The 60,275-nt window shown below is 24.0% G+C and overlaps 4 protein-coding genes across 12 annotated transcripts in view; 2 read left to right on the top strand and 2 right to left on the bottom strand.

Moving 5' to 3' along the window:
* Positions 1 to 34,430: 34,430 nt before the first annotated feature.
* On the bottom strand, positions 34,431 to 38,668 carry LOC112595639 (ubiquitin-conjugating enzyme E2-17 kDa-like). 2 transcript variants are annotated; one of them, XM_025340921.1, is made up of 3 exons: positions 38,431 to 38,668; positions 35,700 to 35,797; positions 34,431 to 35,000 (listed from the first exon to the last, which is right to left on the bottom strand). In XM_025340921.1, the coding sequence occupies exon 3, from the start codon at positions 34,961 to 34,963 to the stop codon at positions 34,508 to 34,510; it is 456 nt and encodes a 151-aa protein (XP_025196706.1). In that variant the 5' UTR covers positions 34,964 to 35,000; positions 35,700 to 35,797; positions 38,431 to 38,668; the 3' UTR covers positions 34,431 to 34,507. The 2 variants fall into 2 exon arrangements, with proteins under 2 accessions (XP_025196706.1, XP_025196705.1); XM_025340920.1 differs by lacking the exon at positions 35,700 to 35,797 and having other exon boundaries at positions 38,431 to 38,667.
* Positions 38,669 to 38,806: 138 nt separating this feature from the next.
* LOC112595638 (lanC-like protein 2) lies at positions 38,807 to 48,123 on the top strand. Its single transcript, XM_025340919.1, has 10 exons — positions 38,807 to 39,186; positions 39,933 to 40,072; positions 43,159 to 43,386; positions 44,020 to 44,171; positions 44,252 to 44,393; positions 44,469 to 44,612; positions 45,382 to 45,564; positions 46,224 to 46,370; positions 46,923 to 47,022; positions 47,836 to 48,123. The coding sequence occupies exons 2-10, from the start codon at positions 39,947 to 39,949 to the stop codon at positions 47,904 to 47,906; spliced, it is 1,293 nt and encodes a 430-aa protein (XP_025196704.1). The 5' UTR covers positions 38,807 to 39,186; positions 39,933 to 39,946; the 3' UTR covers positions 47,907 to 48,123.
* Positions 48,124 to 54,898: 6,775 nt separating this feature from the next.
* LOC112595621 lies at positions 54,899 to 56,676 on the bottom strand. Its single transcript, XM_025340897.1, has one exon. The coding sequence runs from the start codon at positions 56,358 to 56,360 to the stop codon at positions 54,942 to 54,944; it is 1,419 nt and encodes a 472-aa protein (XP_025196682.1). The 5' UTR covers positions 56,361 to 56,676; the 3' UTR covers positions 54,899 to 54,941.
* Positions 56,677 to 57,301: 625 nt separating this feature from the next.
* LOC112595583 (protein alan shepard) overlaps positions 57,302 to 60,275 on the top strand; it is a 117,419-nt gene continuing 114,445 nt past the window's right edge. For 3 of the 8 annotated variants that reach the window (XM_025340837.1, XM_025340839.1, XM_025340838.1), the window contains exons 1-4: positions 57,305 to 57,843; positions 57,911 to 58,178; positions 58,267 to 58,395; positions 60,133 to 60,258. In XM_025340837.1, coding sequence (XP_025196622.1) covers positions 60,163 to 60,258 — 96 coding nt within the window. In that variant the 5' untranslated portion in view covers positions 57,305 to 57,843; positions 57,911 to 58,178; positions 58,267 to 58,395; positions 60,133 to 60,162. Of the gene's footprint in view, positions 58,179 to 58,266; positions 58,396 to 60,132; positions 60,259 to 60,275 lie in introns of all 8 variants that reach the window. The other 5 variants (XM_025340840.1, XM_025340842.1, XM_025340836.1 and 2 more) reach the window with 4 other exon arrangements.

Below are 60,275 nucleotides of genomic sequence, written 5' to 3'. Positions count from 1 at the left end.
ATTGTTATCAAAATAATATTTTAAATAAATATATCAATATACAGAGCGAAAAAATTATAGTAAATCATAATAACATAAAATGAAAATACACAAATAAAAAATATTAATTCAATTTATATTTTAAATCACTTTTCCCCATTGAATTCCCGTATGTGTATATGTTTTCATTTGTCATCGGATGGGAACTTTTAATGTGCGTGTTTTATTACTACATATTTATTATATATTTACTTTATTATTTATAAGTGCATATATATTTATACATATATGCAATATATAATATATTTTATGCCCTTACTCAGTCACATCAACTTTCGCGAAAATGAAATAAAATAATGACAGAAAGATTTGTTTTATTTTTAAAAAATGAACACAATAAAAATCAAACGTATTTTTATTTCCTTTCAAGTATAAATAAATAAGTTTTCTTTATTATTGTCCTTATGAAGTATACACAGTTCGTTTCCTGTGCCCGTGCAGTAAAGACCACACATCCATACTAATACAAAGAAAACGCACTCAGACACAAATACAGTATAATAAAAATTTTCAGCGCAAAGGTAAACATACTTTCCTTCCCCCTCTTTCTCGTCCAGCAACACATTGTTGTCAAATTCAGAAGTCAAAATCTAAAACTATCACCATTACGTGTATAGGTAAGTGTAGGCAAGTAGGTACACACAACGTGGTCTTTGAGAGCGCGAATTTGTATTCTGTGTCCACACCACAATAATTTTGTTTTAACACCCGCAAAGTATATTCAAAAGACGTGGAATTTATTTTTATGATTTTCCATTTTGAAAAAAAAAAAGTTTCACAAGATTGAACAAAAAGAAATAACTATTGTGTAGTTTTATTTGTTCAAACGCTCACGCCGCCTTCAAGCCATGATAAACTTCGAGCAACGAATTTTTGTTGCCGCTGTTTCAGTAGCAACCTGCAATTCAAATACACAAGTATTAGGATTTTATTATTTAATGCAGGTGCCTTATAAGAATCATGATTCAAAATAAATGAATTTTTAACGTAAAACCAATATTTATTGCCTCAAACAAAGTTATAGGTCGATTTATTCTGAGTCCGTGACACTTAAACAGTTAAGTATACCATATCTGACACGAGTTCTCAAATAATAATTATTAACAGTTTAAATACATTTATTGTAATACCTACATAATATAATTGTCATTTATTAATATATATTCGTAAACTTCTTAAATATTGTAATTCATTTCAAATTAAGAATAGGTAACCTTCAAATAATATTGTTCCCTGATATGGTCATGTAACACTTTTATCTATACATAAACGCCGTGTTACAAAATAATGTTGTATCACGATACAACATTCATAACGGCTATATCGTCATGATGAAAAATATATTTTCTCGAAACAGGAACTAGGAGTTAGAATTATAGTTAGTTAATTAAGAATTTATTTTTCCGTTTATAAATAAAAATTAACAGTTCTCAGGATGTATGTCTTACTACACCACGATAGAAATGATAAAAGATATTGTGCCGAGTACTATGAAAATAAATATATACTAACTAATTTCTTGTCGCTGAAAAATAGTTTGCGCTTTTTTTTAGTAAATTATACTTTCCATATTAATTGTATAATATATTGGAATTTGGATATTTATTTTTTTTATATCTATGAACCGTATAGTTGAATACTTTCATATTTGTAATTAAAAGTAAAGCTGGAGATTTGCACCTCAAAGAAAAAAAATAGCAAGCCCTTAAGCTTTTTTAAAAATATGCATTTAGAGCAAATTGATTTATTTTTTGTTAGTGGACGAAAAAATTAATTTTATTTAAATTATGTCTTTTATGTTTATTTTTAATAAACCATCGGACGATTAGACATCTGATTTTTTTTTAATTGAAACACATAAAACAAAGTGACACAAGGATAACATGTTAATTTTCGATTGCACTATTCTACTCATCTAAATTTTATAATTGAAATTCTTATAAAAATTAAATCACTTACCTATTCAAAACTTAATTTTCTTACACTGAAATTCTCAAAAATAAATACTTTATTAAGGAAAATAAAATTACACATAAAATTATATTCTGCCATTCAAAAAAATAAAACAATAATAACTATAAAATAGAAATATATATATATATATTATATTTATTTTATTTCATAATAATTTCAAATGTAAAAAAAAAAAAAAACCATTAAAAATAGTTTTATTGATAATTATTATAATGTCTACCTTTAAATAAATTATGATATTATGATATTTAATAGTATTTACTACTACGCTTTTACAATTTTATAAAAACATTTATTTTATGTGAAAAATAAAAATTAATTTTACATTGATAATAATTAAAAAGTTGTTTTTTTATATTTACAATATAATGACATTTTTAAAAATATCTTTGTTGTACGAAATAAAGATAAACCTTTAATATAGAATCTATAAGTTGTTATGTAAATCTATATAAGCATTAATCTGTTATATAATAATAAAAAATATAAACTCATAAAGTCATATTATGCAATTCACATGCTTTAAAATATATTTCCTAATATGAATAAAACAAATCAAAACATTTTATATCTAAAATTAAAAACAAATTTTTGATATTTTTAATTTATTATTTAGTGTTTTTGCCTAATATTATTTAACAATTACCATTTTAAATTATAATGTTTTATTTATAAAATAGTATTATATTAGTTTACTTATTATTATTAATTTTGGTAATTACAAAGAAAGGGCCAATGTAAAAAAAATCAATACTGAAATGTATTCATAAAAATAGCTTCAAAAGTATGACTTAATTAATAACTGACATCGAACGAATAAGCTATCAAATCATAACCATTAACAATGTATTTTCTGAAGTATCTAAATTACCTATCCGCCTTAATAAATTATCATTATCAATAATTTCTAAATGTATCACTGATCAATACTAATCAATGATTAATAATCATCAATTTGTTGAGTCATATAAAATTAATTATTTTTTCATTATTTAATTTAAATGTTTCTTATTACATTTTTCAATATTTTAAATTCAATTTTATGAAATCATTTGAATAATTTAGAACCATAATAAGCAATATAATATATTACTGTATATTCAAACACTCCATATCGTATAAAAATGTGTTTTTTAAGATCGTAACAAGTTATTCATTTTATTAGCACTCGTGTTGATATAAAATTACAATTATTTACCAAAGGAAACCTTACAAAAAAAAAAAAATATATATACAACAAAATAATAATAAAATAATTATAGATCAGGATTAAAAATAATATATAAAATAAGTTTATGGAAAATATGAAAATAAAATTCAGTGATCATTGTCATACGTGAAATGTATACGTTTTTATTGAGCTAATACTCGGAAATGATGCAAGCTTGTTGGGCAAACATGAGAACATCCCCTCGTGTTTAAGGTTATCTCAGTACTTAAATTCGCAAACACCATGCATGTAAGTTTATGGCACAATTTTAAGTAACTTAATAAAAGTATATTATGTTCAAAAAAAAAAAAAGAGTAACTATAGTTACAAAAGTATAAAATAAGGGAAACTTATTATATGAAATATAATAATACATCATCGTGAAAGGGTGCAATTTAAAGTTCTATAGTACAACATAAAGTCTATAATAATATGTATAATATCCTTTTTTCCCCGTTCAAAAACAAGGAACGGAAGGGAAATGTTTACCACAATACTGTCGCTCGAACTTGTAACGTTTATTTGCCGACTTAATTAATAATTTATACATAATATATAGAGGCCTCTAAACGCCCTCAAGTGTATTGTATCTATTAGAGTCACAGAGCACTAAACTATCAAGGGGTGTCTGAAATGTCTAAAACGATAACACTTCATTGTTTTATAGTAATAATTATAATACGCGTATAACGGCTTACAGATCCATCTCAAAACATATCGTTGTTTTTATAGGCTAGTCAATATTTTTACGAGAATCTATACAACATTATTCGTCCAAATCTGCATATTGTCTTTCATGTTGTTACACTTTATGGCATATTTGCATTACAAATTTACGATTTGAAAGTATTATAATATTATATTATCCGTTATGATATTTACATTAAATAGTCGTTTTGATGTTTTGATACGTAGTTCGTTGGATTTCATTATAATGTAAATAATAAATGCTACGGACTAAAATTAATAATTCAAAATTCACAAAGAAATAAAAATATACTACTTACTAAAAATTTTAATTTATCAAAATCTTAAAAAAATATATATAATATGTATTTTTAAATATGTATATAGTTGACAAAATAAAAAAAAAACCTAATTTACATTTATATACTCAGGTACATGATATGATTAAAAAAAAAAAAAAAGTATTGTAAGGTTAATTGTTTTTCTTTTTTTAATACATTTTTCTTAATTCTTTTTATTCAACAACCAAGTGGTTTAAATAATTCTTCCATAACACCATCCTGTCTTTGAAATTAAGATCTGAGTTACCGGTAATCGACTAAAATGGTCGAGTTTTATAAATCAAATCATAAGCAAAAAATTAATCGCGATGATTATCTATTTTTAGTATGTAATATTTATTGACTTATTTGTCGCTTTATATGACGTATGTACTAAATTTGAGATACCAAATATTTGTCCAATTACTCGTAATTTCCAAGTTTATTTAAACATTGATATTATTGTTATTTTAAGGAAAATTTTATTTATTAGACATATCGAGAATTTTGAGTTATCAAGATTCGAGTTATCGAAAGTCACTGTATTATCCACTATTTGTTTTGTTCAATTTAAATATTTTGTGCTATCAAGTAATTCTTAGATTCTTTTATTCTATCAAACAGTAAAAATAAGCACTACAGTGAAAATGTCCTGTAAATATATATTTTTTTTTTTTTTTGTAGGAATCTAATTAAATTTGAATCGACTTTTTAAGTTCAGCAAACATGAAAAAGTATATATAATAAACATATATATAACTATATATAACAATATTAGGACGAGAATCTAATTGTTAATAAAAAAAACTTATCGAAGTGTTTTTGAAAAGTTTAACTTTTGACACATTTATAACAAAACATTTACTGAATACTGAACAGAACAAATTCATTGCAGAGTGAAAACGAAAAAAATTTCAAGTATCGTTAGGAGAAAATAGTAAGTTTTTTAATGTTTCAATTAGATATGTATTTAGTCGACTGTGCATTTGTGCTTATTAAGAATGCTATTTTATTTTGTTTTATCCAGAAGTCATTTTACTAATTGATAAATTTTTTCATAGTTAAAATATCTTTATCGTTAAAAATAAAAAAATAAAACAAATTTTTTCAAATATGTTATTTCTTTATTATATCAAAAATAAAATTAATTACATTTTAAATTTCTAAAATATAATTAACGCGTCAATTCGTATTCTGTTTATAGTGTGCAGTACCTAACCAAAACAATTTTCAGTGGAATAATGAAGTGTTATTGATTTGGTTTTAATGCTGTAACCATCGTTGATAATTGAAGATGAGTTTGTGGATTCTATGCCACTTGATTTTAATAGAAAAGCTGTTATAATTTATAGTATTACATAGTACATACTAATAATAAAATATAATGGTAGGGTGACTTCAAATATTTTTCGTTTGTGAGGTGGACTATTCATTGTGAATGATCCCATGGGAGTAGACGGTCACTAAAAAAGTGCTTCCACATGAGTCAGCCCATTAGTTTAATCTCATAAACTTTTATTGATTTTTATTATTGCGAGCACTTATGTTTATTATGTATAATTGAAGAATTTCAGTTATTTATTCTCGCGCACCGGTGCACGCAAGTAGTTATACTTCAAGTTTCAACTGTAGCAATAATCTTAAAAATCAATTTTGATTTGATATTAAGTTTTTTTGGATAATCGCCCTAATCATACTGTTAATCTTTATTACCATATAGAACGTGTAACATTTGAATATAAAATTTGATAATATTACTTATTTAAATAGTGTCATTAAAAAAAATAATAAGATAGAAAAAAAAATTAACTAATTAATAATACATTAAAATAAACAATGTACAATAAAAATGTATTGTTTGTTATACATTCATAAGAACTAAATATTTCATAAAAATATATAAACTATTTAAAAATCTAAAAAAAATGTACTATTATCATAATTACTTTTTTTAAACATTTGATGTTTAATGTAAATTAACTTATAATAATACAAAACTACTAAAACACTATTTGTAAGCACTTAAAACTATTACGTATATTATGAAATTTTCTATACGAATTTCTCGTACATTTAAAAATCACGAAAATTAATTTTAAAATATTGCTTATTTATACTTATTTACACTTTTTTTTTTTTATATCAATCTAGTATTGTTATTTATTAACTATTATAATAGCTCAAAATTAATAATATAATAAATGCATTATTTTTGACAAAAATTAGATCAACTTACCGTAATACTAGTAGTAAAATAAATTATTTTAATAGCAATGTCAAAAATAAATTGTGAAAATTTATTTAGTGATATAGGTTGATAGATCTTTGTTCATAATCGTTTTTTGTGTACAACGAATATTATTGAATTCAATTTTAACACTTCTATTGGACCTTGAAATTTACTATACAGCAGAGTTTTATAATATTATAATTTATATACTAATTCTTATACTGTTTTTATGTTTAGTTAGTAGAAGTAAATATTCTACAGTTCACATTGATCATTGTTTTTCAATATTTTAATCTCAATAAAAAAAAACAACAGTGTAACAATTTTAAGGATTTTTACAAAATATTTAAATTAAAAAACGGAGTTTTTTCAGCTTATAGAAAATCTTTAAAAAAAAAAAAAAAAAAAAAAAAAAAACAGTTATTGAAATCCAAAAATTTCATGAAGCCTAAGAGATTTTTCTGTGAAGTCATTTTCACTAATATAGTACAATATTATAATAACCTACTATCAAAATAGTTATCGATCGGGTTATAAATTAAATTTATGTAAAAATATTATGGTTGAGGTAACAAATAAAATATAAAATTTAATTTTAAAACCGTATATAAATATAAATGTGGAAAGTTGTTGGGTTAGTTTAAGAGCACTTTGTGTACGTTATTTAAGATAATGTCAAACTAATTACCAATTTACTTTTGATAAGGTTACATATTAAAACAATTAATGAAAAATATAGAGTAGCGCTTCAAATAACAATATTATATTTCACTGTTTTATACAGTCACTTCGTAAATCAGTTTGAAATCCTTGTATAATAAGGTAATGAGTAATAAGTTTAATTTAAACCTTGGATACATGTCGAAATTGGCTTGTTTAAACCTAATCTTAACGATAAAATAATGGCATGTCAAACACTGTACAGGTTACGCGATTGGCGACGTGTGTAAAGTTCTGAAGCACGTCGTAAAACAGCGTGGTAATTATTGTTTCTAACCGCGTAAAAGATCGCTATAACAGTAATATATTATTTTAATATCGTTTCATATAATTTAGTATGATTAGTATTCATTAGTATTAAACAGATCGCTGTGAACTAGACATAATATTATAATACTTTTATAGTACTAGTATTTTACACTCGGTTGTTTTCACCACGACGTGCGCATATTGCAAATATTTTGATAATAATTAATATATCAACAATAATAATAATTATTATCATCAGGCACGAGAAGGTAATTTTATTGGCTTACAAATAAAGCTCAAAGTCGCTGTAATTGCGCATAGCGAATTAAGCAGTGCTCAATGAGAAATTTACATACTGAGACCCTAAAGATAATATATTTCGCCGAAATATTACTGTTAATATTATGATTTTAAATACTTGTATAGAATAATATACGAAAATATAAAATATCTATTCAAGTGTCTGTAATAATATTTCAATACCTATATGCCAACAATCATGGGAAAAAAAGGGTTAAACAAAAATGAAAAAATAATATAAGCTTATAAATTTAATAAATAATGTTCGTCAAGTAAAGGCAAACTTTTACTTAGATAATCAGTTTGTTTAGAATGTCAAAACGTATTAATGAATTCTAACATGATATTAATTTTAGGATAAAAATGTGTATATAGTTTTTTTATACCGATACCAAATAATAAACTTAATTAAACTTGATTTACTATTTTTTTTTTTTTTTACAAGTATTTATCAAAATGCTTTTAGTTTTGTTAATATTATATTTGCATTTGTATGTTGAAGTAATAACAAACTTTTATTCAGCTTATAAACGGAAAATTATTTTATTTCTGCTCTCCATAAAAGTGTAACTATTATCGCCTATGCTTACTATTGCTATCTTAAGTAGTATTATTACTTACAGCAATAGTCAGTAGATACTATATTTTTAAAGATTACAATATAACTAATAGTGATAATGGATAGATTTTTTATTTACTTAATTACAATAATTACAACTGAATGTATTATTATACATCTATATACAAATCACATTTTATTCTAAACCTAAAATAGATGATAATCCATTTTAGTATTATTACGTACTTCAGTGTCACGCAAAAATCTATAAAACTTTTATGATTATTAAATAATATATTTAACTACTTGGGTACTAAAAATTCAATTTTAAATTTAACATATTTTTTGTTTAATTATATTATAAAAATGCGTTTATATTTCTACGTGTTTTCGGAAGATATATAATTATTTATTAGTGGTACTTACTGTAATAGAGGTAAATAAATTAATAAAATACTTATAGATAATTTTACATTGAAAATTGTTTTTTAAATTATTTTCAAAAAGATATGAAAATATAACTCACTTATCATTATGACGTACTTTAAACGCAAGATAAACTTATTTTTATAGGAGAAATTCGTCAAAATTTCTTCCTCTTTTTTGCCATCAAATATCTAACTTAATATATTGTTGATAAACTAAATAAAAAATGTGAAAATTTTAAATAAATTGTTATCATTTTTAAAATACGCATATTTCAATGGAGATTGCTCTCTCGCTCGTCAAAGGTTAGTTTTGGTTGAAATATAAGGGTGTGTCGAAGGCGCCTGCTAGATAATTTGATAATCCTCTCGCCTTGTTGTTGTTGTGTCAATTATATTGTACAGCTTTGGACAAATCCAATTTGACATATATGGCACATACCACATCAACGTCGCGTGAAAATAGTATACATTATAATAATTATAATCATATTTTGTGATTGACGTCATCGATCACTGTCAATATTGTTGTTACTGTTTTCAATATAATTATTATAGCGCCATTGTTTCAACGTATTTAATTTTTGATTTCGACCTGCGAGATTGTTATCTTCGTGTCGCATCGGTTAGTGTTTCGCATGTCCACCCCTGTTAACATTAACCGGGACACTATGAGCTTAAATGGTTTGTCCAGCCTACCGTAAACAAATTGTGTTTGAAAATATATAAATAATTTTGTAATTAAAAATATATAAAATGTTCAATTTTTAAAGCTAAGGATTGAAAATTTAATACAAGATTTATTAAAAAGGTAATTTATATTTTCACCAAAAATCTTAAATAAATATAAACAGAAGTTTTGTTTTTTTTCTCAGATATTTTAAGTTAAAATTTAGGCGAATACGATATTTTAAAATAGAATGACAGTTTTGGGTGTTTTAATTAAATAATTAATTTAAAAATATTGTTTACAAACATTTGAAACTTTAAAACATATATTTTTATATTTTACAAAGATTAAAGGTACACAATGACATTTTTAAATACACTGTTTTTTAACAAAAATTAATTTGATCTACCGTATTAGTGTATTACCACATCAAAATAAACTAGCTTAAAAACTATAAGTAATAAATATCTATATAATTAAATGAATATATATATATATGATAATATATAGGCTGATGACAATATTGAAATAATAGCCAATTTATAACCCATGTCTAATAAACCATTCTAAAACACATCTTATGTTTATTTCTACTTTTTTCCACAGAGTGTATGATTTCTACGAATCTTTAAATGTCTTTATTTAATGAATCAATAGTTATATGTAAGTAATACTATTATATTTAAAATTTAGATAGGACAAATAAAAAAAGTTACTCGTAATATATTTTCATTCAAAATGTCAATACTTAATTCATATTTCTGAAATCATTATATTTACCTAAATTTTAATTCTGTATGATTAAGAAGATTTTTATGTATTCCTACTATTCCTAAAAATTTTCGGTAATACCTTTTTGTTTCAATTTGTTTCTGTAACTGCTCATATTTAAATATAATAAATACCACTTAAAAAAAAAAAGAAACTACCAATATAGTTTAAACTTCAAATCATCGAATATGATTTAGAAAATTTTATGCAAAATAGTCGTACCAATAAACTTCAATACAATACTTCATAATTCGATACTTCAGAATTAAAAAAATATTAAAAATATTATTTTATACTAATATCAGGATTGTTGTATAACGTAAAATGAGCGTTTTTTTTTTAAAGTTGTTCGTGGTTCAGCTACATTTTCTTATGCAGTCATTTTATTTAAAGTTAAAAGGAATAATTTGATTTTTATTATGTTTATACGTGACACAGAAATTTTAAATTCATTTATTTTACTTTTATATACATCCTGATTATACATACTTCAAAGATGAAGAGATTGAAATTCTTAGCACTCGCATATCATAAATAACTGCGTAGATATATTATAAACGTGTGTCTTTATAATAATATTATAAATTATAAGATTTTATAGTTTATTCGAAAATATTGCTATATGATAAATAACTTTTATGATATTAAGACTCAAAACCTTTGTTATGCAAATAGTGGTTCATTAAAAATGTTGTTAAAATATATTTTGGTTAAATCCATGCGTAAAATATAAACATAGGTACATTTAATTTATATCTTGATTTGTAAAAAAAAAAACTCCAAATAAAATAACTATTCTTTTCAAAATATATATAATAACCAACTTAAGTAAAAATATATAGATTTGTATGTGTGTGTAATTTTGAATAAAATTCATTAAACTCAGCTATTAATATAATATCAAAATTTAAAAGTTAGTAAATAAACATAATATGCCTACATATTATTATTGTATATTGTTAAAAACGATAAAAAAATTAAAAAATAATTAATTAAATGTGATAAATACAGTGACTGTGTATTTATTTAAATTAGATAATAAAACCACTATAGTACCTTGTAATTTCAAATATTTAAGTACTATAAAAACAATTTTTTTTCTTTGATTTTTAATAATTGTTTAAAAAATTATAAATTAAAATAAAGTCTCAATAAATGATTAATATTATTTAAATAGAGATAATTATTCGTAATTATTTATAAATTATAAAGTTCCTAACCTAGGTACTTATTCAATTCTAAATTTTTACGTATAATAAGATAATGTGATATAGGTATTTATTACATAAAATAACAAAATATTTTATTTATAATTTTTATATTATATAACAATATATTTAATAAAAAATTAAATTGTTTATTGTGTTTTAGAGTATCAAACACACACTAAACAAGTTTTAGGGAAAAGTAAGTTATAAAATTTTTAATTGTGCTTACAAAATACAAACGAAACTTTAACATGATCAAAAACTTGGAAATAATAAAATAACCAGGTTTTGCAAAAATTAACTATGAGCTAACTGATGCGCATCCATTATGAAAAATTATTTGTTTGAGGGTTAAGACTTTTGTTAAAAATTCTGATTTTGCGATTAAAAACTGTTATATTCTGATTAATAATTTTCTATTTTGGTATGAAATCGAAATTTTAAATTTGTGGTATCAGATTCACGTCATCCCAGTATCCAAAAAAGAATATTCTAATTCGAAAAAAAAAGTTCAAAATTTCAGTTACGGATTACTAGGCTGATGTGCCTTTTATTTGATAAAATATATAAATTGTTTTTGTTTTCAATAAATATTTTATTTCATGCAAAATTTATACAAAAAAAACATTTTACTGGTCACTAAATAATATATTTTATATTAAACTTAAATTTTATAACGTAACTTTTAAAACTTTTAAATCTTACACCATGAGGTACAAATTTAAAAATAAAAACGCAGTACTCGTTCGCATTTTAATATTAAATACTTATATATTTATATAATATAAATATTGTCATAATGTCAACATTTTATTATTGATAACTTGTTTAATAAAAATGCTTATGTGCATTAACATGAAGAATATAAACAATATATGATATATGTATACACAATATATATTTTTAGAACATATCTGAACCTTTATTCATGATACAAATTATAATACGCGTAAGATCGATCAAAAAAACTATACATATTATTATCCTTTATATGGTCATTCATGATCGATCTTTATAGAGTACCTACTGTTTTTGGCATGTCATTTATATTTAAAATAAAAATAAACCCCAAAGCTACTTTCTCTAAAAATTGCTCAATGCGAATATATTTCATAAGTTCATAACATTCAAAGACTCTTGATAAAAAAATAAAATAAAAAAATAATAATAATAATAACCCATAAAAATGATAATGTTCTGAAGGTTTCTCAAATATATGTTATATTTTTCAAATACTCTCGGTTTTAATGTGAAAGTTTCAAAATTGTATAAATGAATCAATATATTTTGAAAAGCTTAAATCGTAGATACCAATATATGAATTTAATATCAACTACTTACATTGACATTTCTAGACTTATCTAGTGGACAATTTATATTTATAAGAATCATTAATGGATCGTTGAAATTATAAAATATCGTTCAATTCCATATGTCATGTTATATTATTTTAACGAATTGGAAAAATATCGGTTTCAAGTTGAAACTTTCAAAATACTCGAAGTTATTTAATTTCTTCTTTATTTAATCTAAAATTAACAATAAAAATTCTATGGAATACAAGCAGTTAAGATTTAAGGGCACGTTATAATGTATTAATATGATACAACATGATAAAATATCATATTTCGTATGCAAGACAAAAACTTCTGTTAACATGAGAGTAAGCACATATTGATGGTATTTTCATATGAAAATAATATTCCTTGTCTAATGTGGCAGTTCATAAAAATCGAATATTTTTCCAGTGTTTTGTTTTCAATACAATATGAATAGTTCTGCTTTCAAATAATGCGAAAAAATTTATCAATAATCATTGATAATTTATCGTCTCTTAATGACATAATAATAACATCGCAATAGCCAATATCAATAAAACGTACCAATAAACTACCGTAAATTCTGGGTCCACAAGCATTACTCAGTAACATAAATATTTATTTAAATAAACCTCATATAAATTTATTAACATACATATAGGTTTTGAATCTGAAATTTTCAACCACTTAGATATTTTAATAAATATAAATCAATAAATTGAAATGACATTTTATTTTATATTTATAAGTTAGTAATATAGTAGTTTGTATTCAACTTGTCAGCAAAAATAATATTATGTTTATAAATATTTTCAATTTTGCTATTGCAATTTATTTTATTTTTTTGTATCTAAATGTTACTTATTAGTTCTTTTTACTGAGTGAAATTTAATTTTCATATATCAATATATTATACTAAAATAAATTTGCTATGATTAAACTAATAGATGTAATTGGTGAACTATTACAAAAATGAGATAAATATTTCCAACTGTATAGCGTATTACATAAAGAAATAGAATACTTTAACAGTAGTAATTACATTTATTAACACAGTTTTTATTGAGTTACATATACATAATATTATTTTTAAATAATATATTATAAAATAAACGTCATAACTTCTTTTTCTATTTTAGTTTACAGTTTATAATTTGATTTGACTAAGATTAGCATTATAAATATATAGATATTTTTAATATTTTCATTGAAATGTTAAGCAAAGTTAAAACTGATTAACCTGTATTGATACAAATCAATTTTCTTCAAATAATAATCGTCCATTTTTAAGCTACAGATTATTATTTTAAAAACGTTGATAGGTTTAAATCAAAATATTAAAGAAATTAGCTTATACTGAGTTGATACCAAGCTAACACAACTAAAAGAAAAAATTTAATTTTTGAATATGTCAATAAATAAAAAAATAGCAAATTTTTATATCCATTTAAAAAGAAAATGAAAATTTTTCAGATATAAAATGTTTGTTTTATTTTTTGGGGGAGTCACAATACAAAGACAAAACAGAATCAAAACATCATAGTTTTTAAATTGTTGTAATTAAGTATAATAAATAATAGAAGACTAAATATTGCATCTAATTTATATCATTATATGTTATATAAGACCATTATTAAGGACTATAATACTTATTGTACCATGTTTAACAACTCAAAAGCTCTTTGTTAAAAATATGATTTAAATGTATCAACTTTTTTAAAAAACAATATCTGCTTAAAAAATAATAAATCACAGCAAAAAAAAAAAAATATAATTCTTTTTTGAAAAAAAGATCTTTGTAATTTGTATCACTTCAGAATAATCCCTAGATGTCATAAAATTAGTACATAAAAATATAGTCTAGCTTTAATATGGCCACTTATAAATTTCAAAAATTATAAATTTTAGCATATTATTCTTAATTGAAAAAAAATATGGAGTTAACCATACCTAATAAATTAAATAATTGAAATGTATTATAAATTATAATAAGTATTATGTATCGTTAAGGTATGAAATACGAAAGTTAAATATGTAACTAATTCTTGACTTCCAGTTTTTAAGTAAATAGTAATTAATTGACATTTAATACATGCAATTGTAGGATGTTTTAAATTGAAATAGAAGGAACTCAATGTTGTTATATCCGTATAGTTGGATTTAGTTCAACTTATTTTTTTTTCGAAAAAGGAAAGGTCGATAGAACACAGTACATAAATTAATGTCAATTGCGATTCTGGTGCACTATTATTAAATTAAATGCCCATATAGGAATATATGGCTTAGGCGGTATACATAAATAATACGTTCTCGTTAAAGTATGAAATCCGTTATTTTATAGTAATTTAACATACTGCTTTAGTTAAAGTATGTACATTCAAATTAAATTGATACTACATCTAAAAATTATATAGATTAACTAGTTATTCTAACGATCCCCGATTGAAAATAGTTAAATAAGTATATAAGTATATAAAATTAGAGTAATGATTTTTGATATTAAAAAATATTGATGACATACAGAAACAACCATATATTTTATAGTTGAAATATTTTCTTGATAAAAAAATACGTATGAGCCCAAAAAAACATCTCAGTATAAATACTAAAATATATGAAAAAATAAAAAGGTAGATAAGTATGTACAGTTCTGTTGTACATTAAGAGTCGAGTGGAACTCGTTATTGAATAAATTACTTTAATGAATATGGTTTGACTTGAATTCTATGATATCCAATTGTTTATGATAAAAAACTATTCTTAACGAAGACAGTCTAAATATACATAAATTCAAATAACTCTAATCCATAAATTTATTTTACAGAATCAAAAAATTAGTTTAACATTTTTTTAATGTAAATATATTTAATTTTATATTTTGTTATTAATACATGCAATTTACTTTGTATAATCATACGTAGATACTAGATTATTAAATTACAATATTATCTATGTCCGTTATTAAACTATTTATTTATTATTATACTAGGAAAAATAATTTTATTTTGATCATGATATTGTTTGAAATGTAAAAAAATGTTATTTTTATTATTTTATCGTACATTTAAAGTATTCGGTATAACGTATAAATTATTAATATTTGTGGTGGAATAAAAATCAAAAACGTCTGCATTAATATTTTTTGTTATTGAAAATATTCATATATTTTAAGCAAGTATTTATTTTGCAACAATTAAATTTAAATTCTCGTTTTGATATTTTTTAAATAATATTTATTTGGTATTTTAATTGTAAAGTATAAAAAGTCGTAACGTATTTATTTTTGCATTTATTATTATTTGAGAAAAACTTTAACACTAAATTAAACACCTATTATACTCTGAGTGTACCAATATATAGAACGTTGATTGGACAACACAAATAATTATTTCCATTATTCTGATTCCTGTTAATGGAAAATATTTATAAATAAACAATTTAAACTACGTTGCTCGATATAAAAATGCTGAGAGTAAACTTGATTTGTACGACTTCGACAAAAACTCTGAACAATATGTAAATCCATATAACGTCAGTTATTCATAAATAAAAATCGAAAATTGCATGGTTTTTTACAATATTTTATTAATGATTGATGAGAAATATTTTTAAGAAAATAATTTTTATTATAGAATAATGAATTCTGCTATACGAGATCATGGTCATGAATCCACAAAATATCATATATCTATTAATGATATAATATTTTACCATTATATTTTGACGCATAAGCAAGTTATTCATCAGTCATATACCTTACATGAAATATTATTAATTATTAATTTTTTTTGTTTTGATAAGTTTGAATATAACTGAAATGTTAGTTTCAACTTTGTTTATCTGCAAATCAAGTTCAAAGGAAGTAACAAATAATGTGTAGAATTTAGATCAAAGACTCGAATTAAATAAACATTATCCTATAAATTTTAAGACAAGTTACTGTATATCTAGCGTTATCGAATCGACTGGATTTCATGTACAAGGGCGTATACAAGGGCGGCAATAGGGGCAATCTCCCCATCCCGTTCACACAGAAAGTTATCAAATATTCCATTTATAATTAATTGTGACTAAAATGTTGTTCAAGTAAGTTATCGATAGAAGGTCATTACCGTAGTTACCTACATGAGCATTTGATTATTTCCATGTCAACTAATAATAAAACAAAATTTCTATTGCCTAGCTAATCCTATTAATTAATTGTATTTGTTTATATATATATATATATATATATATATATTGCCCCCCTCCCTCTCATTTAGGACCTCTGTAATCGCTCTTTTCTATGTAGTCATATTTATTCAAATAAAATATTTTTAAATAATATTATGTTTTAAATAACTTAACTATAAAATATAAAATAATTTTGCACATTCATAAAAGTTCTTCATAAATCAAATATAAGATAATAAGACATGGATACATAACTTTTAAGTTGTATTAGATGTAATGAAAAGTAGTCTTATCAGACCAAATTCCTTTGAAAAATTAATTATACGCTGTTCAACGAACATACCTTTTTTCATCAGGCTTAGGTGTGTTATTTTACTAGACAGAATAAACTTTCGTGAGTTATTAGTATCTTCAGTTGATCTATGAAAAAGATATTTTTATTACATCATTTTCAAACATTTTTATAAGAAAAACATTTATCAACAAAAATCAACTATAAATTTGAAACAAAATAAAATTTTAATGGCCATCAAAAAAACCAAAATATGATGATATGCCTAGAAAATGATAACAAATATAAATATTTGATGAAAAATCAAATTCTACGACTATAGTTATCCGTAAACCACAACAATTTAAAATCTCTAGTAAAAATGTGTGTCTTTATTCTTTAAAGCAAACCACATTAAGCCATCATAAAAATGTTTTAAACGAAAATCTATGTAACCTCTAACAGTAAATATCAGCTATATATTTTTTGTTCATATAAATATTATGATTTTCGATAACCACATAAATAATTTTACGATATTCTGTCGTGAATTTATTATGATTTGAAAATATAAATAAAATATTTACTGTAATATGTACCTATAATTACACAATAATTATAAATGTCTCTTGGAAAAATTTAACAACAGTTGTATTTAAAAATATAAATAATTTTTAAAGGCTAAAGATAAAAAATAACTATAAACATAAAGTTTTCTGGAGGAATTCACTTAAATGAATTTTGAAAACACTGTAACCAATCAATAGCTCTATAAAAATGGTTCCATTCGTTTTATAATAAAATAGTTAAATTAAATTAAAATTTCATTAAAAAAATAAATATTTTTTATAATGCTGTAATTAAAATAAATTGTTTTGATATGAATGTATGTTTTATTAAAAAAAAAAAAAAAAGGAAAACATAAATAATTTTATTGATTTCTTTGTATTATGTGTGTATACCTAATATAGTTTGCACTGTGAAAATCTGTAAACGTTTTACGCTTATAAAGTTGTTATGTACATTGTATTACATAGTGATGTCGTTATGTTGGTTTAATTAACTAAATAACTAATTGAATTATGACCGATGACAAATCGTGTTTGTTTTAATCAGGTCATGTGTATTTAATTTTGAAATCGAATTAGAATTATAATATCTACCAAACACAATGTTTAATTAATATTAAAAGAATAATAACATTCACTCCACTAATTTAATTGATTGTCTTGGACCAAAACAATGTTATAATATCTGGAAATAATTAAACCGTTTTATACTTTTATGCATATTATTAAAAAATACAATGAGAGAAAGCTTGTTTTATATTTTTTATGTGGCATTTAAATGTCAAAATAAAAAACTTTCCTAGAAATAAGATTTTAAAATTAAAATTAAATACTTATATATAATTTTATTATATTTTTATTTAAAAATTAAAATACATAACTATTTATTATTCACAATAGTCTTTAGAATTAATTATCATCATTTTATAATGCTGACAAATAAAGAAAACTGTTGATGTTTAAATAAAAATTATTTTCACCAAAGTCTGGCACTATACTGTAATAATACAAATGAACCTTACACTTTTGTGTTTTTATTCGATAAGTTTTTATTTGAAAGGTACCAAACGTATACATTGAAAAACATAAACTTAATAACAAAAATACTTATTGTTAAAATGAACACAAATAAACATGCCACAGTTATACAGAATGTAGGCGATAGAAATAATAATTTAGCATTATTATAACGTAAATATTGATTATACAACATTCAAAGTTGATTTAAGAGAATAAAAGTGTAATATATTTTGTTTTCTAAATTTTCTTTTTCAAACCCATGTTTAACATAAATAAAAATCATAGACGAAAATTCCTTTTTTTATGATTTTTGAGTAATTTTAGTGTAAAATCACCTATCACAAAAATTATAGAAAATAATAATTTTAAGAATTGATATATGGATTTTATTTTTTATTATCTTACTTTAAAAATAAAATATGTAATTTTAATAGTTTTAAGATTTATATAAATAAGTTGTTATGATATACCACAAAAATATTATTCTCTATTATAACTTTTATAATGGTTAATTTATTCTTAAATTACTCAAATATATATTATATAAATTAATTATTTTGCGTGAATGCGTTTTGTCTCTGTTACATAAAGTCGATGTTGTTTAGCTTGATGTTATGGGTGAGTTAAATTTACTACAAGGTGGTTATCTAAATTATTTTAACAGTGAAAACTAATATCAATAATCATGGTTACAAATAGTCGTGTAGATAATTTATCTGATATCATTCAAAGTTATTTTTACTAAGTAAATAATGTGTATAATAGACATATTATTTTTATAGCGTCTTTAAAATATGTCAATAATTAATATTATATTTAAGATTAATACAATTCGTCAACAATAACATCAAATTTAAGAATGTCCCTGAAATTCCATATACGAACGTAAGTATCGTAATTTAGTATCAAAATTAAAGTAAATGCAGATTGAAATTTAATTAAATAATTAAATAACATTATAAGAATTATAATATAAACAATACTATAAACAGATATAACTTGAAAAATAAATATAAATAGTAATGATTAATAATTGTCAATATTTAAATATAAAATATAAGTAAATTATTCACATTCGTTATAAAACGTCTTAATAGAGTAAATAGTCAATGCGATTATGGGTTAATTTAATACACAATAAGTAGTGCATTATATAATTAAATTTATGGTGTACTTAGTACATACATAATATTTTACCAATTATATAATTTTAGATTTTTGATTATTATTGATATTTTAAGTCTTTCTATAAACTATCTGGGAAAAATTAATTAATTCAATTTTGTAGCCGTCGTAGATTTTTAAACCACTGCCAACAGAGAGAGCTACTATAATTATTAAAAAAAAATAATGTACTATATTTTCTATTATTTCCTCTCTTAAAATCTCATTGATAATGATAGAATTAAATTATAAAAAGTACATCGGTAGTCAATTCATACACAAATTAACCCGTTTTTTTTACTTCAATAAACACATATAGGTACCCATTTAGATGAAAATATTTTCTTAATATTTTAAAAATTATATATCTATTACCTAATGACTCAGTAATTAGGGTTCACTTAATAAATATCCATCTAAAGATCGATTCTTTAAGTTTGTCATTAATACATTTTGCATAATTTTTTTACACAAACAAATAATTATTTATTTTAATTCCTTAAAATAGTTATGTCAACATGTAATCATGTAATTTTAACGATAATTTTATGAAATTGGTTTGATCTAAGACTATTTATTATTTTAACTATCTTAAATATATCGTTATACCTGAAGATACGTTATAACAAATAGTTACTGTTGACCACATAACGTAGTCAAATCAGCACCTTAGAAAAATTTACCACTCAAATATGTATGTAATTGACTTATAAGATACTCTAAATAGTTTAAATAACCACACCGTTTTATATGTATGGGTCAGAGAAAGAAATGAACAATTTACTGAAATAAATCATTTAGGTACTATTAAAATCTACACCGAAATATGAATATCAGACAACACAATTAATTATAAATAAATATAAAGGTGCAAAAATAATATTATAATAATTTTTATCTGCGACTGGACTGTTCCGTTATCGAGGTACAAGGGTGAATGGCAGATTCGATAATCGGGAGGATCCAATTAAAACATGAAATAACTTATAAATTATCGTGAAATGCAAATTTTAATGAAGTAATGCTTTCTAAAATGTAACGAAAGTTAACATGAATACTGAAATGTGAAACAAAATTTAATTATTTAATTTAATCAGAAGCAAATGTATTGTGTTAATTGAAGTAGATTATATAATATACACCAACTGAACCAGCATTAATTGAAATAAAAGAGAGAAACCGATAAAAAAATTGCTTAATGAACATTATACAAAATAAATAAATAACTATGTATATGAATTTAAATCTGTTTTTGAATATTGTGTGTGACGTACTTACATGTGTATTATAATATTACAATAACTAAACGTCAAGTGTAAGAAAAAACTTTAGAAAAAATAAATATTTATTTTTTAAAAATGTGATCTTTACATAATTCGAATAATTCAAATTCAATGTTTTATCAACTAGCATACATTTTTTTTTTTTAATTGACTATGCAGGTAACTACATAATAGTGGTTAATGTCTTCATTAGTTTTCATACATAATAATACTTGAATAGTTATTATTATATTGAAGTTGTACAAACTTAAAAAATTTAATTAATTAACAAAATCTACCTTATTTAATTCAAATTGCAATATTAAAAAAGTTTCTAATTTAATACATAAATCACCTTAAAAAATAAATAAAATCCTTAATTCAAATATCGGAAAAATTATTAAAAGAAATTATTTAATCCGTTAATTTAAAAGCTTTCAGTTTAAATAGTTTGGACAGAAACAAATAAATGTAATTTCATCGCTAACTGAATTGAAAAATGAAAACAATTAATAAAAACAATATATATAATAATATAAAAACTTGATGTTTAAAAATAAATTCAAATCTTTGTGTAGTCATGTAAACATTAAAAAAAAAAAAAACATTAAAATATGATATGGAAATTTTAGGTACCGGATATTATAATTATTTATATAAACATTATAGAAAAAATTAATTCAAAATACTGTCAAAACATGTTTTTCGAAACCAGTCAAAGTTTTCATATAGACCATGAAAAATTTCATTCGCTGAATGAGAAAAATAAACTTGTAAAACAAGCAAAGAAAAAAAAATCTAATTGCAGAAAATATTGATGCAACTCAAAACAATTCTACTATTTATTTTAATGGTTTAATGACTTTGTTATAAAGAACTTTTTTTTCAAAGCCAGAAATAAAACAAAACAGTTTGGATAAAAACATATTTAGTTAGAAATAATGAAGTTTTTGTTAAAAAAAAAAAAAAAAACCGATGACTAAAGTAATTTGTTATTAAAGACGAATTACCACGTCAACATGTTGTTGCATAGACAAATATACTTTTCTCAAATAATACTTGGAAAACTATTAGGCGTAAAATAACTATTGATGCAAATAAAGTGATCAAAAAATAAAATTGTAAGAACAATAATTAGTTGTTTATTTTTCACATTATCTATAAATAATGCTTATCATATGGTTTAACTCTAAAACGATTAAAAACTCTAGTTTTTATTAAGTTGGTTAAGTTAACACCATAGTTAATTAACTAAAAATATTTAAAATTTGAAGGGAGTTGTATAGGGACATTCCACACATTAAAAGTTGCTCTGCCATTTCGTTCATCAAAACTATTGAAATACTGTTTTATAAATATCTCAATTTAACTCCATCCTTAAAATTCGATTTTTATGTATCAATATATTCAGAAAAAAAAATTTCTATTATTTCATGAAAATTGAATAAAAAATCTGTGATCTTGTTCAAAAAATTAAAGTAAAATAAAAATGATAAAAATAAAAAAGTATTAATATATATTATATATATATATATATTTAATATTGTTTTGTAATAATATGAAACTATACACAAAAAAATGTATTTAAGAATTACGTTATCTAATACTTTTCGAGAAAATAAGTATTTATTCACAAAAGAATTACCATGTCTACACATAATATATATTGCTGCTCGCTTTAGATGTAGCATAATACACATATATATTCAACTATTTACTACCTATTTTAATATTTATTTTATACTACGGAATATAGGTCATCTACTTTTCAAATCTGATATGCTTTTAAAAGATTTTCTCATTAAATTATTACAGATATGAATGGAGAAACGCTACTTAATTTTTGATGTAATTCAGTTTGTTAGTCGTTTTGGAAAAATTATCCCTATGTGTAGCAAATGTGAAAGTGAAATAGCGAGCAATAATATAAAACGCAATCGTGAGGACAATTTCTACGCATCATGTATTTTGATATCTAAAAACGGTGCTAAATTATAAAACCATGCTCAGTGTATGAAAGGAAATTTACATTATTCAAAACGAGCTGTTCAACAACAAAACCTAATAATCGAACGAATCATTAAGCTTTCAAATTTAGGAATACGTGAAATTTATTTTAGTTTTTTATTTGTCATAGGTTTTATTCAATTTAAAATGATTACATATTCACATTCTTTTTTTTTTTTTTTTTGCATAGTCTTTTAAAACTGAATTGGTAAATCTCTATTCTATTCACTTAGTACATTTAATTATGAACAAAGTTATTATATTATTATGATCAATATAATGTTCAATTTAATTTTTTAATTAATTTTATTACAGCGATTGAAACACATACAGGTACAATAAGTACCTACATGCCCACATGAGTATTAGGTGTTTTTATCTAATTCCTATTTAACGCAAGCACGTGTTATTGTTTTAGAACTTTAACATATATTGTGACTTTTAAGATTATGTCGAATCATAGTATCAACAATCTTAAAATTACTACGTTTCACGTTCTTAAACACTCAGGTGTTTCAAAACACTTAAAAGTTAAAACATTGTTTTAACATTAACGATATTAATTTAACTTTTAATGAACTTGTCGTATGCATTAGCACCTTAAGGCATAAATCATTATAGTTTATTTGGCATATTTATTTTTGGGGGCACATAACACATAATATATATTTAGTGATTGAGTCACTTTCAAGCTTACAAAATGTGTAATATTATGTCGATATTTAACATAAATTTTATAACATTTACATCAGAACAACATTTGCATATACCTCAAATTCATTAATAATATTACTAATATACGTAATATGTTCTACAGAATATTATAAAATTTAATATGTTTGTGACAGATATAAAGTAAGCAATTATTCGTTCATTTTGGACTAATAAATCATATTGTCGAAGGGTTTTGAACTTGTTTTAGATCCAGTAAATTAGTTAATAATGCCAACCAATTTAGCTAACATGAAATGTACAGGAGTTAAAATATATTTCACTATATTGTGCTATACTGCATTATTATTAGGTACGCAGCTAAAACATACATTTTTTAATTATAATATAAATTTTGTTTTATTTTTATGTATACACCAATTTTAAGAATATCATTCTTAAATTTCAATTATTCAATTTCAAACATTGTTTATGTATATTTTAGATTCTGAGTGTAGTTATGAATACATTTATTTAACAATTATAATAATATATGTTTTTTTTTTAACAACTTAAACATCGTTTCTAGTGAGAAAGTGAATATAGTTAGTATTTTTTGAAATTCAAAATTAAAAATTTTCAATTATTTTCAAAATAATCAGAAAAACCAACAATAAGAAAGGAAGACAAATGGGTTTTACTCTGTCGTATAGTGAATGTCGAATGAATCACTGTAATTTGTTACTTTATTCTTCTTGTGTATAAAATAATGTTTATTTTTCATGTTTTAGAAACATTTTGTTATTTTTTTTTTTTTTTTAATTAGTTCTTATTCAGAATCACTTGTAACTTGTAAGGTTATTTATTATAACTTGACATATTTTTAACAAAACTAATTTTTTCCTAGTATATTTCAATATATCCTAATAAATATTTATGCCTAAATAATGTTCAAATATCCTACTATAAATTGTTTTACCGGTAACTAAGTCGCCTATTTCTAAGTAAAGATAAAAATTATTGAGAGTAATAGAGAATTCTGTGACACCACCAATTAACAGTATTAACAGCTCTACTTTTTATCGATACTATTCATTTTATTTATTTTTATTATTATTACTTACAATTTTTACGTGTGGATATTAATTATAAATATTAATTACAAAATAATGAAAAATTGTATGTGTATACATAATATAATATGCTTGAAGTTTAAATGTTATAAAAATAAATAGAGAACAATTATTCAATTTTCACTCTAAAAATTATTATCGATAATGAAAAACTAAAAATGTATTTAAATGGCAATCATGATAATCTCATACGTTTATTTAATCTCACTCCTAACCAATTCACAAACCTCATCCATTAAATATTATTTGATCTATTTTTATTTCATTTTTTTTTTTTTTAAGTGTACATAAAGGCTTAACCAAATCCGATTAAATTTAACTTTATCCCAATCTGATACAAGTTATATCAATTAAAGTCATAACTCAAACCTCATACGTTAATTGTAATTGTCATTGATTCTATAAAGGTACCAATAATTTTAGTACCTAGAAGCAATATTATATTTCTGATAAACAATAATAATAAATTATAATAACTGTTTTGTTTATGAATTTTTTGACGAAAATCATTATATATTTTGCATATACATAAAATCTAAATTAATACAAACTCATAATATGTAGATGAGATAAAATGTAAAACATGTCTGTTATACATATTTCTGATATTAAAGTTTGATTAAATTAAACCGTTTATTGTACCTATATATTAAATATATGCTATGAATAACAACTAACATAGAATATTAAATAATTTGGTGTTAGCCGAGCAATTTTATTTATAATTTATATATCATATTAATTATAAACATTTAAATTATAATATATCATTTTTATTTAAAAAAAAAAACTTAATAATTAGTTATTTAACAACTATACGACTTAACTAAGTTTTTACAAATATTTAGTGCTATTATACTAATATTTTAAAATAATTCTCAATTTAACAATTGTTTTTTTTAAATTAAATTTAAATATTTAATAGTTTAAATGTTACAATAGTTACAAATATAAGTATTAAACTATTTGAGTGATAAAAACTTGTGAGATTTTTAAACTTATTTAGTTTAGAGGCCATGATAATAATTGAATGCTTTCTAATAGAAGAAAAGTAGATGAAACGAACCATAATTTTTATAGATTTGAGTAAAGAATAAAATTAATTTTTTGATAAATGTTTCGTTTTTTTTAATTTGTGATTTTTTAGGTTAAAGTTTGTGAGTTACTGACTTACTGACATAATTTTGACAGGAATAAATATTGGCAAAGGGGAAAACAAGATTAACTAGAAATGTGTAATTATAAGATTTTAGTCTGTTTGAGAAAAGAAGATTAAGGATAGGTGATTAACAAAAAGATTTACCTTCTTTAAACTAGAAATAACTAACGATTTGTTGGTCGTCTGTGAAATGAGTTATTATTACGTTGATTGATGATTAGCTTTTTGATAATTTTCTAGAATAATTTTCCCTAACTTCTTTGTGAAGGCGACCCATACATTTACTGTTTGTTGAATACTCAAGAGTCTAAAACCTCAAAAAAGTTTTTTATCGTTAAAATCATTAATTATTGAATTCAAATTATAATATATGCATTGTAAAAGTGACCTTCTCATTGACGAGATATGCTCCAACAGAGCCCTAGTTACCTACTTGATAATTTTTATCTTTTAACGATATTTTTAAATTTTACTTAAGTAAAAAAAAAAAAAATATTATTTAATAGTATATTAATACTTTTGAAATATAAAAAAATTACAGTTTAACTTAAAAATTACAAAAATACAGTAAAATATTTCTAGTTTTTATATATGTTATTTTAGCTTTTAATACGAATATTCCTGGATTAAGCACTAAACTTTTTATTTGAATTCTTAATAACACTTAAATTAAAATTCTTTTAGTATAATATCCTTAAAATATATTAAAATATGTTTATATAAGAGTCACTCAAAAAGTAGTAACGTAACTGAACGTTTAGCGCAAAAAATGTTATTACTAGAATTTTAATTATTTATTTTATGTGCAAAATTAATTAGTATAGTTTTAAATCAAAGAAATTTACCCAACCGGTAGTTAAGCCATATTTCAATATATTATACTATTTTTTTTATTTAGGCATTTCTTTCATTACTGACACTAAATTACCCAAATTTTCATACTACACACATAGTCCCGAATCAGTTAAATCTAAATAAAAAATCAATGTTTTGAAAACTAGCACCAATACTTGTGGATTTCTTTAACCAAAAACATATAGTATCTATAAATTAAATACTTAGCACTACAAATATATTATTTTATAACTGAAAACAAAATTAAATTGTTATTAATTAATTAATATACTAATTTACTCTAATATATTAAAACATTGATAGGTAAATTTTTAGTTTATTTATATAAACACAGCAATGATTTTAAATAGTGCTGTAATATTTTACCGAAATATAGTTTAAAGCACACTTTTAAATGTCGTACTTCACAAAGTGTGTTTGGGCGCAAACATTCAAAAGGGAAAGGGAAGACAGGGCACTTGCCTCCTGGAAAAATAATATGATCTTATAATAAGTATTACCATTATAGATATTATTTAATTACCTAAAGAGCATACAAATTATTTATTTTTTTTATCACTATAGGAATTTGAAATAATATATATAGTCAGCTTATGTGGGAAATAGCTAAATTATTATTTTATGATACTTATAACTGAGTAATAAATTATTAGATATTTTAACTAATAAGTTTAAATTAATAATTATTATATAATCAACTGACTATAGCTAAAAAGATAAATTAATACATTTTTTAACCTTTTAACTACCAAATTAATACTCATAACATATTTTAAAATAACACATTTATAAATTCTTAATTAAATTATATTTTAAGACTAGCTAAGGGATCTAATTATAACTTTAAAGGAAAAAATGAAATTAACAAAAAGAAAATAATATGTAAACGCACAGTCTACAACAAGTCCCACGTTTTTTATTGATCAGGGATCAACTAGGGTTGATTCAGTGGACAATAATAAATAAAGTTGTGTAATAAAACTCAATAGTTGTTTGAATACAAATTTACTCGACAGCGATATAATGTTTAACAATTGTTTCCATGATTCTATTTCACTAATGTACATGTTATTATCTCTACAGCCCTGCAAAGATCTTTTATATGTAATCCAATACTCATGAACCATTTATATTTACTTATATTATTTTTAAAGACATCTTAGTACAAACATTTATGAATGTTCTTTGTAACAGAGACAGAGTTTAAGAGATGGAAAAAATCTAGAATATATATATATATATATATCATAATAATACGTAAGGATATTATCGAATAAAAAGTAGACTAAATATGCGTCGTACAAATATACTTACAGACTTATGGTAGTCTGTAAGAATATCCATGATAAAATTATTCGTAGAAATAATAGCCAGTGTAAAATTTCCACGAATAAAAATATATCGAATAGGTGTAAAGTAGCCATAGTAATTTATTAGACAAATAAACGTATTTAAATATTATGTTTTATTCAATCCTTAAAATGAGCTAAAAAAAGCATAGTAGTACCAACATACTGAATAATTAAACTATTATACCTTTAAAAAACTTCTTTCAGCTGAGAAATAGTCAGAACTGTTCATAATTTTTTATATAGGTATCTGATATTTTCCTTTTTATACACGTCAATATGATGTTTCCAATATACTTTATTCAGATCTTCCCGTTTTTTTTGCCAAAAACATAAAATGCTTTGTTAATAATTCACTTATAACACAGCAGACTGCCAAGTAAGCAATTGAAAATAAAACAATTTAACAATTTAATTTTTAATTATACGTTAATAATATTTTTATATAAATAGTAAATTCCATTCTAAACAACTTAAGTCTAAAGTATAATAATAATAATAATAATAATTTCTAGTACATAATTATATAAACATAAAGTACTCAATATTTCTTTCAATACTCGCTAGCCACTATTATAATCCCTACCCTCAATCACATTTTAGCAGTGAGACAATGATTATCTCACAAAAACCCTCTCACACAACCACTTGACCCAGGGCCTTGCTCACCCCCAAGAGATAATAATAATAATTTAAGTTTTATTGTCAAAAAATAATATTTTATATAAAAATAACAAAACTAAAATAAAACAATTAATGACGCGTCACTAAAGTATAGCTTGTGGTAGATACAGCAAGTTTAGTACAACACTAAAATATTACATTTTATTATTTACAAACTTATAACATACATATAACATTTATATTATTATTTACGTATTAGATTACACAAAAAAATAAATATTTTATATAGATAAATGTAATATGAAAAAAATACAATTGCAAATTTTTTATTTATAATATTATATGATTCAGATTCAGATGTTTTAAATATTTTTTACGATGATAATTAATTTTATATGATATTAAATTAGTATTAAGTAGGTATAATACATAAACGAATACCGACATTAATAACCATAAAATGCTCTTTATCGCCCATTGACATTACTTGACAATATTTCGTTCATCGATATTTTGATTGTCGGTAATTGGACCACCTTAAATTTATCTTCATATTATATATAACACAAGTGTAAAATTAACACATATATAAATCTTCGACATGTATAATTTTGTAAGCTATTCATTGTGCAGTGTTTTTTATAAAAAATAAAAGTACACTACGGAGCAAGTTATAAATATATAGTTTTATGGTCTTACTCTTTCCGTGAAATATTGAATAAAACAATAACTTAGCGGCGCTATCTGTCTAAGAAAATAAAATAAAAATGTAATAAAATAAAATGAAGTTCCTATAGGTAGATCGCATCGGGCGTTAGTTAATTATTATCACAAAAATTCGGGTTATTCGAGCGTAGAAAGTTTTAAATATATTTCCAAATCTATAAGTTAATTTATAATCAAGAGTCATTCATTTTTTTAAATAATCTGCAAATACACACATATATTATATGTGTATATTAAAACGAAAGGTTGTTCACACATTAAGTAAACATTACTCGGCCAATGAAACTGAAATTTAACCGATTGGTACCTAATTTTTTTGGTAGGAGACTAAAAGAGAGCAAAATTCATGTTTAAAAAAGAGACTCATACAGTTTGTTGGCTCATAAAAAACAATTATTAATTGGTTAATAGAGAGCTTATGATTTTAGATTATTAAATATTTTAAATTTGATCAAAGCCACCCATTTAATTTCGTGCTTAATTCGACATAAGTATAATTTCAATCTACACATTGCTCGTAACATATATATATATATATAGGTAGCTTTTTTCTTTTTGAAATTTCACATATGGGGGAAGCAGAGTTGATAACGAGTGTTACATATGCGTTACCTAGCACTAATTATCAACGTTAAAACTGAACAATCACCATTAGACATTATAGTAGGTACTTATAGCTATAAAATTACATTGTCATAATTAAGTTTAGATACTGGGTAAATAGGTAGGTAGGTACTCGTTTAAATATTACTAAAAAAATTGAAACACATATTGATATAAACATTTTTCTTTATTTTATTTAAATTATTAATTAGTTTAATTTAAAAGTTTTACTCATATTGCAGTTTTATTCAGATACCTATATAGTAGGTAGGTACTTATTTGCTTATATACAGAGAGTTAATAATAATAATAATAATAATAAAAAGAGATAATAATATTACAAGTACTTGTTTATTTTTGATAAAGGTAAATGTATAAAATAAATATTATATTATAATAATACATAATAATAGAAATATGATTTTTACTGCGTATTATGTACATAGGTAAGTACCTATACACTATTAAATGTATAACATAGGTAAGATTATCGAAATGATATTAGTATATTGATAATTTATTAAGAAAAAGTTAAAACTATGGGTACCTACCAACTAAAATATAGAATGTATAAGTTCCATTTATAAAAATTAGTATGTTGATAGTTGATGAAATAATATATTGGTACCTACCTATATTATTATTGTTATTTAATATTTTTTAATGTTTATAATTTAATCCATAGCAATTTGTAACTTTTTGGTACCAAACAATTAATAGATATGGACTTCAAAACAATAGGTAACAACAATTTTTAGTTATACATTTTTAATCTTTGATAATTAAATTCAAATTTATTTTAAACAAAAAAGACATTTTTTTTTAATTTTCGTTTGGTGGACAGACCACACTATGCTTCCAACTGTACTAGAATTCAGACATTTTGGAACTTAACTACACTCATCCTCGTGAGATGATGAATGAGGTGCGTAGGTACCTAATTATCTAATCATTTTGGAAACTGATAGATGTTATTGAGTTATCCAAGTATCAGTATATTCTTAATATTATGTATTAATTATCCTTAATAATGATGTATATGTTTGTATTTTTTCATGAAAAGGAAAAGGCGACTTAAATTTAAATTATCCATAAGTAAGTCAAAGGAATTGATTATGTTCATTGAATATTTTATTTTATAAAAATAAATTTTTAAATTGTTTTATCTTTATTATAATATAGCAATATATATATACTTTTTGTATTATTATTTTAAAACAAATATTTACAATCTATATGAAAAGATACAATAGGTAAGTAATAAATGTGAAATCAGCTTGATTGAAGGTAGAATCCAGTAACACTACTTTAGCTACTTGAAAGGATTTTTATCATGTTTCTTTCCCCAATTAGATAGATGCTAATAAGGTTGTGTGGGTTAAGTGGTTAATTATGATTTAAGTGAGATTGAGAAACTTTTATAATCTTTAATATTTACATTATATACCTAATACATCTATACACCATTATTGGAAATTATTTAGATAATTTAAGTAGGTATTATGGTAACACTATACAAATTAAATTAATACATAGTGTATTATAACTAGCTGATCCAGCAAACATTGCTTTGAAAAATGTATAAAATGGTATAAAATATCAATGAAAGCATTTTATCTATGGTAAAACATAAAACAGTAGATCACATACTATACTAATATTAGTTAGGTAGGTAGTTTATTAAACGACGGTAGATCACATATTTTTGAACAGCAATTTACAGACAGAATTTAAATATAAATTAGATATAAGTATTTATATTTATCAGTCTTACTAACTTTTTTCATTAGTTGGCATATGAAAAATATGTAAATTTACTATAGATAATACTGTAATGATTATAATTAATAATTCATTATACATTTGTTAGTAGACTTTAATTCAGGGAGGGAATACAACACTATTTAGGATAAATCACAGTGTTAACTTTGACAGATTTAATTTTGCTTAAAAGTTTGTTAAAATTCCTTTAAAAACTAATACATTAAGTTAACATAGGTCATTTTTATGCTCTTATTGAAGTACCTACTAACCATAATGTACAGAAAATATGGCCATGCATTTTTTTCAGGCATTTTGCATTCCGTAAAGCTATTTATTATACTTAATAAAAAGTTTTTACTATTTATTTTAATTTTAAATATTTAAAGGCTTTGCCTTATTTCTGCAATCAATCCTTTTTTTCCGGCTAATCTATTCATTAACTAATAGCTTAGTAAAGATTATTTTTGTCATCTATTATTTTTAAAATAAGCAGATTCAGTAAGTTGCATAATTCTATGCAGGTATTACATTGAGCTATTGGATGGAAACATTTTTTATTTTCTAAATATTTAATACAATACTAATTTCAATTTAATAATTGTATACTATTATTATCATTTAAATGTTTTCATAATAAATTAGTTAAACTAAAGTAAACAATACTTTACAATTAGTACAACTTTAAATTTTTTTTATCATTTTCTAAGTATTTTTAAGCATAAAATGAACATACTATATTATGATCTTATTTTTGAAATTTGTATAAATTCTATTGTAAGTATATATTGTATACAAATACAGATCTTAATCATCATAAAAATAATCATATGACCAACATAGATTTAAATGTAAAATGCAGTTAATTTCCCTCAAATTAATTTGAACAATTTTACTTAAAAAATTCAACATTAAAGGTGTTTATACATTTTATACATTCATTTAATTTAAAGTTTTTATAATAAAATGTTAATTCTTAACAATACACATAGGCACAAGTGTAAAACTCGTAATGGTTACTAATCTACAATTTATGAATCTATTAACATCTTTTATTTTAGATAAATCTTTAACAGCACTATGACAATATCTGAATGAATATTTTACTGTGCTATGAACAACAAACTATGTCCATAATGAAGTTCTATATTTAGTATATAATTATACATTACACCTTTAAGTTGATTTATAGTTTAACAAATATCTTTTAAAATATATAAATATTTATTAAAATACATTTCAATTTTTCTGAAAACAATACTATGTTAACATAGTGAGCTACTTTAGAATTATTTTATTAATTCAAGCATATTTATTCTATCTAATACCACTACTTTAATTTTTTAGATCAGAGGGTCATTCAATATTACTAGAGGCAGGGGCGTATTTAGGTGACGGTGAAGGGAGCAATCGCCCCCGGGCGCCAAATTGTAAAGTGGCAATGTGTTAGAAAAATATTATTAAGAAAAAATAAGATATTATTGGGCTAAGATTTTTTTATCTGAACTTTTTTTTAGGTAAACTACTAATGTGTTAAATTGATCAGCCCCTCCATTTTTTTTAGGGGAAAAAAGGGCACCATAGTCGTAAACATGCCTCTGACTAAAGAACCAATCATTAAAAGTGAAAATCTAGCAGCCAAATTTTATGCTTTTTAGTGGACATTTTTGAAACACTATACTTAATGCAAAAATAATAAAACCAAATAAATAAGCCAACACAACAAGACTGACTAAACTGATAATCTATTAGCTATATAAACTATGTCCCTAAAAATAATATGATATTAAGACGCTTAATAGTTCAATGCTATACAAGAATTCATATCTATGTTGTACAATAAACATAAAATTGATTTCATAAATATAACAAAATAAAATACAGAAAAATCATAACATTTTATACTTAAATGAAGTTATTTTAAATGTATCACGGACTAGTTAACAGTCCAGCTCACAGGCTGCCAGTTGCCCAACGTTTAAGTGATCATCAATATAATAAATCTAACTCGGTCATGTCTATTTATAATTATATAATGGATAAAAAAAAATAATACATTTTACAATAATTCACACAAAAAAGTACACAAATACATTTTGATATAAAGTTCAACTTATAAAAGTAAATAGAAAAAATATACAAATTCAAAATATAAAATAACTTACAAATAAAAAAAAAAACGTTTCTGGAATATAGCTATGATTATAAAGTTAATCATTACAAAACATTTGAATTATTTATGATATTTTAACTTCACTTGCATCAATATACTTAAATAATATATTAAACCATTAAAATAATAATAATAATAATAATTCAATAAACATACAATTATGCAAAAAAAAAAAAACTAATTTCATAAAAAATTATTTTTTTGATGCATTGGAATAATAGTTATCATCATCATAAAAATTCAATCATTAAGTTTAAAAGAACTAATAACACACCAACTATTTTTATTTTTTTTTATTTATGATTAAAAAGAATAATTAATGAATTCTAATCAATGAAACTTTGCTCCACACACATCTTTACACGTTTCTCATATTCTCTGCGATTCTCCTTATACAATTGGGCAGCCATAGAATTAGCTGGCGAATTAGGATTTGGATCACTAAGAAGTGATTGTATGGATGTCAAAATAGCAGCTACATCATAAGTGGGACTCCAGCGGTTCTGTAATATATCAAGACAAATTCCTCCGTCAGCATAGACATTTGGATGAAACATTTTTGAAACAAATCTAACTGTTGGTGGTTTATTAGGATATTCTTCAGTAAATTCTATTGTTAATTTAAATGTGCCATCTTCAAATGGAGTATCGTGAGGTCCAAAAATTACAGCTTTCCACAGCATGATGTTATTATCAGTTGGTGTGCCACTGATACCTGCAGGTGGATCTTCTTGTAATTTTTTAAAGTCTCGCATTAGTCTACGTCTGGCAGGAGTTGACATAATGAATGGTAACTTTCAAGTTTCAATAAAAATAAACCTGTAAAAAAAAAAAATAATATTAGATACAATTGAATCAAATTATGGAGGTTGGGTTAGATGTGTTATAAATTTATTATAACATATTTATTAGACAATTAAAACATTTTATTTTAGTCATTTTAAGAAATATAATGACTTAAATTATATTTCAAAATATGTACACTCAATTAATACATACACAGATAATTAGAAGTATTAACAAATACGATACAAATTTTCATCAATAACATTCTCAGACCTTTTTTTGGTCAAGAGGGATAGAAAAATTAATGACAGTTTACTGTTAGATCATTTCACCAAAATAACAATAGAACATAATATATTAGGTAAGTCTCAGTAAAAATTATTTTTACTATTTATCATTAAAAAAAAAAAATTAAATAACTACTTACAAAAATATATTAATTTTTATTGGTTTTAGATTTGCGACATCAAGAATTTCTTAGAGATCAATAAATATATCTTCTTAGATGACCAACAATTTTAATTTATTGAGATGATTTTAAAAATGAAATAATAATAAATCTTAACTTCAATCATAGTGTACATAATATATTAGGTAGGTAGATTTTCAGAAGTTTTTATCTGAGAACAATCACTGAGAACTCAACATACACAGACACTAGTATGGTACATAATGTTTTAAATGATTGATACTAAATATTCAATATTTATTTTAAAAAAAATTAAGATTTACTTTTAGTTTTTCCAGCTTTATTTTTTGTTTAGCAGTAATAGTTTGAATTCCAGTGCTGAGTTGAAGTAAAATGTTATAAGTTTTTTAAATGGTTGTTACTATATACAAAAAAAAAAAAAAAAAATGAATCCAAAATTATTTATCAATGATTACAATATACATATAAATAATAGTTGCGGATTTGCACGAGTTAACAAAAATTTTTTAAAAAATATATATTTTTTTTATGATCTAAACAATTTTTTAAACGTATTAACTATTTAATAGAAAGTATTTTTTATTTGTCAAAAAAATTCAAGTAATATAATAGGTATAAATATTGAAGAATGAATTGTATATTATATGGTACACAATATATATTTTAATTAAGTCAAACAATATAATCAACTGAAATGTATTTAGCCAGGTAGTAAATAAAAACAAAAAAATTAAATATTTTGAATTTTTTTTTTATTTTATTTTTATAATTATTATATCATGAAATTGAGTTATACATCAATGTATATTTAATCATAATTATTAAATTTATACGAAACAATTTACAAATATAATTAGGGACAGGAAGTTATGACTGTTTCATTTTTGTTTGATACATCTTGGACCAGTGGTTCTTAATCTTTTTAAGTCATGTATCCCCAAAAATAAAATTAAATAATAGCGACTCTCTTGTATATACGAAAGAGTAGTTTTTTTTAGTACATATTACTATAGAGTATACAATGTAATTTTTTATTTCTTGCTTCCCTAGTTAAATGCTTGTACTTTATAGTGTAATAATTACTATCTTAAACAATGATTTTCCAAAAAAAAATGTAATTTATTTTATATCAATCTTTTGTAATTTTACGTAATTTACAAACAACTTTGAATAATCAAAAAAATCCATGACATTTTTGTGTATGATTTATTTTGTGATTTACATAAATTGAACTAATACCTAGGTTACCTATTGCAGCTTTATCCACAAAATTTTAGTAGGTATATAATAAGAAATAATAATTTATAACAACAATTTTATTATAAAACTTTTCTTTAAAGTACTTTTGGTATATTTCCGTTTGATGCCAAAATTATTAAATTTGTGGACATACTGACTCAGGAGCATGCCACATAAAAATAAAATTGTCCATGTGAAAAAGAACATGAAAATGTAAGCCAAAGACACATAGCTTATAAGCGCTCACTCATTGATGAATATAGATAAACAATTTATGTGTAACATTATGTTTTTTGCTGATTTCAACCCCTTAAAATCAAAACTTTGAAAAATACTTTCTTTGTGCACAGTAAAATTACAATATTAATCTTCCATCAAAATTTCAAATCGATAGCTCTAATAGGTTCGGCTCTGTGTTGATTAGGAATCAGTTACTCAGGACAATTTCGTTTACACATACAGATTTTACTACTAAAATAATTTCGATTTAATTTTTATAAGATTTATTCATTTGAAAAAATATTTGTGTTTTTAAATGTAAAAACAAATGAATATTAATAAATTTAAATATACTTACAATATATTTTATTATTAAATGTACCTAAACATCTGTTTTACATAATAAATTAGAAAAAGCATTACTCATCTTAGTGTTTTTATTGATTCTATATTTTAAATTTTTTTAGATGATCAACTTCCAGTAGTTTGGGATATGTATATTATTAAACTAGTTGAATTCACGGATAGTTATAAGTGGTAATTAAAATTATAATAAGAACCTTCTCACTGCCAATAATATTTAAGAAGAAAAATTATAATTTAGACTACCTACAGTATGTATAAAAAATTATAAAATTAATTTTAATACCGGCAAAAAAAATTTTTGAGAAACAATAAATGCAAAATAAAATTTATATTTTGAATCAGTGATGAAATAAGTTATTATCAAAGATAAAATTGTACGTAATTAAAAACAAAAAAATAAAAATAATTACTAATTAATACAATGTTGTTTATTTTCAATAATTAAATTTAAATAAGTACCAATCAAAATAAACTAACATTCTTGGTAAATTTAAATTTAATTATTTTAATATTAATATCATTTAAGTTGTGCATAATTCATATGTATTCATAACTTTTTTTGATATTTCAAGAAAAAATATTCAGTGCCTAGTGCCTACCTAGTAAAATATTGCTAAAAATGTGTCTAGAATATACAATGTAAAGATAATGTTGGTTAAATCGGTGGTCTTCAGATCGCTTGCGACAATAGTAAACAATGATAATATTATGTTGCAATGAACAAAGAAATTAGAAGTAGACTGTAGACAACAAATCGATAGAGCACTATTACGTCAGAAAATGAGATGTAAAATTATTCAAAATACTATCATAATTCATATGTAATTGTATTATAGTAAGTCAACAAACGAATCTATTGACAATCGTATAAAATGACCTCAGGAGAAAAGATAATGTTATAGCTTGTGTATGGTCGCACGATCCGTATTGTGAACAACACGTTATCAGACAATCTTTAAGCTGGAAATTTAAAATTTAATCTCTTCTCCATTATAATAGTGAAAAGATGTATCAAAATATACACATTACACAAAAGAAAAAGAAAAAGATCGGAATCCGTCTCAGCACTGATAAATGATAATGTGTTGGGAGTTGGTGTCTGGTGACAGGACGGCCATTAAAAATTGTTATCTGGACGAAAATAACGATTGCGTCGCTACGGCCGTCACGAAACGTTAAAGTTTTACGAGAGATATTATTCGGACTTACCGACAACGATGACGACGACGACAACGACGACGACGACGATGACAATCACGGGACACAGAGAAATGCGAACGGCTTTTGATGATTGATCAGTATTCGGTTCCCTGCGAACGGTCGTGGTAGTCAGAGCGAGTACGGCGCAGATATAGATTATTAGGTATTATTATTATATATTATTAAGTTGGTTATTTATAATTTATATCTGCGGTGCCCAGTCAGCCCACAACACATATTAACTGGAACGACGGGCTCTCGTTATCTGTGCCAGAAACAACGAAACGCAATTTTTTATTTTATCAGTAACACCCACCACAATTATTACCACAGAACAGATTATAGTTGTGCGTGTTATTGCGGGCGGCGAAACGGCGTTATCGATACACGGTTGTCGCGATTGTTGGTACCGCGTACTCTATATAGATAGTGTATACTACAAACTATCGTATCGATTTCGCGACAATGCTCACGCCACTATTGTAATTTTTTTTTTTTGTCGAATCATTCCACCTCCACCCCGCACCCGTGACCGCCGTGTACTCATCCGAGTCTGAGTGCCGGATAGCATAGGTTCCCGGCTAGCGGCTGTCTCCAACAACGAACACCAAAGCCTGGAGCCGGCTACTCTATTTATTTATTTTTTATTATTTTACAATTACATTGCTAAAATGCATTATTGTACGTTTGATTGAAGACTGAAGAGTGAAGAAGACTGAACTATAACCTAACCGCAAACGCAGCTCGTCATTTAATACTAGTCGGGTACGAAATCCGAAAATTTATTACTATTACAAGTGTACCTACTTTATTAGGTGATTGGGTTGACTGATTTGTGTTTTGTCTCTATCGTGTGTAATATTTTTAACATCATCTCCAATCTCCATGAAGTATTTAACTTGGGAAACAGTAGTCGCTAATAACTGTTACTATGTAATTTTATGATATTATGATGGTTTTACATCGTATATTATACAAATTATTTCCGTTATATAAATTTCCTTTTTTTAATATTATTGCACAGTTCAATAAGTGATTTTTTTTTTTCATTCATGAAACTCGAAAATATACTTCATTAACTATCGCAATATAAATTTTTATATTTTTATTTATTATAAGCTATTTTATACTTAGTTATGTTAATGGTACCTATTATGATAAATTAATTTTTTTTCATAATGTCCTTGACTTTAATTATTTAATGCCATCGGTCGCTGATATATTGATTTTACCACCTGGTTAATATTTTTAAATAATTCAATATTGATTAACAAATAATTTTTTAACATAAACCGATTTAGGTTTATCATATATTTTGAAATATCCGGGTGAAAAATTAAATAAATTTTAATTAATAAAACTTTTAATACTACCTGCAAGAATTTAAGTATTATGTTTGCATCACAATAGAAATTGGAAAAAACCTCTAAAAATCTTACAATTTTTAAATATTATGATTCTTATTTTTTCACACGACTAATGTGCTTAATTTATAAATTTTTGTGGAGTAGTTAACAATAAATTTATGATGGTGGACAACAATAAATCCGATCAGCAGAAACTCGAGCTCTGCAGAAATTACAGAAATGATCTGAGTTCACTATCTACTGAAAAAGCGAATGAAGTAGTAAGAAGATCGCTTAAAATTTATGTAAGTAGGCGTATTAACTGTGTGTTAAATACTTATTTTGTATTGAATTTAAAAAAATTTTGTTTCAACCTAAAATATAATTAATTTTTTTAGTTTAAAGAGAATCTATTATTTAATTTTAATCTCAAACAAAAGTTAAAATTGTAGGTACTATCTAACTTATGAATTGACTAGTTATTAAATGCATTTGCAGTGAATGATGCATATTAGTGTCATTAAGTATTGTCCACATAATATGTAGGCATCTAAAAGGCATCATGTATCTTGTTAATCAATCAATGCATTATAACTTTCTCAGTGTTATGAATAAAAACTTTATTTTCAATATATAAGTAATATTTTACATGTATCTGTAAGTTGTACATAAATATTTGTATTCTTAAATATTACATTTTTTTTTTTTATAACCATTTTATTTTGCATAAGAACAGATATATTTAAAATAATATGCAGCAAGCATGTTAGAAAGTAAATTGAATAAGCTGGTTTTTTTATATTAATACATTTTATTCTCTCATATAAAAACTCATATTAAAATCATTTTGTACCATAATAGTTGATTATTTTTGTAACTTGTTTTTTATTTAATTATTAATATAATTTAATTGTAATCACTAATCACTCTTTTGGTTTACTAAAATATTGCAAGATTTATTGTAAGGTTCAGTAAGATACTTATTGTATAGAAGAAAATATAAAAAGTGCTCTTGGTTTAAAAAAAATAAGTAAAATAAGGATTAACTTAGCTGTATTAGACCAGTTTGCTATAATGATTGTAAAACGAAAAAACAAGTTAATCACCAAAATAAAAATAAATATAACTAGCATTTTCTGTTAAAATAGAAATATTGATTATTGATAGTGGACAAGCATTGCTATTTAAGATGTTTAAAAAAAAAAAGCTATGAGAGTATATAGTGGCTTGTAGGAACATATTTTTATATCAACTGTTTAAATTTTGGCGATAGCCACTGACTCTTAGTTTCTAAAAATTGTAGGTATGATATATATTTGCTTTTTTTATTTATATTTTATTTGCAATAACACTAAAAGAAAAAGAACTTTGTGAGACTTTTTGAAAATCATACAATTAAAATGTATTATTTTTATTTAATACTTTAAATAATTTACTCCAAAATATATTTTTGTATAGAACTTTTATTTTAGTTTAAATTAAAGTATACATTTAGAAGCAAAGTAGGAGTAAAAACTTCCTAAAATTACTATAATCATCAATTCTATGTATATAGTTAATCTATAACCCTTACAATAAATCCTGAAATTATTATATTTTAAGCATTTAAAAATCAGTATTATATAGTATACATTAACCAAAGTAACATTAAAAAAAATAGTGAACCATTTGTAGTATTTCACATTTTAGTCAAAAATATCTCCTGATTGATTTGATAAACTTTAAATCAATTGGAGTGTTCAAGAGGTTTAATATTTCCATAAAGTTTTTGACTATTGATCTGTTTCATTTGAATAATTAAAATTACTACAAAATTGAAAAAGAAATCATTAAATCATTAAAAAAACGTAAATGACATTGCCGAGAGAGGAGTCAAGCTAATAGAAGAAATGTACAAAAAACATAGAACAAAAACAATCCGTATTACAGGCAAATAATTTAACTATAATTAACTTAAATCAAACTTCAAATTATTACTATATTTTCTAGATTTTTAAAGCCTATTAAAACTTAAAAGAAATATCCATAAAGTAATAAACTAATAATCAAGAAAACATTTTTAGGAGTAAACAATTCATTATTAGTAAAATTAAAAATAAAAAAATTTTTTATTAACATTGTAATTTCACAAAAAATTTAGGTAAATAAAATCAAAATCTTTAAAAAATTTGATCTTATGAAATTTTTAATGTAACCCTTTTTTTTAAATATTAAATTCCGTGTTATAATTATATAAAGTATTTTATCATACATCAAAACAGACGTTTTGTATATTTAATTAACTGAAAAAAATCAATTTCAATAAATAAATATAATATTTTGACATAATCAATTTATCTTAAAAAATAATGGACTTTCAACAGTTTTTGTAAAATGCCTTTTATAGACCATAATCAAGATACATAATTTAGGTTCTTAAATTTTTTCTCTGATTACAATAGTTTCTGAATTAAATAAAATAATAAGAAAACTATCCCCTTTTGTTATATTCAATCCCGATGCGGCATCAGAAGGAGTTGAGTGAAATCTTCCAAATTTTGCCAAAATTACTAACCTATGTAACAGAATAAAAGAATAAATTTAAGAGGCACTGTCTAAAAAAAATAATGTTGAAAAAATAAGTATCACTCTAGTGTAGTTAATTATAAAGACTAAAAATGTTCATAAAATATTTAAATTGATATCATCTATAGGTATTAGGTACATTATAAAATTTAAAAATATTTTGAATCATTTTGAACTACTTATTGACATTTATTTTAATGTTTTTCTGTAAATAATGATACAGAAATTATAATTATTGGATCAAAACACTTGAAAATGTAATACAAAGTTCTTCATAAATAGCATAAATAGTTCATTTACTAATCAAAATTACATAGTCCCTTATAAGTGTTAAAATTTAGAATTTTTAAAAAATGTATTAAACTTTAAATTTTAAAATTAAATATAAATTCTCTATAAGATCATAATAGAAAAATGTATTCAACTACCCATATTACTAATAGTAAAATAAATGACAATAATAAAGTAATGAATAATAACTATAAATTTACTGAAGGTATAAAATAGAAATGTATTATTATTTATGTAAATATGGTTATTAGTTGATAATTAACAGTAATTTTTAATCATAAGATTAATCAAATATTTAAAAAAATCAATCATAGCAAATTACAAATAAATTAAATTTTTGTTTATACTTTAGGTTAATATTGGTGTCTTTCAATTATTATTAATATTTAAATAAAGTATTTTGTTTTTAACTAATATATTCATTTATTACTAATTAATGCCTTAATAAAAAATACTCTATGCATTTTATGATAATTGATAACCTATAGACTGATTTATTTAATTTTTTATTGACTGTGAGTTTATTATTTTTCAGTATAACATAGAAAGTTTAAAAACTACAAAGTTGTTTAAGTACAAAATCAATGAGTTTATTGAAGCTCATATGTATATAATAGACCAAGAAGTTCAAAGATTTTTAAAAAAACCAAAACCTTACGAAGATGAACTTACTGTAGAGTCTATATATTCTGGAATGGCGGGTGTTGCCTTGCTGTATAATTTTTATGCTAGCAAAACACAAAACAATAATAAAACTGTAGAGGTTTGTTTGACCAGTTAAATATTAATATTTTATAAATATGCTAATTATTCACTACCTTGATTTTTTAAATTAAGTTTTTAAATTTTGATTTAAGAAAAATTCTTTATAAAAGTATTGCAAGAATAAAATCAATATCGTAATACATTTTGAAATCTTGTATTTTGTACAATTAGCTATGTTTTCATTATTTATTTTTTTCTTATTTAAATCTCTCATTTAATTTTTACTCTTTGTTTTTTATTATAAATTAAGTTCATAAATTTTATAAAAAAAACAGTATATATATTTAAATATTATAACTTTTATTTGTTCAGTTTATTATTTTATGCAATTAATAATATAAAAAGAACTGATAAACTAACTCTAAATTTCATTTATTTTTCTTTCACTAAAACAATATTCTTCTGAGTATGACACTTATGTATGCAATATTTTTATATTATTTACCTAAGATTTGAAAAAAAATCAATAGTTTGGATTAAGGTGAATTTTATAAAACAGTTGCTTTGCATTTGTAATTTTTATGACATACTAATTAAATTTTCCTACTTGGATGAAATTGTATTGTAAGTCATCTGTTTATTATCAATTTAGTTATTAAGGCTTTCCTATTATATATATTTATATTTTTAGGCTAAGTTGATTATCGAAAAATGTATATCAATATTAGATGGAAATTCTGATAGCGTAACATATTTAACTGGAAAATCTGGCATATTTGTAACAGCTACTGAAATTTATCGAGATCTTGGCGATATTGAAAATGCAAACAAAATGATTCAAAAGTATTCATCATATTGTAACCTTATTTTATGATTTTTACATTGTTTAAAAATATTAACTTTGAATTTTTTCTTTGATATAGAGTTGTAAATTTGTTGCCATTAGCATTGAATGAAAAAATGCCTGATATTTTATTTTATGGACGAGCTGGATATCTATATTCTTTACTATTACTTAAAAAGCTCGGATGGGATGATCGAGATAGCGATAAATTGATACGAAAGGTAACTAATCAAAACAGTAATGTTTATTATTATTATTATTGGCTTTGTGTGTAATAAAATGCATTAATAAAACAGGTTGTGACGGCGATTTTAGACAATGGTGTACGGGCATGTGAAAAAGATAAACCAAAAAAAACTTCTCTCATATACAAATGTTACAATAAAAAATACTTGGGGGCAGCTCAAGGTTTATCGGGTGTTCTACATTGTCTTCTTCTAGTATGGTTTTATTAAATACTAACGTACAGTCTTGTAAAAAACATGTTCTAATACATTAAGTACAGATTTTTATTAAGTCAGGTATTTGAAATACATACTCGAATATTCAGTAAAAATTTGATTATAAATACAAATAGCTTAAAAAAAGCATTTATAGATAAACTTAAATATATTTTTTAATTTTTTACAATACACACCTTTAAATTCCAATATTGATTATCGTTCTCATATAAATTCTCACGCCATTTGTTTCGATCTTTCTATAAATATTAAGTTTTCCCTTGTTCTTATAAACAATTTTCTTTACAGATTATACACAAAAAAAATTACAATTTTATTTTTTTTTTTTTAGCATTTTCATATTTTACATTATTTAATTTGATTTAACTATAAATTATTCATCTGTTTTATTTTCTTCAAGTTTTTGGTTGTGTATGATTCGTGTAAAGTATAAATATTATTTTATATAAGATAGTTATGTATTCTGTTGTTTTATTATTTATTTTTTGGTATTGAATTGAAAAAAAAGAAATATATAAGCTATAGAGAAAAGCATTTGATTTTAAATACAGATAGTTTGAGAGAATAAATAAAACAGTTTATCCAAATAATTTTTTTAAAAGTGTTTAAGATATTTATTTAAGTGCTTAAAAACTATTTAAATACTTTCACTAAAGTATTTTACAAGACTGGCCATGTATAGTTTTTATTTTTCATATTCTTTTCGATTGTTCTATATTGTCATTGTATTATATTTGATATGTTTAAGGCTAAGGCTTATCTTACCAAAAGGGAATTAGACAGTCTTATTAAGCCAGCTCTCGACTACTTATTGACATTAAGGTATCCATCTGGAAATCTACCATCTTCTCTATGTAATGATCCAGATCATTTAGTTCAGTGGTGTCATGGTGCTTCTGGTGTCTCACATACTTATGCACTAGCTTATAAAGTAAGAAACGTTTAAATTTATGTATTAGTAGATTATACTCAGTATCATAAATATTTATATGGAAATTTAGCAGTGTTTCAAATAAATTATTTTAAATACTATTAATAATTAATAGTATATAAGTATTTAATACTTTTTGTATTGTGAATAGTTTTTCAAACTATTATTTCTTTAAAAAAAAATGAATTTCATTATATACATATCTACCAATACATTAAATTATTTGATGCTCATCATTTAACACTTTCACCAACAATTATAAGTGAAATTGTATAGTGTTTATTATTTTGTTATATGGTATACTAGAGATATTTTAATTAACTCAAACAAACTAATCTACTTGTTATATTTGATATGCTTAATTCAATAACATTGAAATATTTGAAATACTATTATTTATAAAATCCAAATCAATTATTAAATAATCTCTAAAGCTTAGAACTTTTATTTAAATGCGAAATTTTTTTGTAATTCATAAAACATTAAAAATAAGATATAAATTTGTTTTACACTTTTCTAATGTATAAGAAATTTAATTTTTTTTTATTATAAATTATATTAAATCAGTGGTACTGCTTATCTATATAAAAGATTTTGTCAGCTTATGATAGACTATAATAGTATGTATGTTTTAGTAATAAGTTATGTTTGTTATTAAGATTTTTCTAGATGAGAAGTACCTAGAAGCAGCAGAATTATACGCTAGTGTTGTTTGGGAACGTGGTTTATTAACTAAGGGATATGGACTGTGTCATGGCGTTAGTGGAAATTCCTATACTTTTATGTCACTCTTTCAATTAACTGGAGTAAGCTCATAAAAATTTAAAACTCTATAATTACTTACTGTTCCTAATTAAGCCTGAGTATATAATATGTATCCATGAGCTATAGATAATAATTTTGTCAACCAAAATGTATTACAAAAATCATGGTTTTATTTTTACTTTAAAATTGAAATGTTGTAAAATTATAACTGTTCACTTTAAACAAGTAATAAAAAAAAAAATCATTATGTGGTAAATTTTATTTCTTAAACTTTGTAACAGTTATTGCTATATTTTGATAGTTTATAATTACAATTAAAATGGATTTGTTCCAAATTCTAATTATTTTATTAGTATGTAGATTTAGAAACTATTATACTGTACTAAATTTACTTCTAAAATGATATGATATAATATGCCTACAAACTAAAATATTATTTTATTTATTTATGATTTACAAATATTCTATTTTTGATAAAATTAACTTTATAAAGTTATATTATACTAGATGTTATATGTAGAATTTGATTCAATAGAATGAAATGTATCTATTATTTTATTTTTATTAAAATTAATAAATATTATTTTTTACAGAAATCTAAATATTTGTATCAAACTGCAAGGTTTGTTGATTGGTGCTTAACAATTGGTCGTCAAAAAAATATACCAGAAAACCCATATTCAATGTTTGAAGGTATTGTAATATATCAATATAAAATGTTATTTATTTCTTGACCATTTTAATTAATTTTAAGGAAAAAAATTGTTTATTAGCTGAATAACGTATATACATTATTCAAAATCAACTTTGAATATACATGATACATAAATCAACAATAGTTTATTGAGGAAATTTCTATGAAAAACTAGCGACTTAAATAGTATAAATTATTAGTTTTAGAGTTCTTTTTTATGATTTTTTTTTTTTTTTTTTGTGCATATTACTTATTGATACTAACAATAATTACGAAAGGAAAAAGTTTATTTATTATTGTACATAAATGTTTAATGATATCAATGATATTGTGATATCACCAATGTTATCTTTTTTACAATAATTGTTCTTTTAGTATTCAAATTTCAAACTAATATACTTCTAATTTTAAAAATTTAAACACTCAAGTCTCATAATTTTTTGTGTTACTTAACTAAATAATTTAAAGTTTTCTAGTCATAAAATTTAGTCATTTAATATAAAAATTCTTGTATTTCAAATATCAATAATTTAAGTAAAATATATACAGTAAAACCTCCATGTGACAAAAAATTTCTTTGGTTCTATTTAAATATATAATTAATCAACCCTACCTAGACAGAAACCTCAATAAGGCAGAAAATAGTCATAATAAAAAAATTCAAACTTTGACAAAGTCTAGTATAATATAATTAAATAGTTGATTAATAATTTAATTGATAGTTCCAAGTAATTATTTTATTTTAGCAAAGTTTTACCATAGTATTATAAAATAGTTTTTAAAATTTTATTTTTTTTTATATATACATATAGGTGTAACAGGTGTTACATATGCTCTAATAGACCTGCAAGATCCCGTAACAGCCAATTTACCAGGATTCTAATTTTTCAACTATTGCAGATTGCGGATTTTTTACAAAACAATTGTCTGATCTATACAAGCAGTCAAAACCAATGAAGTATATAAAACAGTTTTATTTAAATATATTTTAATATTATTTTGATAAAATTGTATGTTAAAAAATAGCCACACAACTATGTTTTAAAACAGATAAATTTCCTATTTTTAAATTTTTATTCTTACCTATGTAATGTTTTTACTCATGTGAACATTTTTTTTTTTTATTATTGATTTTAGTTTATTGATATCCTTTCTAAGAGCTGTTAAATTAATAATCTTAATGGTTCATTGATAAACAATTAAATTTTATTCAGACTGTTTATTACTTAAGTTAAATAGTTAGAATTAAAATCTTCCTACAACTTCTAACTCTTTAACTTACTAAATTTTTTAATTATAAATCCTTATTACCTATACTATCTGATATTAAATTTGTTGAAATATACTTATGTTTCCAGCTTTACTTTTCAATAATATTATATATATAATATAAATGTTATGCATTAATGTGATACATAATATTATAAATTACTACTACTATTTATAACCTGACTGAAGTTGATTAGTTAACTACAATATAAAAAAGCTTTATATAAACCTATTTTTTCAAACCATTAATCTATATAATGTTTTTAATTGATATATAATATTAGTAATTAATTTAACAATTAACTATCCCTATTATTGTAATGCGTTGAATTATATATTAACACATTGAACAAATTAATAAGTGCCAAATATAATTAATAAGTTATACTTTTTTTTAGATTTTTTATTATATATTTGATATTCATCTGTAATTAGAATTTTTTTTTTTTTGTACAGCATTTTTTTTAATCTATTTTAACTGAACAATTATCGTCTCATAAATTATATTTTATTATCATCATTAGTTCTTTCCATTGTTAATGAACTTTTATCAATAGTAATATTTTTTTTAATTCCGCCCATTTCTGAGATGATTAAAGTTAAGCAGTTTATTAATAGTTATTATTATAATTATTTGTATATTGAATTGGTCAGCTGTGGACCAATTTCATAAACTAGTAATTAAACTTAAGCAATAAAAAAAAAAAGTGTATGTGTAAGTTGAGTGAGTGTATGTACTTATTTAGAATATGTGAAAGTATACTTGATTACATTTTCTTATATTTGGTCTTATTATTTAAATTTTAGATGTTATTTAAAAAATTATATTTTGTGTTTATTCTATAAACTATAATTTAAACATAGTAATACAAAAAATAAATTTTTTTTAATTTTCTTTTACTATATATTATTATAAATTTTAAAAGATTTGCATCAACACACTTACATTTACTAATCGTATTAATATAATAATATACTTTTTATTTGTTTATACTTAAAATTTAAAAAAAAAACTTAAATCAAATTAATTTATGGTTATTAAAACAACTTATTTTCTAGTATCAAATATTCATATACTATTCTTCCCTCATACCCTTCCATAGGTTCCCTAGTCTCAACATTGTTAGAAATTGATAGCCAATATTTGACATCTGTGTATATGATAGTTCCAATGTATGTAATTTATATGGTATATCTTTTTCTAATAATTTTGTCCTCAGATGTTTCTAAACCTAGTCCATTTATTTATATTATGTATATAATATTTATCAACTATTTGGTTAAAGCTTTATAAAATAATAATAATATTAAAAGTATTAGATACTTTAAAACCTATTAAAAAGTTCCATATAACTATATAAGCAATAACTTATTATCATATATATACATTTTGTACAGGAAATTTACGTAATTTATGTTTAAAATGTGTTGTATAATTTTATCTTATTTTTATTTTTCACTATTTTTTGTCTATGTAATGCTAGAATCTTTAGATTTAAGTTTATTTTTATTGTACCTTGCATACTGTGTTCATTAGTTAACATTTGTTTATTTAAAGAACAGGTATTTTTTTTAATATTTTTGTAACATAATATATGCTTAAGTAATACAGAAATCATATTTTATGCTTTATTTTATAATTTAATAATAAATGAATAAATAGTGTATTGTATATTAAAAAATGTGATATTAAATATACTAACACTAATTACTATTTTATAATAAAAAAAAACTGCTCAACTATAACCACGTTATTATTATTATTTATTTATTCAGTTTAATACTATAATATGTTATCGTGTTCTAAATTTTAGTGTTAAGAGCTACGTATACAAACTGAGCTATGTTCGTATCTAGTAAATGGAAAATTACTTTTAACTAACCTATTGAAAATTGTGTAATTATATAAAATAATATTGTTAACAATCATCTATTAAATTACTAAAAAGGAACTCCGGTTCCCTTTCAGATCGAAAATATCTTTTGCCTTTTACTAAAAAATATTTTATTGAAAATTATTATAAACAAAGTATTCTGTGCTATGTAGTTATTTTATGAGTAAACCTGTCTACTGTAATAGATGACTTATACATAATTTATGTACACATTTTAAAGGTATATTTTCTGTAAGGTTTTTTCATTTGTAGTCTTTAATATGGTTTGTTTTTATAATTACTGTTAATTTCTTTTTTATTACAAAAAAACTTGAGGAAAACAAAACAGAATCATTAAAAAATTAGTGATTATTCCTTAACATTTACACAAATATACTTGGTAACTGGAAAATAGTGGTGATTTAGAAATATATAGCAATAACATTTATTATAAAAATGTTATTTTGTGTTTCTGACATTTTGTAAAAACATATGGTTGAAAAGAACAGTAAATCAATTATTAAATACAGAACACTTAAAATAAGTAACTGAGAATAAAAAATGTTTAAATCCAACTGTACTTACATTATTTTTTACTCTGACAACCGTAATATTATAATTTAATAATTATAAAAGAATTTTTAACATATATCTCAAGTAGGTATTAAAACAATGCCCATATTAACTTCATTAGTGAGGCATTTCTTTTGTTAAAACATAAAATTTGTATAAATTTCATAGTTGTAGACAATTATACAAAATTGCAAATGTAAGTTATTTATTTTTTCTTTTTTTTTTTTTTTTTTGTTGTCCTTAAGATTGTGCTTGTGTAAAGAGAATTTAATTATATCAATTACTAATTAATTATGTTACCCACTTGATGAAACAAAAGATAGTATACAAATTAAATAGCCCTCTAATCACTAACTAGATTTCAATTAAATTGATTATTGAAGGTTTTGATTGTACTTAGTTTATTGAATAATGGCAGAGTGCAATGATAATTACCTAGTATTTAGTTTTCATCCATGAGTGCAGATATTTTTATCTGCTTTGATTTGATAATTTATTTATGTCTTAAGATTTTCATAATATAGTCTTTTAAATTCTGATCCTCTTTCATTGGTGCAATGACTGGTAAATAGTTTAACATGTGCTTGTCCTTCTTTAATTAAAAAAAATTCAAGCAAACTCACTTTATCCTTAGTACAAAATTGAATCAATGGACCATCTGACAGCAGCACGTTCAATGGTATCTTTGAGTTTTCTTCTATTTAGTTAAGTGTAAAATTGCTTTTGAAGTGACCATATTATACCATCTACACCCAACGTCTCTATTTCAGTAGAATGGCTACAGACTGTTACAAGAAAAATTCTATACGGCCATCCTTACATACTCAACTGACTTATGTATCATGCTCAATAACTGAGTTGAAATCGTTGGATCAACGGATTCCAACCAGGGCCGTCCGGTCCCATATACTCATATACGCTAGTTTACCTATTATACCTATAATAATATTGACCTATCGTTTTACAAAATATGCTCACACAACAGTTATCAATATCTGTATCGCCAGTTGTATTTGTGGTTTGTAATGTTTGTATATTGCTCATCTTTGAATTATACCCATAATTATTGAGTTTATATTTATTTATATGCTGTGGCTTCTTATTACCTAATCAAAACAATCTGGAAATTATCAATTAAGCTTTAGGAAATGGAAATCAACGACAGATCAAATGTTTATAGTAGGTAGGGTAAATCCTTAATAAACATTATAAATATAATAAAAAAATATTCATTTAGTGTTCGTGGACCTCATGCAAGCGTTTGGAAATATAATTTAGAACAAATAATTGAATATTCTTACAAACTTAGGTAGTATGGGTGTCTTAAAAAACTTATTAAACCTATCCAACAGTAAAATAAAATGTGTGGTATACTGGTATGGGTACATTAAGTGAACAATCAAATTGCTTTGAAGTTGTTTACTAAAGCATTATATAAATACGAACACTTAAATTAAGCGTTAAAAAGTGTAATAAGAAGGATTTTATATTCATCAAGGCTTTTTAACATCATCATATTGTTAAGTAACCACAGCGTGGATATTAGTAAAACTATTACTTCATTGATCTTGAATAAGTATTGTTACCTACATTAAAATTTAAATAGTCTTGGGATCTCCAATTTTTAACAAATACAAACATACCTACTTGTTTTATCCTTTTTAATTACCTACCTATCAATTTGGTAACTAAAATTTAGTCATATTCTAAGCTGTGTTTATGCATTATAATTTATAACTTCTAATTTTTATTATTATAAAAAATGTATCTGTTACCATGAAGTACCTACCTACCTACTAAACGTGTATTAATTATTATCTATGACACTTGTCGGAAAATGGCGCTATTTTACATTTTACAAAGCACTGACATTTTTATAGTAAAAAAAAACTAGTTAAGTATACTTTTTGTTTTTTACAGGTTAAATAAGATTATTTATTTGTGCAATAAATTCAACTTGTTAAGTCAGAGGGTTACCCAAAAATAACTTTCTAACTAGTTAAGGCCTAATGTCTAATTTTGGTCAACGAATTACAATCACAATCTACATAATATAAACGTTGCTCAATATCGAGTTAATGAATATGCCGCCTGAAGGTAGATTTTAAAATGCTATCCTTTACAAATCCTGTAACTTTGTACGGTTGTACTCATCAAAACAAAATAAATATTTTAACAAAAACAGTATTATAATTGTTTAATTGATATATATTTATAAACATATCGTAACATTGGTGGTTTTAAATGTTTTAATACAATATAGAAATATTAATACTAAGTATAAACATTTAAAAATTTTTTCTAACTTTTTTGAAACAAATTCTTTAATAACAGATATTATTTCAATCCATACTTAGTAAGAAATTATTCTCAATATAATATATTAGAGCCAACTATTACATTTATTTATTAGATAATTAAGTACTCTAGTAGTTTCAGTCTCTTTAAAACTGAGAAAGATCTCTTCTCGCTAGCGTTTGAGTATGATATTGACATGTTGGTATAAAATGTTTTAAAGTTATTTCTGCATTAGAAAATGAATCGTTCAACTTTGATTTTATTAATGTTTTAAGTTTACTGTGCGTAGATAATTTTTATTCTTCTGAAAAAATGTTTTATAATAGATTTAAATTAAATAATCTCATTCTCGAGGTCAGGTTCTAAATTTTAACTATAAAATGCTACTAATTGTTTCTATTTTCGTAAAATGTTATTGTCAATTCCCTTTATGGCTATATATGTTTAAAAAAAACTCTGATATGAAAAATTAAGCACGTTTGTTTTTTCAGTCTGTATACTTCATGACTTGACAAGACTACAACCAAACGCTCTACCAAACTCGTCGATAGTAAAATAAAAACAATTGCCTGGCAATATATAAATAAATTATTCGAAACTATTAATATTAAATTTAAAAATCTGATGATTATAAGTTATAACTTATTTACTTATATAATTTATAACACAACTATATAGGGCCAAGCACAAACACGTATGTGTCAGTGTATGTAGGTACCTACTGATGTAAACGTATTATTGTATACAATGTATACAAATTAAAATCGAAAATAATAGGTACGATAATACGAACGAAAATAGAAACGCGTCGATCTGTCAGCTTTAACATAAATATTACCTTCTATTATTATTATTATTTTGTCAAACACTTTTTTTAATAATTAATAATAATTCTTCCTGAACATTAGAATATTTTTAAAAACTTGGAAACATCGTTTTCGACGCTAAGTAATAATTGCCATAGGAGTGCAGCTGCTCTTTTGTCTCCCTTACTTAACCAGAATTATTGACGTTACTATAGACGTTACATGAGTACATGACATTAACGATTTACCAAAGCATTCGTGAAAACTTTGCCATCTGTCGGCCCGACAGACGGCTTTCATCAGTACAGAAATACAGAATACAATCGATAGACGGCGCGTCATAAATCGCGTCTTATGACGCCACCGCCTACGTCTCTTTCGACCGTTAACAGCAGTGACAGTCTCTGAAATGAACAGCTGTTTGCGGGATCGGCATGACGGCATGGACATGTCACCCGATCGCGCGAAAACGGGTGCGACTCGTTTGCGCACATTTACCTTTTTTACAACATGTTTGCGCACAAAATCACAACTCGTTTGCGCACACATATTTTAGGTTTAAATAATAAAGGTACAACTCGTTTGCGCACATTTACCTTATTTTGCTTAATTATAATTAATTAATAGACTGTATAAAATAATAATATATATATACATATTGTATATAAAAAAAATTAATTTATAAATTAAGATTTAATTATTTTGAATTTCTAAGTATTTATTATATTATTTAACATCGATCGACCAGATATCGGCGAGAATAAGATATATATACAATAATATAATACAGATAAAAGTAATAATAACGTCAATGATTATACGCGTAAACAATATTGTCAATTATTAATTTAAAATTTATATATTGAATTAAATAAAAAAGTACAAAAATAAAAGTTACTTTACGTTATTAATTTACACAATAAAAATAAAATTACATGAATATTTAATTTTTTTTTGTTTTATAATTATAGCACATATGTAAGTACCTTCAGATATATCTATTATAAATATGATTTTAATATTACAAAAATTAAAATATATTAAAAAACATGCATTGTAGGTTTAATAAGTAATAATAGTAGTCTATTAGTTATAAAATTATACTAATTTAGAATGGTGACATTTAAGTCCGATTTTCTTCATATAAGTTAAACGATTAATAATATTATTTTTATATTCATTCCAAATGTTTTCCAATTGTATCTCCTTATTAATTGTCTCTTTTCTTTTGAAATTCATGATTTTATTGTTTATCGAATTAATTTTTAAATCAGTGTCACTTTGAATTCCAATAATGACGTCGATTACTTGATGTATGTGCGGATGAGCAGTGTAAAACTGACTATTATATTGTTTGTGATAACTCTCGGCACCATTAGTAGTCTTAGGATTATTAGTAGGTTCACAAGCCCATAATGTTGGAGGGAAATTGCTGTCCGATGTTATGTAATTTTCTAAAATATAATCGGAAAATATAGAAATATTAGACGTAGTACTTGGTGCTATTGACATAAGATCACAAAATCCATCGGAAACTTCGTCAGGGGGTAAATAACTTAATCCAAAAAAACATTTCATCCATTTTCCAACTTCTGAGTCGTTGTTTAAGTACTCGCTCGATAATAATTTATGTTGTTGAATATGCCTAAACCAATTTTGCCCTAAATGAAAGTTACAACACATGATTTTGCATTTAGGGAAAATTTGCAATACTGCATTATGCGCAGATTTTTCAAAGTCGACATGAAAATTGCTTAAATTTATTATATTACCAGTAATTTGAATACATATATTTTGTAATGTTTTCCACATACTGATGTAAGTATCAGTATGTTTGTTACTTAAAAAACAAAATGCCACAGGAACATAAAAATTGTTTGTAAATACGTGAATAGTATAAAGTTGAACAAAATATTTCGGAGCGAATGAAAATGTCCCATCCCCAAAAACGTGTTCTGCACTTTGTAGCAATTCCAAATTTTGTTTACATGTAAATATAAATATATTTTCATCATCACTAACGAAACAAAATTTATTACCTTTGTAAGTAATATTATGCTGATCATCAACTAATTGTTTTTTAGCATCTTCTAAAGATCTCGGTATGTTTGGAAAGGATTTTTTTCGTTTTTCATACATGGATCTTCGAATTAATTTCATATCGCTATATTGAAGATGTTCAGATTTTTCGTTGTTTTTCAATTCCCGGCGTATTAGTTTATTTGGTTTAATATGTAAATCCTCTTCGGCTCTACGTTTCAAATTGCTTCTTACTACTTCTCGATGAATTGTTCGGTCGTCGTACTCGTCATGGGTATGCGTGTTTGTAATTTTTAAAATTTTATATGATTCATTAACTAACCTAACTACAGCACTTACGGAACAATTTTTATTTGTACACCTAAAATTTTTATCACCAGATTTTAAAGTTCGGAATTCTCTAAATTTATAATTTTCTATGTTTAAACATTTTTTTCCTCGACGCGTTTCAAAAACATCACAAATTTCGATATCCATAGTCAATATAGTCAGTTGTTATAGTACAGCTTTCTGGCGAACGACTGTTTAAAAGTATTATGCTTTCCTAATACACGACGATTATTTTAAATCGATATATATTGATTATTGATATGCTGGTAATTTGTACTGATAATTTTTACCGATAATTCAATTACTTTAGGTAAGTCCAAATTTAAAAATATAAAATATATGTTACTCAGTGTTTATGTTGTGCGCAAACGAGTCGTCCGTTACAGGTAAACGACTGATTTCGTTGTGCGCAAACGAGTCATCGATATCTAGGTAAAAAATGTAGATTGTGCGCAAACGAGTTGCACCGGCGAAAACGGCGTCCCCCCCTTAACCAGTCACTGCAAAGGTCACCATAGCACCCACGCATACGATTCATCTGAGAAGGGACCGATGCGACCGGAAGTCACGGACGGTTATAAATACCGTCGTAGCGCGAACGGCGGCGATCGAATAGATACACGGCATCGCAGCGTTGCAGTTGCAATTAATAATAAAAAAATATGTAAAATGTAGGCAATGATAATTTTTTCATTATACATTTATCGCGGTGGCGCGATGTGCCGGGCAATCGATCGGAACGAAAAAACCGTGCTGAAAATCTCAAATTTACGGCGTAAAAAATAAAAACCCACGTTTCCGTTTGCACTGTCGGTCGACGAAATCCCGACAGTGGCGGCCTTTTTCTGTTCCATGAGAGCACCATACACCGGTAAACCCAAAAATCGATCAACGGGCCGTGTGGGCGGGCTCGCGTACTTTAGGTGGCCGCAGGGTAGGAGAGCGGGTTTTTTTCCTCACACCCCGTCGCATTTTTTCCTCCGTTTATCACTATTATTATTACTATTATTATTTCAGGGACGGGTCGCTCCGCGTGTCAGCCCCCGCCAAGGCTACCGTGTGGCGTACACGCACCCCCTCGCCGACGACCGCCGCCACCGCAAGTTGGGTGGTATTAATACTACTATTACAACTACTGCAACTACTACTACTACTACTACTACTACTACCGCCACCAGTCACCACTACTAGTACTTTTGGTACTACTACAACTGCGACTGATTGTTGGGCGTGTGTGACGTGCGACTGTGTGCGTCGTTAGTGTGCCCATTGAGCGACTGTCGCCGTCGACCGCGCGTGCGTGAGCGTTTACGCGAGTGTGTGCGCGCGCGCGCCGGCGTGTGTGAGTGTTTCCTTATCCGCCGCCGGCCGACGACGTGACGACGACGTCGACGCCGCCGTTCAGCACGACGACGACGACAGCGACTGCAGACGACCTGACGGCGATTATTGTTATTATTATTATTATTATTATTATTATTATTATTATTACTATTATTTATTTATCGCGATAACGATTTGGGCCGGTTACGTAGTCGCAAAAAAAAATTTAAAAAAACGCTCCCGATCGCCGTCGGTCATCGTCGTTCGTGTGTTCTTTCTTATTCACCATTATTTTCGCCGGTGACGGGTAGGAACTTGCCTGTTATTGAATAATAATATTATCTTCATCTATACACATGTCTCGCTGTTTTCAGCTACCAACCTCCCACTCTTTATCGCTTTGACCGTCGGCAGAAGAAGGTTTTCGATTTCCTAAAAAAAAACCGATGCTCAAAAGTACTCATTGACCTTACTACAACACGCCCCCGCCTGGAGCCTTCTTCTTCTTCTTCTTCTACCGCATCCGTCGTCTAAAACATAAGTACCTATCGCTGTGCAAGTCGTCATTAAACATAAATTTACTAAAGTAATCGTTCCATGGTCACAGCTATGTCTGGTACGAACAGCGAACACTACACATTGGTAAGTATCTGACTCTAAACATTGGCAATCAATAATATTGTATATTTATATTATACCATCTCGTCTACGGATTTTTGTGTTTTTACAGCAGCAACACACTGTCCCAATTCACATCAAGTCGTCTCTGTACATGCATGAGTATAGATAATAAGCGGTAGCAAGTTGTCGTCTGCTGACTGCAGCCATCTCGCTAGTCAACCATATCGATTAATATTTCGTAAGTGTTAACCTTATGGAAATTCTACGATCGCACCATATTGACCGCAGCTTGTCGCCCAGTAGTTATGAGTTGTATGTCTGTTAAAAGAAGCTTTACACCCAAATTTTTGTACAGTTTGTATTGTTTGATGTTGAGTAAACGACAAATGTAATTTAAGTTTTTTTGTGAGCACTGTTTGAAGCTTCTGCATCATTGTAATTTTAATCAGTTTGAAATCAGCAATCGTATGTCTGGATGGTATATGCAGTTTTTTGTTCAAGGTATTCAATAAAAATGGTTCTAGATTTAATATTTTTTTGTAGATATTAGTTATGCTATAAAATGCAATAGCATGTACATTCAAAAACATTTTAAGGAGCTCCACCAATGATTCTTTATTATGCTGGTGCACACTCCTCATTTACATTACTTTAGAACAGTTACCTAATATATGCTAATTGTATTTTCACTACTTACTATTGTATTGATCATTGTACAACTTATGTTTTTAATTCTATTCCTTGGTAATTTATGTTTGATAAGAATTTTTATACTTGATAATTGATAATAGTAATCAGTTTAAACTACGCATTAATAATATTCAACCTATTACTTCTTTGTTATTGTTGTTTGTTTTTTTTTTTTAATTTTAATTAGTTTGTGTAAAGTAAAAGAACTATATGTTAATTTAAATTGTATAATGATAAGTAAGAAAATGTAAAATATTGTATTTGAATAAATATTTAGAACAGTTTAATAGAGTATAACATAAAAATGTTTTATTTCAATAATTCATTCAAAGAATTTTATAAGTTAATTTTTACTAAAAAATTGTAATTAAACTTCTTTATTACTAATAAATTCATATTTATATCATGACCTAATTCTTATTAAAATCTTTATGATTTTCATACAAAATTATATTGTATGTTTGGTTGTTACACATATAGTTATTCAATATTATAATATTATTATATTCTATTAAATTTAACAAAATCTAAAAAATATTGGTCTTTGTCCTTATAGTATACCAATATATGTATTTGAAAATTTAAGAATTAATTAATTTATGATTTAAATTTGTTATTTACATTCTTGATAATTTGAAAATTGTATATAGAATACTAGTACAATTAGTTATTATTAAATGTTTTTCTCTAAGGTTTAGGTTGGTTATCAAAAAGTTTTGTACTTAAATAATACTTATTAAAGGTACCTAATAAAAAAAAGAAAAAAAATTTATTAATAATATAACATTTATTTAGGTATTATAACTAAAAATGTGCTATCATAATTATTTAATACAGATTATGTTTATTTAATTAATAAATGAGACTTAGCTAAGATGGTGGTTTTATCATCATAATTTTATAATTTAAAAATATATTAATTATTCTATTGCTATAACTATTTTCATTTAAATCAACTAAGTTACTGATTTTATATGTTATGATATGTTAGTTTATAGTTATATTATTGTTCATAATTATTTATACAATAATTAGTCTTTGACACGAGTAGATCTAGATTTTAATTATTTTATCCAAATACTAAACTAAATGCTTTAGTAATTGCAAGGACTTTGTTTTCAGTTTGATTTTTTTATATGACATTTTAAATTTGAAATGTATCAATATTTTATATTTTGTGGAGCACTTTATTTTATGATTATTATCCACAAGTCAAAAATAGTGTGTATCCAATATGTTTTACAAGTGGTAACACAATAATTGAACAATTATTTTTATATTTTAGCTGTTTAGAAGTTTCCTAAAAGTCGTTTGAATGCAAGTTGCAACGGTAATGCATCCCATGCAACATGCTGGAGGAGTAGCAACCTATTATGCTACTCCTAGGCCAACTCACCCACACTACTCAAGTGTAAGTACCTAAATGTT

This window comes from Melanaphis sacchari, unplaced genomic scaffold, assembly GCF_002803265.2.
Source record: "Melanaphis sacchari strain LSU unplaced genomic scaffold, SCAv2.0 Contig28_pilon_pilon, whole genome shotgun sequence".
In the NCBI taxonomy this organism is placed as follows: Eukaryota; Metazoa; Arthropoda; class Insecta; order Hemiptera; family Aphididae; genus Melanaphis; species Melanaphis sacchari.
Note: the sequence above shows the minus strand (reverse complement) of the source record. Positions and strands in the feature narration are given on the sequence as shown.

Coding starts and splice junctions, on each gene's coding strand:
- LOC112595621 (XM_025340897.1), bottom strand. CDS start 56,360: ATGGATATCGAAATTTGTGATGTTTTTGAAACGCGTCGAGGAAAAAAA.
- LOC112595638 (XM_025340919.1), top strand. CDS start 39,947: ATGATGGTGGACAACAATAAATCCGATCAGCAGAAACTCGAGCTCTGC. Junction 44,172..44,251: donor GCAAACAAAATGATTCAAAA/GTATTCATCATA, acceptor TCTTTGATATAG/AGTTGTAAATTTGTTGCCAT. Junction 46,371..46,922: donor CACTCTTTCAATTAACTGGA/GTAAGCTCATAA, acceptor TATTTTTTACAG/AAATCTAAATATTTGTATCA.
- LOC112595639 (XM_025340921.1), bottom strand. CDS start 34,963: ATGTCAACTCCTGCCAGACGTAGACTAATGCGAGACTTTAAAAAATTA.